Source organism: Lethenteron reissneri, chromosome 21, assembly GCF_015708825.2.
Source record: "Lethenteron reissneri isolate LAM-NWPU_2019-01 chromosome 21, ASM1570882v1, whole genome shotgun sequence".
In the NCBI taxonomy this organism is placed as follows: domain Eukaryota; kingdom Metazoa; phylum Chordata; class Hyperoartia; order Petromyzontiformes; family Petromyzontidae; genus Lethenteron; species Lethenteron reissneri.
The window spans coordinates 16,771,435-16,843,523 of NC_083799.1; the positions used below are offsets into that span (position 1 = coordinate 16,771,435).

Consider the following 72,089-nt stretch of genomic DNA (forward strand, 5'->3'; position numbering starts at 1 on the left):
AATAAAACATAATAAAATAATGCTCACGACGTTTCAGCCACAACGCCAGGTCTGTCGGGGAGACAGCGTCAGACGCTGTCTCCCCGACAGACCTGGTCTTCACCTGATGACGGCTGCTTGCGTTGTGGCCGAAACGTCGTGAGAATTATTTTATTTTATTATGTTTTATTTTATTATTTTTATTGTTTCCATTCTACGTGACTTTACCGAAAGAACCAAGAAGTTGGATATCATGATTTGTTTAAATCAACTTAACATTCAAATGTTCCACTGTTACCTCAAATATACAACTAAAGTCATATATTGCACTGCACTGTAATGTCATTGTCTGTTGGTGGAAGCAAAAGTCCGTCGGTCCCACCCCAACACCCCCCCGCCACCCCCCACATTCCTCCCCCGCACTTCCGATTACCATGGTTGGCTACATACAGTACGAGATAATTGAAAAATACAGTGCATGAGTTTGCTCTGGGTTTCCTGGTTTCCTCCCATATAAAAAAAACCCCGTGTCAATGCTATTGGCCAAACATCAGTATGCTGAAAATATATCTGCAAATTACAATACTCAATTGGGGGTACACACAACATAACCCCCTCCTGCGAAAACGTGGCAAGATCCTCCTGAAAATTATTGAGAACGAGTGAGGCTTTCCTGGGTAAATTGGGGTGCCATGGCGGTGAGATGTTAACTCCCTGGCCTGGCCTACAAGAGATCGTGGGATCGATCCCCACACTGATGCATGCTGCATTTTTAGATTTGACGTTTTCGTGACTGTAGGGATCCATACTCTTTGGTTCTTTCGGTAAAGTCACGTAGGTATAAAATAAAATAAATTAAGATCCATAAAGAAGGCACTCCACTTCGCCCCATAGTTTCCACTATCAACTCACCTACCTACAAGCTGGCCCGTTTTCTGACTGATGCCTTGCTTCAATTCACTGGCAAGACTACCTCAGCAGTACGTAATTCAGCTCACTTGGTCTCTTTAATCAAGGGCATTTCACTGTCCACAGATGATCTTCTCGTCAGCTTTGATGTAGTTTCTCTGTTCACCAAGGTTTTAGTGCCTGACACATTAGCAATAATTGAAGATTTAGTCCAACATGGACTGAACCCTGATGCTCCTACTCTGGTTAGGCACTGCCTTACCAACACTTACTTCACCTGGAATGGTACTTTCTACAAACAAAATGAAGGTACCCCCATGGGTTCTCCCTTATCACCAGTGATAGCGAATGTTTTCATGGAGAAATTTGAAACAGATGCCATCCAGACTTCCACCTTATGTCCTTCCTTGTGGAAGAGATATGTGGATGACACTTTCGTCATTTGGTGACATGGCCTGCTGGCATTGAACCAATTTCTCAACCACATTAATTCCATACACCCATCCATAAAATTCACCATGGAAGTAGAGAAAGATGGTAAGCTACCATTCCTGGATGTTTTGTTTTAGAAGAAACCTGATGACTCTTTGGGACATTTTATCTACAGGAAAGCCACCCACACAGATTCCTATCTGAAACTTGATTCCCACCACCATCCGGCACAGAAAAATTCCCTCATCAAAACACTACACCATAGGGCCCACTGCATTTCTGACCAAAACCACCTAGCCAGTGAACTGGAACACATACACCAGGCCCTTAAGATGAATGGATATTCGGACCGCATTATCCGCAAAGCGGTTTCTCCAACCATGGAGAAACAACCCCCTGAGATGCCGATCATAACCATCACGTTACCATACATAGCAGGCGTTACCAAAAAGATTGCCAAAATCTTAAACAAATACAAGATCCAGGTCCGATTCAGTACAGTACACAAAATCCGTGATCTAATCCCATCTGTGAAGGATGTCATTCCTGACATGCAATATCCTGGAGTCTACAAACTAAGTTGCACCTGTGGTGATTGTTACATTGGGGAAACGAAACGGCATGTGTCGGACCGTGTTCGCGAGCACAAGGCAGATCTGAAACACGGCAGGACTAATACCTCCGCCGTGGCTGACCATTGCTATAATGCTGTGGGCTCTCATGATATTGTTTTTTCCGAGACCAAGGAACTCTGCAAACCTTCGGGATACTATCAAAGGTTTGTTCATGAAGCAATCCAGATATATAAACATAGACATAACTTCAACCGAGAAGATGGATACAAATTGAGCAATCATTGGAAGGATGTTATTAACCAGGTAAAACCTTAACTGCGTTATAGTTTGACTTCATATCCGCATCTCCAGTTTCTTCAGCCTCCTACCCCCCAGCCTCGGGGACCTAGGGGAGGCTGACTGACCCGACCACTCGGTCTGTGGGTCTTGACCACTGGCTTCACTGAGCCACAGCCCTTAGAAGGGCTGTGGAGCTTGGATCCAGGGTTTTATACACCGTAACACGGTGTATTATATTAGTGCACATGCTATTTTGGCATCATTGGACCGACTTACATCAGGATAAAAATTATTTATACTGCAGGAGCAAACCCATGAGCAATAAAGCTCTTTTTCACAGATGTCCCGTAGAGGCACGGGTTAAGAATGTTACAACAACAAACAGTTCAGCAACTTGATATAAGTGCAGGTACAAGGAAGTTAAACAAATACAGGGTGACGTAGAAGGGAAAAAAGAAAATTAAAAACATATAAAACAATATAATTCTCACGACATTTCGACTTTGATTGTTTTATTGTTTTATATTTTTATTATTTTATTTTTTTCCCTTCTACGTGACTTTACCGAAAAAACAAGAATATGAATCTCTGCAGTCACGAGAGCTTTAAATCAAAATACAGGGTGCTTAAAAAAATTGTTAACCCTTATATGGGACGATAGTTTTTAATGGAAAAAAACGGACAATACACTGTAACATGATAACAAATGAATGTTAACAGCTTCAAAAAGACAAAGAGTCTCCACTTGTACGCCATCATTGTCAACACAGGAGGCGGCACATTTCACGTCGTATTGTTGCAAATTATAAGAAGTGGTAAAACAAATGTAAGCACCCTGTATATAAAAGTTAGTAGTTCTGTGCGTGTGTGCCAGAAAGCGCCTGCTTTATACTCCGTGTTCTTTTGTAGTCCAGCAATGTTATTCGAATTCTCAATTGTATAATCATGTACTGCATCTGTACCGTGTTGTGGGAAAGAGCGCAGGACGAGTATGCGCAATGTTGATGCGTCGGTGCTTTTGTTGCACAACATTAATGGTTGACACCTCATCAACGGCTCTATTATTTCACTATGTACGATTCATCACCTACGTGAGTTTTCTATGACGATAGGCACTTCTTCTTATTATTTTCTCAAAATACCCTCACCATTTACCGTATAGAGCTCTGCTGTAGTACAGGGCGAGGGTATGTAACATTACACATCACACGTGCACTATATCTGAGCTTTATACAGTAGATAGTGCGATGTGTAATGTCATGAACAACCCAGCTAGTACTGTACACAAATCTATATCTATATATATATAAATATAAAAGTCAAAAATTGTGAGTTTGTGTGTGGTCGCGCGCTAGCCTTTCCAACGGTGGGGTTTTATGTAAAAAAAAAGAATATCCAGGCACCACGCCGTAAGCCCCGCGATCAGCAAGCGCTATTGCTTCTTTTACATCCGTCAACTTCAAATTCGTTTCATTAGCGATTTAGTGCGATTTTTGTGCGCTTCACTATCATTTTTTTATTCATGACGCGTGCACGACCATACCAACTCACGCGCCTTTGCTGGGGGTGGGGGGACGGCCCATGCCAAGTCGCACACCTTCGGTGGGAGTGAGGGGGACATTTTCTTTCACGTTAAAAATACTATAAAAATACACTAAACGCGCAGGTTAATTCTTCACTGTGTGATGTCTTCCCCACCCCGATGCGTGCAGTTATTACTACCATACAGTCGCTAGATGTAGCAGGTACCACCACACTCAGTATGCACTGCTGTCATCATAGAAGGTACCACCACAGTTAGTACGCACTGCTATTCGATTTTTAAGACTAGTTTTGAAATATTTTTAAGACCCGGGCAACGCCGGGTACTTCCCGCTAGTTGTACTAAACAATACATAGCATCACGTTATTACAATTACAATGTACGATACACTGAATAATATTTAAAATCTACACTGTTTGGTTCTTTCCGTAAAGTCACGCAGGTAGAAAGATAATGATCTATTGTTATCTATTATTTTTTTTACCTACGTGACTTTACCGAAAGAACCAAAGAGAATGGATTCCTGCAGTCACGAAAGCTTCAAATCAAGAATGAAATTGTATTATCCGCTTCAACAAATCCAATAAATCAAACACAGCCTGCGGGCTTTTAAAATGTATCACGCATTCAGTAGCACCGTTGCACAGCACAATACAAATGCTGAGACGGTGCACCGCTCGTGTTGTAGCTGCAGACACTCTGGCGAGTCAACGAGTCAACGCGTCCACCTGCTACGCCGCTACGCAGAAAGTAGCGATGGTGATGATATTTAATGGTTTCATGCGTTACGCGTGTCCAAATAAAACGGGCGTTATCTTCCACGGGATCTAAAGGTAATCGTTTGCTTTAAGGCCGTCAGTGCCAAAAGCTACCCAACCAAGGTTTGTGACAATTGGTGGGGGTCATATACCGTCGGGCAGCACAGCGGACGAATTCCATTGCGATTCGTCTCTTCTCCTTCACGCTCTGAACGTCGCAGAAACCTCCACATGTCGATTCAGCTGCAGACGCAGCCCATTGATTGGCCGCGGGGGGCACGAGCACCACGTCTTGCATGTCTCATGCCGCTGGTGCATGCATTGCTGTGCCAGTCTTAAGTGGAATGTTCATTTGACGTAATTACAATGGTCATCCACAACGGAATTGAATCGTAAAGCTCGATTGAGAGTTACGTTGAGTTGATTGTATCTCAAATCGATCACTGAACTCGGGAGGGTCGTTATCGGAATCACCCAATAATAAAATCGCGTCGTATTTGTGTTGAAAAGCTCACGTGGTGGTGATGATGGGAGAATTAGAGGTTAGGAGTGGAGAAAGCACAAGAACCGCAAACGTTTGGTACAAACTTACCTTCAGGGGAGCTGGGAGGACTGACTGCGAGTTGGAGTCGCGCGGCTTTTCGTGCTGTGCCGAGGGAGTGCGTCGGGCGTGGGGAGGCGTTCACCTCTGACCATCGCCCCCCCCCCCCCCCCCCCCGTGCACGGGTCAGCTGGTGATGGTGGCAGCTTCTGCTTCCGATTGAGAGCATCCAATTAGGGGGGGAAACTTGGCATGTAAAAAACATGTAACCGTTTAAAATGGATGTATTTTAGTAAATGATTGTGAGTTAATTTCTCTCTCCAGAAGTCTTCTTTAATAATGTTGTTAAAATATAAATGGTTCAATAATTTTTAGAATAGAAGGTTTAACGCGGTCACAGCAGCGTACGAAATTGCCCCTAGGCTGCCAATTGAAATAAATCATCCTAATATAGACCTACACGAGGAGCAAGTGTGCAATATACTGGAATTGTATCGCTGCTGCTGCGGGTGAAGGGAGCGTTGGCACCTGGTTAATGATTGGTGAGGAAAATACAGTTAATCATTCACGTGGACATTTTACTCTCGTGCTTATCACGTAGCAAGTTAAAGTTTCGAGTTGATTTTGTTTAACGAGGTCAAAACTCAAGAGAGCACGTTATTTTTTAGACGTAGTTCAATAAATAAAATCTGGTTTAAAATGTATGCACAATATGTATGTGCTGTATGTTGAATTTCTTTCGCACCATACATAGCCAAACGTGTAAATCGGAGGTGATCACAAACATTAAACAGACACATTGTCTTCTTGGTTCTTTCGGTAAAGTCACGTAGAAGGGAAATAATAAAATAATAAAAATACAATTCTCACGATGTTTCGGCCACAACACAAGCAGCCGTCCTCAGGTGAAGACAGAGCTGGCTGAAAGACAACGCTCCAATGAACACTGCTCAGCTTGGCAGCGTATTTTAAGCTGGGTGGGAGGAGAGCGCCTTGACAAAGAAGTTTACATATCAACAGAAGAATTTAGCATTGAATAAGCTGTGTTAATGTGAGAGATTTAGCAGGATATTAAAGTCAGAAATTAGCATGTAACTGGGAGATTAGCATGATGTTGATGTGAGGAATTAGCATGTAACTGGTCACGAAAGTGGCTATGTTAAAGTCAGAGTTTACATATCAACAGAGGCATTTAGTATATTGACGCTAAAGAACTGCAACCACCCACTGTCATACAATAAACCGATGTGAAAGAACTTTGTATGATAGTGGGTGGTTGCAACATTCTGCTAATTCTCTCACATTAACACAGCTTATTCAATGCTAAATTCTTCTGTTGATATATAAACTCCTTTGTCAAGGCGCTCTCCTCCTCCAACCCAGCTTAAAATACGCTGCCAAGCTTAGCAGTGTTCATTGGAGCGCTGTCTTTCAGACAGCTCTGTCTTCACCTGACGGCTGCTTGTGTTGTGGCCGAAACGTCGTGAGAATTTTATTTTATTGTATCTCGGCCTCGCTGTGCGCTGCGTTGCACCGCTAGTCGAGTAGATAACCTTGCGTTCAATAAACCCTCGGAGCCAGGATGAACGTCCAACTCCAATCGTCATTTATTGATTGTAACAGGTAAAACTGGTGAGAAAACACAGATACAGCATCTGTTATAATCCGGAAACACAAACACAATGAACACCACAGCATCAGAACATTGTCTTAGATAACAATAGATCCTGGACGGACCAGGCCCCTACATTACCACTGAACAGCTAGACAAGAGCACAAGCCGGTGCGTTGCATACAGGCACATCGTGTATTCATCCCACTGCACCCCAAATGTACAGTATTACACATAACACTAAACTGTGGATGAGATACTTCGTCATCTTTACTCTCAGGATCGCAACATAGGCACAAGTCTGACACGACCTACTAAATCACAAGTAACATCCACAATAAGGAAAGTCGCAGGCTTCGTTACTAACTAGGCCTCGTATTTACTACAACAACTTAACGGCACCATAAAGGCATTTACATCACTATAACGGTCATTCCAACATTACAACAGCCTTGCCAATATTATAGGCATATAAACAAACTTACAGACAATGCTTCTTAAGCTCCCACAATGGATAAGTGCGGCTGTGGTCTCACTGAGATGCGATGCGTGCCGCCATCTTGAATTATGAGTAAGATGGCCGATGCCCGCGTGGTTCACTGAAAATCTAACATCGTGACTTCCTGGTCACGTGACCAAAATTAGCATTAAAAAAACAGCAACTTCCTGTGAACGTACGCTCCACATCTGCCGTGAGGCAAGACATATTGTTTTATTTGTATTATTTTATTATTTCCCTTCGACGTCACTTTACCGAAAGAACCAAGAAGATGAATCCCTGCAGTCACGAAAGTTTAGAATCGAAACAGACACATTGTATTATGGACATTGTATTACGTAAACAGACAAGGATATATGTCAAATGCAAATACAAGTGAAGTTCTCATAATCGACAGCTGAGCATTATGTTGCAATACAGATGGTAAAGTGGTAATCTTGAAGCGTTCGTGACTGCAGGAATCCATACTCTTTGGTTCTTTCGGTAAAGTCACGTAGTTAGAAATAAAATTAAATAAATCACGACGTTTCGGACGCAACACAAGCGTCCGTCATCAGGCGAACAATTATTTATTTCTCGTCGGCCGGACAGCTCCGCGTTCTCTTCACACCGACCCCGCTCCACTCTCGCTCCGCGCACAGCTCGACGTTGCCGCTCCGCGCACGGCTCGCTCACGCTCCGCTCCCGCGCGCCGCTAGCAGACGGCGCGCAAGGAGGCGGCCTCCGGCTCACCACGTGGCCGCTGGCGTGCCGGAGACGTGGGTCTCGCCTCTAGACTCCACACACTGACCCCGAGCTGCTTCCTGCTTCCCCTTATAACCCTTCACCCACGTCACCAAGCCCCGCCTATAGGCACGCCCCCTCACGAACCTTCTAGATGGTTACCCAGAAGAACCCCTGAGCTCCGCCCTTGAACTTGGCGCATCCATCCGATTAGCTGATGGCTGAACCGGCAGAGCCTATCCCACCGATCGGCGACCGCCGGTGAACTCTCGTATTACATCACTTTCCCCCCCCCCCCCCTGGTTTAAAAGACTAGCCGTCCCGGCTAGGAACGAAGCAACGCGCAATACGAGAGCCACTGAGAATGAGGAACAACACAACAACAACAATAAGGCACATAACAAACGCACTACTAAAGGTAAGTACGAATAACACTCACCAACACAACACAGTAAAACATTAAGATGCATAACGAATGCACTACTAAAGGTAAGTACGAATAACACTCACAACACAACACAGTAAAACATTAAGATGCATAACGAACGCGCGATGCAATATAAGTAAGAACAACCATCAACAAAAGGGAACAGATCTGGAACGTGTATGCGATGCCGGTCCATCCCCAGCAGTAGAACGAGGCCCCGCCGGTTCCATCGTAACAGGAGGCGGAAGAACAGAAGGTTCAACATCCGTCGTGGCGGGGAAAGGCTCAGCCAGCCGCGGCGTTCAGGGCCTGTGAGTCTGTGGGAGGCAAAACAGGCCCCTTTTGGGGATCAATTGGCAACCGAGGTGGCACATCGGATGCATCAGACCCCGGCAGGGTAATCAATGAGGATGAAGGGTCAACACGCGGAGCAAAGAAGGGTTTAAATGAGACATGTGGACGTACCAACGGAGCAACCCCGCCCGGTTACGTACACATTGAGGATTGCGTATTTCTATCAAGTCGACAGGCCCTTCCCATGGCCTGTGTAGTTTGGGAGAAGTACCCAGCGGCACCTGGGGACAATGGAACCAGGCCCGGTCTCCCACAGCCCATGGCATGTCGCGTCGCTACCGATGAGCGCATCGCTCGTTCCGGGCCTGGGTTTTGCCTTGCGTGCTGCTGTGACACGGCGAACCGAATCGTGGACATGTTCCGCTAGGGTCAGCGCGGGCTCCTTAGCGGGAACTCCCAGTTGCACGCCAATCGGCGGCACGTTCTCCCGACCGTACATGAGGAAGAACGGTGAGTAACCCGTAGAAGCATGCGGGGCCATAAGGCAGACAGTACACTAGGAATGTGAAGGTCCCAATCGGCCTGCTTTTCACTCACCGTGTGACAGAGCATAGCCGACAAGGTATGGTTTAATCGTTCTACCATCCCATCTGTCTGCGGATGGTAAGGTGAAGTGCGTATCTTTTTTGTGCCCAAGGCATCACACACATCCCGCAGCAACTTGGATGAGACATTTCGGCCCTGGTCCATAAGCAGCCGTTCCGGAGCACCTTTGTCCATCACATAACCGTTCAGGAATGCATCGGTGATGGACGATGCCGATTGGTCAGGCAGGGGCCAAGCCATCGGCCAATGTGAAAAATATTCCACCCCCACCAACAGGAATTTGTTACCCCTGTTATCGAGAGCCACAAGTTCATTAACTCGCATCACCTTAATCGATTTTGTCCATCTTACCTTCCAGAGTTGTTTTGCATTGCTCGCAGGTGAAATGAGGTGCCCAGCATTTGTCTTGATCCCCGACAGGCATGCTGAAATATGCCTTTTAGGCCGCACACATCTTAGCAGATGCTTCCACAGAATACTTTTGTCTTGGTAAATTGGCCACAGACATACCAAAATGCATCTGCCGGATGCGTGCAGCCTCTTGATGCCATCTCAGAAAAATGCAGATATGTATCCACTTAGGCAGCTGAACTAAACTGCACTGGTGGACTTAAGGCCGCTGTATTTATACTATTTATATTACTGGAAAGTTCTAGAATGTTCTAGAAGTTACTCCAAGTTTACTCTGCACTGAATCTATCTGGAATGTTCTGGAAAATGGGTAAATTAAAAATATCACTGTCCTGGTCACAAAAGCAAAATTTATGGGAATAATAGCCATTTTCTGTCCTTTTGAGGCATAAGCAATTAGGAAATAACACTTACTACCCAAAAACAAAAATATATATAGGTCCAGAGTAGATATTGTGGGTGGTAGGTGAGGCACCCAGTAATGATGAGCTGGCTCAAAAACCAGTTTTGGAGTACATTTTACGGTGATGAATAAGGCGTGATTTGGTGTGTTTAGCACATACATACAAACAGGGCATTGATTTAATTCATTACTGCAAGAAAGGCCCGGTAAGCTTTTAGGCTCTATTTCCCGGGTGTACTGCTATGGTACAAATATGCGCGCACGCGTGCTGTGTGGTGCGCGCTGTTGTATATGTCGGGTCTTAAAAAATAATAAAAAAATATAAAAAAATATAAAAAATGGGCAAATCCGTAAGTAGCCGAAATTATGCTAATTTACGCAATTATGTACGTAATTAATGCTAATTATGGAGGTGTAATTGTAATACATTATGCAAGTGTATGTGATTATGCTAATGTACGCAAATTATGAAAATTCTGTTTCTGCCTCGTTGTTTACGGTTGTATTATCAATCGGGAGATTCAAATGAATGGTATTAAGTTATGCAAGTGTGATGTAAGTATGCTGATTAAGCTCTGCTTCTTTGTCTAGGGTTGTATTATTAATCGGGATAATACAATGATTCTTGCTTTAACTTTTACTGATTATGTCTTAGTGTGTTTATGTCAGGTCTCAATATTCAGATCTCACCGCTGGATACAGTTCTTATAATTAAGATTATTATGCATGAACTTAGGAAGGCACCACTCAGACACTTCTGTGTTAAGCAACTTTAATCTCTAAACAAAAACATAACACTCTAATATGCAAACTCTTATGCTTGGAATTGTTAACAGTACTCCTGGAGATGTTATCCTCATTGCTCCGTACATTTAACCCTCAATGATCACGTTAGTTCAACTGGGTGACAGAACAATCGATTAATTACTCAGAGTAACGCGAGCATACGCAGCGATAGGAAGAAGTCAATAAAATTGAATGTGACGATATTCACACGAACGGCAATATAGAAACATGTCCCGAAAGCAAAAGTAGACCTCAATGAATTCATTGGTAAGATTATGCAATTAACGAAATGTCTTGGAACAATGGTGTGCGGCAGTGTGCCTGCTTGTCGAGCAAATGCTTATCAATTGGCTAAGGGCTTCAATACATTCGCGGGCAAGATTCTGTGGTCAAAATAAATATTTCAACACAATGGTTAAGCCATGTTTCTTGCGGAGGTGCGGAGTTGGCTTGATAACTTGAATCTAAATTGTCTTATGGTTGTTATTGTTTGACTTGCATCACACTGGGATTTTTGCACACAGCGTTGTAATACGGTGTTTTTTCTGAAAGATTTGCTGGTTTATTCCAGGATGTTTCTGTCGCGCGTCGTCGCTTTAAGATGTTCTCTGTTCATATTTTGTTTGTTGCGGTTGCACCCGACTCAAGAGCCGCATGGCTCACAGGGCTATACCTAATAAATGAAACTTGAAACTAGAGCGTACATATCTTAGTTACAATCACGGGTTTATAGATCGCAAAGCAAACAGGAGGTATCGAATCATGCTTTTTCGGTTACAGGAAAAGGGAACTGGCCAAGCACATGAATGCTTGTTGATTTTATTTGTACTAACAAATAAGGGAAACAATGTTAGCTGATAGCAAGCACAGTAACGGGGAACTTTAAGTGTAATCCATTCAGAGTCGGGCTCTCGCTTCTCGTTCGATTCTTTGTTACAGCTGCATCTCTGAAGGAGTGAATGGAATGAAGGTTTCGCATGGCTGGCAACGATTGAATTCCACAGTGAGGGAGCAGCCACCGAATCACACCCCGGGATTGTTAAGAGGAAGTAGCAGGGACTTACAATGCCTCGTTTGATTGTTGTAGAGGGTGGTTTGTTTATGAGGTCAGTAGAGTCAATTAGCTACTGTAACCAGGCAGCTCGCCACGTCTTAGGCATTGCTCAAAGTTCCTCATTGCTCTGCTTTGGATGTGTGTGTTTTCTTTATCCCTAGGACTGCCATCAGTTGTCAACCCTTCATGATGAGTGTGTACAGTTTGTCTATGAATGGGCGACTGCTTGGGAATAATTGAAGTAGGGTAGGGACATTTCAGCGAGTTGGCCATCAGGTGTGGGTTGAGGAGCTGTCAGTGTCACACATGGTTAGGGATAGTTTACACCAACAACTGTGTCTCGAATCATCGCCCCGTGTGTTCTGTCCCCGCTTCGCTTCGCACGGTTGGTTGAGAGGAATGGGCCACCTAAATAAGTGGAAAAAGGAGTGGGTGGCCATGTGAGGGTAAAATTATATTTCGAAAGTGTTCGTCCAAGAAGCATTTTCGCAATAATAACTCGGGACACCACAAATAATAACCAGACACACCCCCAATCATAACCAGACACACCACCAATCATAACCAGACCCACCACCAATAATAACCAGACACACCACCAATCATAACCAGACACACCATCAATAATAACCAGACACACCCCCAATCATAACCAGACACACCACCAATCATAACCAGACACACCACCAATAATACCCAGACACACCATCAATAATAACCAGACACACCACCAATCATAACCAGACACACCACCAATCATAACCAGACACACCACCAATCATAACCAGACACACCCCCAATCAAAACCAGACACACCACCAACAATAACCAAACACACCACCAATAATAACCAGACACACCACCAATCATAACCAGACACACCACCAATCATAACCAGACACACCACCAATCATAACCAGACACACCACCAATCATAACCAGACACACCACCAATCATAACCAGACACACCACCAGTCATAACCAGACACACAACCAGTCATAACCAGACACACCACCAATAATAACCAGACACACCACCAATAATAACCAGACACACCACCAATAATAACCAGACACACCACCAATCATAACCAGACACACCACCAATCATAACCAGACACACCACCAATCATAACCAGACACACCACCAATCATAACCAGACACACCACCAATCATAACCAGACACACGACCAATCATAACCAGACACACCACCAATCATAACCAGACACACCACCAATCATAACCAGACACACCACCAATCATAACCAGACACACCACCAATCATAACCGAACAACACCAATCATAACCAGACACACCACCAATCATAACCAGACACACCACCAATCATAACCAGACTCACCACCAATCATAATCTTCTTCTGGCCTGGCATGGCGGAAGATGTCGCTAATTTGTTAAAAGGATGTGTGCAGTGCGCGCGGCGAAAACCACCGTCTAAACCCTGTTGTCCACCATTGCAATCTATTCAGGTATCCTGCATAAATGAGCTGGTTGCTCTGGATATCCTTGGTACATTTCCCACTACCCCTCGTGGAAATAAGTATTTGCTAATGGGAGTCGAGTATTTTTCACGATGGCAGATGGCCTGGCCGCTCCCCGACCAGTCGGCAGCGGCAATCACGGAGGCATTCCTCAATGGCTATGTGATGGACAAAGGTGCCCCCGAGCGTCTTCTGACCGATCAGGGCAAAACATTTCCTTCGAAATTACTGCGTGAGGTGTGCGATTTGTTGGGAACAAAGAAAGTACGTACATCACCATACCACCCGCAGACAGATGGAATGGTAGAGCGGCTGCGCATGACTCTGACCTCCGTGTTGAGCCATCAGGTCAGCGAGTCCCAACTTGACTGGGACTTGCATGTTCCTAGAGTCCTGGCTGCCTATAGAATGGCCCCTCACGCAACCACCGGCTACTCACCATTGTTTTTTAATGTTCAGAAGAGAACACGACCCCGCGATGATGTCCAATTACAAGCCACGCCAATCAAGGCTAAATACAAAATTCTGACTCCACAAAGTAACTGGTGTGGTGTAAACATCGCCACTGGAGAGACAAAGGCGGCCGGGCGTGGTGAATCCAAGTCCCGGGCGAAGCTTGGGTAGTAAAGCTAGTATTGTATAGGTGGGTTGGGGTATTTATTTGTTTAGGCACACATAGGGGTTTTGTTAATTTTGTTCACTTTGACTTAAAGCTTTCGTGACTACAGGAATTCATATTCTTTGGGTATTTCGGTAAATTCACGTAGAGAATTTTTTTTTTTACAAAAAACGACGTTTCGATCGCATCACAAGCAATCGTCATCAGGAGAGAAAAGAGGGGGAAAGCTGCTGAGGCAGGTTGTTTTAAAGGTTTGAAATGGGTGTAGCCCAAGGGTCATAAACGCCATGGGCGGGGCTAGTGATGTTAAAGTGAGAAATTTGCATGTCAATGTAAGATCGGAGAGCTACCTCCACGACGAAGGCATGGAGGTGGCCATTGTATTGTGAGAGATGAGCAAGTCAATCTAAGATCGCAGAGCCGCCGCCACATCGAGGACACGAGCAACGGCGGCTGTGTTAGTGTGAGACATTTAACCTGTTAACGTAAAATCAGAGAGTCGAAAATAACTGCTAACATCGGAATAAGATTACTCCGATTTGAACTAGACAATTTAGACAAGACTCTCTTGAAAACACACTCAACATTGACGGAAAAATTTTCTACATTTGATTGGGAACATATAGATAACATGGCAGCATCTTCAGCTGCCTAAATGTCAGCTGAATGCAAAGATAACCTGATTTCCAAGTTCAACCTCCTTTCCAAGAAGAAGCCATATCCACACGTTAAAAAGTTAGACGTTTACAAGATTGTTATCAATCAGAGTAACAGTCCAATTTCCGACATGCTTAAAATCGGGTCTAGCTAAACGGTTGAATTTCGCAGTCACCCCTAAACACATCCCAGTTGGTGATATCCTTGCCCAGGTCGACGTAGCCCTTAAGGGTTTGGGACATATTCCTGCAAACGTGGCAAGATCGGAAATCGCTGCAATCCTCAAAAACGCTAAGACACCTATTAGCAACATCAGTAAGGATGAGCGCTTTGAGATTTCTCAATTAAAAAAGAGAGATGACATCGTCATCCTCTCAGCTGACAAGGGCAATGCCCACTGTCATCATGGACAAAACCACACACAAAAACTAAATTCAGGACCTAATTAATGATGGTAGCTATACCAAAATCAATAGAGATCCCACCAACCGCCTGGTTACAAAAACCAACAATAGTGTAGTAGATTCCAGGAGACTTGGACGACGTATTTGGAGGCACACTTATCTATTAAGCACAAAGTACATAACAGGCCGAGATGTACAACACTCGAAGGGGTATCCGCCCCTTCACCCGTCTAACTGGGAGATCAACACTCTATGTCACAGCTAGCCTACTCCTAGGTCCTCCACTACCGGGCTAGGGGAGGCTAGCTAACCCAGCCCTGGTTAAGCTGGAATTACGGCACCCTGAGTCCCCAGACCGGCTCTTACAAGAGCATCGGCTCTAGGCTCTTGGGGCCACGCCACTGGCTTGCCCTGGTCGGTCCTAAGAAGGGCAGCGATCCAGGGGAGTCCCAGGGCCTTTCTAGCAGGTCTTCTTGCTTCACTGGTTAAGGCTGAACACTGAACCCCGAGCCCTCCGGCACACCGCCTTATATAGCAACTCCCCCACTGAGGGGTGGGGCCGTGGGGGATCCCAGCTCCGTGTCAGCCCCCAGGCTCAACGGTGCGGACGTGGATTGTAAGCACCTCTCGGCGTACGGGCATAACCACGCCCAGTGTGTTTGTTTGCCCTCCGTAACACCTCTACAATAGCATCACTGATTCGACATCTTTAATCGAATCAACCAAGCGGTTTTCCTTAAAACTCTCTGCTGCAAGACCACCCAGATTGTTGTATGGCTTACCAACAAAATCCATGAAGAAGGCACACCACTTCGTCCTATCGTCTCCACCATTGACTCACCCACCTAGAAGCTGGCCAGATTTCTATTTGAGGCATTACAACCATTCACTGGTAAGACCACCTCAGCTGTACTTAACTCAGCTCACTTGGTATCGTTAATTAAGGAAATCTCACTATCTCCAGGTGATTTGCTCGTTAGTTTCGATGTGGTCTCTTTGATGACCAAGGTTCATGTGCCTGACACCATTGCAATCGTTGAAGATTTGGTCCAACAAGGAATGAATGCTGATATATCAGCCCTGGTGAGACACTGCCTCACCAACACTTACTTCACCTGGAATGGAACATTCTACAAACAAGTTGAAGATACCCCAATGGGTTCTCCCTTATCTCCAGTTGTAGCCAATTTTTTACGGAAAATTTTGAGACAGATGCCATCCAGACATCCACCCTACGTCCTTGTTGAAGAGGTATGTAGATGACACGTTCGTCATCTGGCCACATGGCCTACCAGCTCTGAACCAATTCCTCAACCACATCAATTCCATACACCCAGCCTGTTCCTCAGTGAGAGTGGGTGAGAGACAGTGAGTCTGTGTAGAGTGAGTGGTGTGTATGTTATCGTGTTCCCCAGTGAGTGAGAGTGAGTCTGTGTAGAGTGGTGTGTGTGTTCTCCCCGGTTGTGAATTCCTCCAGTATCCTTCCAAAGATAAAATAAACAACATACCTCACGACACAGGTATTGGCAAAGTATCCGATTCTGAATAGAAACTGCACCTGCAAATGACTCGTGAGAGTACGCGGTGACGTCTCCTTCTACGAGAACTTGGAGTGAAAAACACGACTCTTGACACTCAGTGTGGCCATGCTGGGTTCAAAGACCGCCCAGGTCACAGCAAATACAAAGATCCCCCGTATAGCCTCAGACAGAGAGTTGGGACAAGTGCCGCTAAGCGAGCGCCGACGACGCTCGGCACGGAGCACGGCGCTGCGGGTTGTCCTGCAGCACTCGCCCGGCCGCCTTCGTCTCCCCGGTGCTGATGTGTACAAAGCCGCGCCATAGGCACTCGTTTATGGCTGAATCCACCTAGGGGAGGTTCAGGTCCCAGGTCCCGCTCACTCCACGCCAGCCCCATGGAATGCGTCTCCCCTCAACTCCTCCGCCCCCCCCCCCCACGCACCTTGAAGAGGCGTCGGTGGCACCGCGGCGCTCGCGCCATGGAGCAGCAGGAGGAGGAGGAGCAGCAGCAGGAGGAGCAGCAGGAGGAGCAGGAGGAGGCGCGCGGTGGCGGCGGCGGCAGCGAGAACGCCGCTTTCTCGGTGAGGAGCGAGCGGTGGGGTCCGTGGGGCACGCGGCGCGGTGTGGGCAGCCGCGGTGCAGTGGGTTGCGCGCCAAACCTCGAGAATAGAGTCCAACTCTCATTCACGGCTAACGTCAGTGGCACGGGTGGCATCTGCCCCGAGTGCCCTGGCGCGGTGTGCCCCGTGGCGACTCTAAGTCGGTGGAGCGCTCACGGCACTTGCTCTGGCAGCCCCCGCAGGCTACAAAGGGAGACCTCTGTGTGTGTGCTTGTGTGTGATTGTGTGTTTGTGTGTGATTGTGTGTGATTGTGTGTGCTTGTGTGTGATTGTGTGTGATTGTGTGTGATTGTGTGTGCTTGTGTGTGATTGTGTGTGATTGTGTGTGCTTGTGTGAGTTTGTGTGTGATTGTGTGTGATTGTGTGTGGCGGTGGGAGGAGGAGGAGGGAGAGTCGTATAATGATGTGCCCTCTTTCAGTTGATGTTTTAATATTTTTGTGGGGTCTCTGAAATTGTGTTTTCAGTAGTAATGAACTACTTAAAATCAACACGCATGACGTCTGGGCAGCTTTAGCGCGAGACATGGATCCGGGCCCATCTTCGAGTGCGACGTGAGACTGATCTTGACGCCGTCTGGTCACGCAGCGTGCGAAGGGACGCGACTAGTCGCGATCTCCAGCGATCTCCGCCCAAGCGAGCCAGCACGCAGCTCGCCTGCTGTTGTCTACATGGTGGCACCCTGTATTGCTCTCACGTTGTCCGCAGGATATGAGTCTCAAGATTCATTTTCAAGAGGGTCCTGCCGAGTTTTCTCAGTCAGGTGGGCGATGTTGTTGCTGCTGCTGCTGTGTCTGGGGGACTCGCTCGCGGTGCCCCCACTCCCTCCTGGCTCCAGCCCTCTCCGTCCCTCTTTGTCTTCCCAATGCAATGATGCCCGATTACTTTTCAGCCCCCCAGCATTCTGTCGCCCCCAGCTACGGCCAGGCCTATCGCAAGCCCTTCCTATCAATCCCTCTTGTTTTACTGCATCGAAACTACACCAAAACGTACAATAACCCAATTCTTAATTTCAAATTGTTATCATGCTATGTACACTTTTAGAATTGCCATAAAGCACCTTGGAAAAGGCGTAATATAAATAAATCTCATTAAGATAAGAAAAGGTCCCAATGGAGTGATTTGCTGGTAAATGTTAAACACTCTTTGCATTGTGTGTTTATTGAGCCATGATGGTAGGAGACTGGAGAAGCCAGGGGGAACCCATGCAGCATAGGGGGAGAGCACACAGACTCCACTCACTCACGCACCACGCATCCACACTCGCTGCAGGGCAGCGGACGCACAGACCCCAACACAGAAAGGCGCCCAAGTCACGAATCCCACCCAGGCCCCTTGTCGCTGTGCCACCAGCTTGCCCCCCACCACCACTGCAGCAAAGGCTACACTGGTAAACGAATGTTGTGGGCAGACGAGATGTTCTCTCGCCACCGGGTTAACATCTTGGTGGCGAGATGTTAAACTACCTTGCCTGGTATACAGCAAGTCGTGGGTTCGATTCCAACCCTGACGCCTGTATATCTGGGTCCTCTGGGGTTTCCCTCCACATAGATGAACACGCGTTTAGAGTATTTGTCTGCTCTACGTTTGCACACGATAAGCCATTTCGTTGAGCTATCATTTGTGTGAGCCAGGTCGCGTTTGAACAAGAGCTGCATAGCTCAGTGTGCCTTACCTGGTATCATAAAATAAATAAAAATCAGGAGGAGTACCTTGCACTCTCGTGGCATTGCCTTACACATAAACTCAATACTGGAAAAAACATGATTGCATTGATCCTGAAAATATCTGTTGAACCCTGGTCAAAGAAAAGCATAAGGAAATAAAACTGCACAAAAATGGACGATTCGATTCAACTCCAGAGGCATAAACTATCATCAAAACCTAATCACAAAAAACCTCAGAGAAGAAGTTGGAGTTAATTTTGTTAACGGACTTTTCATTGGCCCGGATTCAATGGTGAGTGACCACGCTGGACTTGGACTCGCTCCGGTTCTGTTCGATCTCCAGGCGCGGCAGTGCAAACAAGCAAAGTTTTTTTTATCACTGCCACTGCTTCGGTCAGCCCAGCAGTGTGCATGGTTCACCACAAGTACTCAAGTGGATCAGCAGGTGTCGTATGGTGGGGGAAAGTGTGGGTAATCCCGACTCGTTCGAGACGTGTGGCCAATCACTCACCAACCTCCTCACTCAAACACACATCCATTGACACTCCCACTCACCAACCACTAAATTACTCACGCAACAACTTACTCATCCACTCACATTCCCACTCACCAACCACTGTCATTTACTCACTCAACAACTTGCCTATTTATTTCCCTACTCACCTTCCCACTCACTTCACCACTCAGGCATTCACTCACCAACGTACTTACCCACTCAATATCATACTCACTTATTCAACCATTCAATCACTCACCAACCTCTCTCATCCACTCACCCTCCCACCCACTCACTCGACGACTCACCCTCTCACTCACCACAGTGCAGGTCAGCCTCACCTCTCTTTCTGCTTCTCCCCTCGCACTGCTCCACTCCTGGAGGGGGCGATGCAGCGTTGCCTCTCTGGGAAAAACGGCCGGGGTCAAGGAGAGGTGAGAGCGGATCAAAATCACAGATTCCCGCCAGACAAACGGCTAGGGGTCAGATAAGGTAAAAGAGGATCAAAACGACAGATTGGGAAGGAACAATCAGAGGGTTCCACGAGGGAGCGTGGGATTGGACAGAGCCAGCCACAAACCGGTATAAAAGGGCGGTGCTGAGAGCGCGAGGCAGTTCTCCCCACACGAAGACCGAAGCCCGGGCTGAAGACAGCTAGGACCCTGGACCAAGCCTTCCAGCCCTTCTCAGGGCTGAGGCTCAGCGTTACCAGTGGTCAGGGGAGAATAGGTCCTGGATAGGCAGGACCCTGGGTCCCAGCCTTCCAACCCTTCTCAGGGCTGAGGCTCAGGGTTACCAGTGGTCAGGGGAGAATAGGTCCTGGATAGGCAGGATCCGGGGTCCCAGCCTTCCAGCCCTTCTCAGGGCTGAGGCTCAGCGTGATAAGTGGTCGGGGACCCACCGAGACAAGTGTCAAAAGGTAAAGGCGCGGCCCTGAAATTGCTCACTCACGCCACTGCTAAAAGAAGGACCTGCACTAGCCGGAGCTTTAAAGGGTACTTTGGCCTTCTTTTCCACGCATGATATGTAAGCTACACGAGTTAAGTACAAGACATGTAAACGCGGCTCATGGAACATGGCAGTGGTGCAATCTCCCGGGACGCGATGAGGAATGCGGGACGCGGGGAGGCTCTGAGGCGCACAAGGGCGCTATTGTGGTGAATGGCCCGCTAAGCCGATTAAGAGTAAATGGCCACATTATTCTCACTTTTGCTTATCCGGGAAAGACCCACTGAGTCTCAAGACGATTTTCAGGAGGGTCCTGCCAATTTTTTTTGTTCCGCCTATTTTATATCTGTAGGGCGATATTGATGTGCGTGTCATCCCAATTTAGCGATCTGCAGGGAGTTTTTCAGCATTGGGATGTTTTTCTCCAAAACCAGCTGCAATGTTTTTTGTTTGTTTTAACCATGGAAAGAAACCGGACACCCGAGAGGAAACCCATGCAGAAAAGGGGGAGAACATACAAAATCCACACAGACTCACTCACGTACTTTCACACACACACACTCAATCACACTCTGCCCAACAAGGAGTAGAACATACAAACTCCGCACCGACTCACTCACCTATTGTCTCACCACTAAGTGGTGGTGACGTCACCACGACGCTTGTGCCATGCTTTGTGCACCTTGAGGCCACGTGAAGTGTCGTTCGCGAGCTGGCAGGAGGTCACGGAACAGACCCAGATGCTACAGGTCAACTGACTGAGACGACTGGCTGATGCACCACCTGTGCCCCCTACTGTGCCAACTTGCTGTGCTTTAGCCACCCGGCGCTCCGCTCGTTGTTGTGAGCGTCGCTCCTCCGCCCTCCGTTGTTGTTGGAGGGTGACTGCCTCCAACTGCCCAGTAGCATCCTTCACAAGCCTCCTCCACAGAGGTCGATCTTGACACCGCTGGTACCAGTCATCGGCAAGTCCACTCAGCTCCACATCATCCTGTACCACATCACTCCATCTCTTCTCTAGCCCATGCCATGCCCGTTTAGTCCCCTCGATCCGGCCGAACAAAAGCTGTTTAGGCTTGCGGTGGCTGGGAATGCGGGCCACATGGCCCAGCCAACGCAGCCTTGCCTGCCGGAGGAGCTCACCGATGAAACTTTGTCCAGATCTTTCAAGGATATGTGAGCTCCTCACAAAATCCAGCCTGGTTAAACCCAGGATGGATCGTAGGCAGGCCAGCCTAAATGTTTCTAACTGGCGAATATGTTCCATTAGGGGGGTCCACGTTCCGCAAGCGTAGAGAAGGGAGGGAATGACTGTGGTGGAGAAGACCTGAAGCTTCATGCAGAGCGACAGACCAGGTTGCTTGCACACAGCGTTACGCAACTGATTAAAAGATAATGCCACTCGACTGATTTGGAGTGAGACCTCCGCTGTTAAACAGGAGCCAGTCATGAACACACTGCCCAGGTATGGGAAACTCTCCACTCTCACCACAACTGCCCAATCACCAATTCGAAGATGTGGGCGTGGAGTGTCTGATGGTACAAAATACCCAGGCAGGTGCTTAGTTTGGTGGGGCTGATGGTAAGGCGCACCTCTTAGTGGCAAGCTCCAAGTTCAACAGCAGCACCTCCAACTCCTCCTCTGAGTGAGCAGCAAATACCAGATAATCGACATACATAACATGGTTGAGCAATAGGGAGCCATCCCTTGACGGCACCCGGGCATCGATCAGCCTCCCATTGTATCTGTACCAAATGGAAATTCCTCCAGTACAGCTATTGAAGGCTTAAAAACTACGTCGTCGAAATAGATGTTAAATAATGTGAGAGCCAGAGGACATCCCTGTCGCACCCCAAGTTGCACATGGAATGGCTCGTAGTTTTACCCGGGCCCGCTCACCATCAAGAAGGTCCTTAATGATCGTGAGCAGAGGGTCAGGGACTCTGAAAGCACGGAGAACAACCCAGAGCCCAGGCCTACTGATGGTATCATAGGCCTTGACCAGGTCAATAAAGCAGAGATGTAGGTCTTGTTGGAATTCCCTACACCTCTGCTGTAGCAGATGGACCGAAAATATGGCATCTGTGCAGGACCGCCCTTTCCTGAAACCACATTGGGGCTCCACAAACCTCTCCTCAGCGTGCCTAGCAAGGCAATGTTGAATAATCCTTGCCAGGACCTTTCCCGGCACACTGAGGAGTGAGACGCCCCTGTAGATGTTACAGTCTGTGCGGTCCCCCTTCTTAAAGAGGGGGACCACCAGGGCATTCTTCCAATCTTTCGGAACCCGTCCAGTGGTCCAAACTGTTGTTATGATGTTATGTAGGGCAGTATGTGCACAAACGGCACCCTCCCTCAGCATTCCGCTTGGGAGATCATCTTTGCCCGGTGCCTTTCCTGGTCTCAGACTCCGGATCGCCTTCAGTACTTCCTCAACAGATGGCAGCTCAGCCAGCCACATACAGTAGATGACTTCTTCTTCCAATATTTGAGGCACCGCAGCCTCGGCAGGGTCATCTCCACTTTATCCCACGTTGTTTTCTAGGCTGAGGGATTTCACCTCGCCCAGGACCTCACAGAAATGCTCAGCAAATCTGCAAACCTGTTCCTGGGGGTCAGAGATTGGATCACCGTTTTTTCCCCTAATGATCGTAATAGGTGTGGTGCTGCAGGTTACTTTTTTGATTGAATAAAAGAGTGATTTGTGATCGCGGGCCATTGAGGCAGACTCCATCTTCTCAGCAACTCGCGACCATGACCCATCCTTGCAGCACCTCACGGCTCTCCGAACCTCAGAGCAAAGGCTGTGGTAAGCCTCATTCTCTGATGTGGGATGCTGTAGCCGATGAGAGTGGGCCTGTCGCTTTTTCTCAGCCAGCTTGAACACCTGCTCTGTCAGCCAGGGTCTCTGGTAAGGTCTGGACTGTGTACCCAAAGCAGCCATTGCAGCTGCATGAGCCACAGTCATAAACCTCGCCCATTTCCCTTCGACATCAGCAGGAGTGGGGGACGATGCCAACCCCAGCCGCAAGTGACGATGAAATTCTCGCTTGCAACTTTTATCAGCTAGCTGAGACCATGCCACTAAGGTTTTGAATGGGGTCCTTGGTGTACACCCACCGCCGGAGTGGAAGAATGGCAGGCGCATCTTACAGATGACAAGTCGATGGTTAGAGGGCAGATCAGCTCCACGGTAGGTCCTGGTGTCAAGAACATGGGCCCGCATCCGCTGTTCTGTCACTATGTAGTCCAGCAGATGTTCTTGCTTGGGCCCGGCATGCATCCATGATGTTGTGTGGATGCGCCGATGCCGGAACAGCGTGTTAGTAATTACAAGCCCATGGGCTGCACAAAAATCTAGCAGTCTCCTTCCAATGTTATTGAACTGATCTGGCGCATGCCTTCCAATCACTCCAGACCAGATGACTCTATCCCGAGGAACCACTTTAGCTAGCACCGGTGACAGGAGGTCATTGAAGGCATCTGACTCATCAGCCTTACTTGCATCCCTCCACACGGATGTTCGTCTTTGGTGGGGGCGTAAGTTACCATGACCACCACTCTTCGCCTCTGGTTGATGGGAAGGCAAGCCCAAAGTAGCCTGGGGCTTACAGCTTCCCACACCTCACCGCCACGCTCCGACGCCCCCTTCATTCTTTGTTCAGAAGAAGAACCACTCCCTGTTGTTTAGCAGTCTCCTGCCCCGAGAAGAGGACTGTCCACTCCTCATTGTGGCAGGAGCCAGAGCCGGTTCACCGGACCTCCTGAATGCCACAGAGATCCAGGCGGTACCGGTCCAGCTCCTGACAAAGGAGTGGCGGCCTCTCCTCTGCAGTGAGCATTCGAACATTCCACGTGGCCACACGTAGTGGTTTTTTGTTGTTTCTGGAGGAGCCCCGAGCATAAGGATTCAGTCTCCTGGCTCCGCCAAATGGGGTTTGGCCAAGAGACGTCAAAGACGCCTGTCCCTCCGGGGCCTCCGGCACAAGGTGGAGGGGATACCAGCCCCTTGCACACCCACACTCAATCACACTCTGCACAAGAAGGAGTAGAACATACAAACTCCACACAGACTCACTCAAGATGGAGCAGTGCAGGGGGGAGAAGCATAAAAATAAGTGAGGGGGAGACCTGCAAGGTGAGTGGGCAGTGGGTGGTTGAGTACGTGAGTGACTGACTGAGTAGTTGCGTGAGTGGGTGAGTGAGTAGGTTGGTGAGTGACTGAGTGGGTGAGTGAGTAGGTTGGTGAGTGACTGAGTGGTTGAGTGAGTAGGTTGGTGAGTGACTGATTGGTTAAGTGAGTCTGCTGAGCGAGTGGGTGAGTGTGTTGTCATGGGCTGTAGTGTCATCGTTGACCAGAGCATGGATGAGACAAACAGTGTCTGGTACACTGAGCCCTCGACGAGGAATCATCGTAGTAGCAATTACAGAGTGATATGGAGGCGACTGGTAGCAGAGAAGACTCATACTTTTCCACACTAGTAAGACGTCTTGGTAGAGTCGGGATTAGCCACGCTTTACCCCACCACACACGACCTACCGATCAACTAACTCGTGGTGGGAGGTAGAGTTGGGGGGATTTAAGCAACGTGCGCTATTCAGTCAACTGCCGCGCCGGGAGATGGAGTCGAAGCTGGCGACCTCGAGGTTGCAAGTCGCGTGGCGGTGGCGGTGGTGGTGGCGGTGGCAGCGGCGGTGGCGGTGGCAATGGTGGTGGCGGTGGTGGTGGTGGCGGTGGTGGTGGCGGTGGTGGTGGTGGCGGTGGTGGCGGTGGCGGTGGCGATGGCGGTGGTGGTGGCGGTGGCGGTGGCGGTGGTGGTGGCGGTGGTGGCGGTGGTGGTGGCGGTGGCGGTGGTGGTGGCGGTAGTGGCGGTGGTGGTGGTGGCGGCGGTGGTGGTGGTGGTGGCGGCGGCGGTGGTGGGGGTGGCGGTGTTGGTGGTGGCGGTGGTGGTGGTGGCTACGCTGCTGCCTGTAGCCCAGCAGCGCTGTGCTACAGGCAGCAGCGAGGGTTGGTGGATGGCCGCACAGATGTTGTCACTCTCCCTTCCCGTGGGCATCGAGGACGAGCCGTACCCTGGCTCTGACAAGAGAAGGGAGGACAGCAAGTAGACTAGTCGACATCTGTTTCCAGATGGCGAATAGTCTAATGTGTATGTTCTCGTATTCCCCAGTGAGTGTGAGTGAGAGACAGTGAGTCTATCTCGGCCTCGCTGTGCGCTGCGTTGCACCGCTAGTCGAGTAGACAACCATGTGTTCAATAAACCCTCGAAGCCAGGATGACCGTCCAACTCCGATCGTCATTTATTGATTGTAACAGGTAAAACTGGTGAGAAAACACAGATACAGCATCTGTTATAATTCGGAAACACCCACACAATGAACACCACAGCATCAGAACATTGTCTCAGATAACAATAGATCCTGGAAGGACCAGGCCCCCACATTACCCCTGAACAACTAGACAAAGGCACAAGCTGATGCGTTGCATACAGGCACAGTGTATTCATCCCACTGCACCCCAAATGTACAGCATTACACTTAACACTAAACTGTGGATGAGATACTTCGTCATCACTCTCAGGATCGCAACATAGGCACAAGTCTGACTCGACCTACTAAATCACAAGTAACATCCACAATAAGGAAAGTCACAGGCTTCGTTACTAACTAGGCCTCGTATTTACTACAACAACTTAACGGCACCATAAAGGCATTTACATTGCTATAACGGTCATTCCAACATTACAACAGCATTTCCAATATTAGAGGAATATAAACAACTTACAGATAATGCATCTTAAGCTCCCACAATGGATAAGTGCGGCTGTGGTCTCACTGAGATGCGATGCGTGCCGCCATCTTGACTTATCTGAGTAATGGCTGACGCCCGCGTGGTACAGTGGAAATCTAACATCGTCACTTCCTGATCACGTGACCAACATTAGCATCAAAAAACAGGAACTTCCTGTTAACGTACGCTCCCCATCTGCCGTGAGGCAAGACAGAGTCTGTGTAGAGTGGTGTGTATGTTATCGTGTTCCCCAGTGAGTGAGAGTGAGTGAGTCTGTGTAGAGTGGTGTGTGTGTTCTCCTCGGTTGTGAATTCCTCCAGTATCCTTCCAAAGATAAAATAAACAACATACCTCACGACACATGTATTGGCAAAGTATCCGATTCTGAATAGAAACTGCACCTGCAAATGACTCGTGAGAGTACGCGGTGACGTCTCCTTCTACGAGAACTCGGAGTGAAAACACGACTAATGACACTCAGTGTGGCCATGCTGGGTTCAAAGACCGCCCAGGTCACAGCAAATACAAAGATCCCCCGTATAGCCTCAGACAGAGAGTTGGGACAAGTGCCGCTAAGCGAGCGCCGACGACGCTCGGCACGGAGCACGGCGCTGCGGGTTGTCCTGCAGCACTCGCCCGGCCGCCTTCGTCTCCCCGGTGCTGATGTGTACACAGCCGCGCCATAGACACTCGTTTATGGCTGAATCCACCTAGGGGAGGTTCAGGTCACAGGTCCCGCTCACTCCACGCGCAGCCCCATGGAATGCGTCTCCCCTCAACTCCTCCGCCCCCCCCCCCCCACGCACCTTGAAGAGGCGTCGGTGGCACCGCGGCGCTCGCGCCATGGAGCAGCAGGAGGAGGAGGAGCAGCAGCAGGAGGAGCAGCAGGAGGAGCAGGAGGAGGCGCGCGGTGGCGGCGTCGGCAGCGAGAACGCCGCTTTCTCGGTGAGGAGCGAGTGGTGGGGTCCGTGGGGCACGCGGCGCGGTGTGGGCAGCCGCGGTGCAGTGGGTTGCGCGCCAAACCTCGAGAATAGAGTCCAACTCTCATTCACGGCTAACGTCAGTGGCACGGGTGGCATCTGCCCCGAGTGCCCTGGCGCGGTGTGCCCCGTGGCGACTCTAAGTCGGTGGAGCGCTCACGGCACTTGCTCTGGCAGCCCCCGCAGGCTACAAAGGGAGACCTCTGTGTGTGTGCTTGTGTGTGATTGTGTGTGATTGTGTGTGCTTGTGTGTGTTTGTGTGTGGCTGTGGGAGGAGGAGGAGGAGGGAGAGTCGTATCATGATGGGCCCTCTTTCAGTTGATGTTTTAATATTTTTCTGGGGTCTCTGAAATTGTGTTTTCAGTAGTAATGAACTACTTAAAATCAACACGCATGACGTCTGGGCAGCTTTAGCGCGGGACATGGATCCGGGCCCATCTTCGAGTGCAACGTGAGACTGATCTCGACGCCGTCTGGTCACGCAGCGTGCGAAGGGACGCGACTAGTCGCGATCTCCAGCGATCTCCGCCCAAGCTCGCCAGCACGCAGCTCGCCTGCTGTTGTCTACATGGTGGCACCCTGTATTGCTCTCACGTTGTCCGCAGGATATGAGTCTCAAGATTCATTTTCAAGAGGGTCCTGCCGAGTTTTCTCAGTCAGGTGGGCGATGTTGTTGCTGCTGCTGCTGTGTCTGGGGGACTCGCTCGCGGTGCCCCCACTCCCTCCTGGCTCCAGCCCTCTCCGTCCCTCTTTGTCTTCCCAATGCAATGATGCCCGATTACTTTTCAGCCCCCCAGCTTTCTGTCGCCCCCAGCTACGGCCAGGCCTATCGCAAGCCCTTCCTATCAATCCCTCTTGTTTTACTGCATCGAAACTACACCAAAACGTACAATAACCCAATTCTTAATTTCAAATTGTTATCATGCTATGTACACTTTTAGAATTGCCATAAAGCACCTTGGAAAAGGCGTAATATAAATAAATCTCATTAAGATAAGAAAAGGTCCCAATGGAGTGATTTGCTGGTAAATGTTAAACACTCTTTGCATTGTGTGTTTATTGAGCCATGATGGTAGGAGACTGGAGAAGCCAGGGGGAACCCATGCAGCATAGGGGGAGAGCACACAGACTCCACTCACTCACGCACCACGCATCCACACTCGCTGCAGGGCAGCGGACGCACAGACCCCAACACAGAAAGGCGCCCAAGTCACGAATCCCACCCAGGCCCCTTGTCGCTGTGCCACCAGCTTGCCCCCCACCACCACTGCAGCAAAGGCTACACTGGTAAACGAATGTTGTGGGCAGACGAGATGTTCTCTCGCCACCGGGTTAACATCTTGGTGGCGAGATGTTAAACTACCTTGCCTGGTATACAGCAAGTCGTGGGTTCGATTCCAACCCTGACGCCTGTATATCTGGGTCCTCTGGGGTTTCCCTCCACATAGATAAACACGCGTTTAGAGTATTTGTCTGCTCTACGTTTGCACACGATAAGCCATTTCGTTGAGCTATCATTCTAGATTTGAAGCTTTCGTGACTGCAAGGATTAATATTCTTGGGTTTTTTCGGTAAAGTCACGTAGGTAAAAAATATTAAATTAATAAAAGTTAAATTAAAATTAAATTACAATCACGACGTTTCGGAGGCAACACAAGCCTCTGTCTTCAGGTGAAACCGTCATAGCACGCTCGCTGTATCAAGTAAATGAGAAATTCCAAGAGATCCGACCCCGTATATATACTGGTTGAGGGGGGAGGAGCCAGGACAGACCCCTGGATAGGAGTTTTTTATTATGATGGTAAGGTTGGTGCGGCTGAAGCTACGGCTAGTTTACATAACAAAGGACTGAGCCTTTGTTATGTAGACTGGCTGAGAGGGGGGGGGGGGGTGCCAGAGTTGTTAAAGTGCGGCTGCTGCTAATGGGACCGAGCCCCTGCCATGTAGATGGTAAAATAAATTGTCTTTTCCGAGACCAATGTGCTCTGTGGAATGGTTCTGTCTTTGGCGCTGCCTTTGGTATGATGTGGTTTGCGAGGGGGCGGTGTTGGGAATATGGAATGGGATCCATGCCCACCTTGAAGCGTAGAGCTGCGGAGTTGTGGACTGACAACGTCGAGCTGAGGGTTGCAAGCGCTGTGCCACTGTCCACTGCTGAATGAGTTTGGAGTAGTGGATGAGGCTCAGCTCGTTTGCCTCTTACCCAGGTCTCCACCCCCTCTGCGTCTCCGTGGGTGGTGTCGTAGCCCCAGCTGTGACTGTGGCTGTTAAAGCCACCAACGATGATCTGTATTTGACTTTGCTAAGTCCCTGGTGCAGATAATTCACGTCTCTTGTTTGGTGATGTGTAGACTGATGTAACTTGACTTGAGGTTGTGAGAAGAGCTTGGGGTAGAGAGACAAATTCCAGAGTGGAGCAGCAGCAAGAGGCCGAGAGAGAAGTGAGGGGACTGGCAGTGGGGTGAGTGGGCGGGTGAGTGGTTGAGTTTGTGTGGCTGAGTGTTTGAATGAGTTAGTGAGATATTTTGGTTGGGTGAATGGGTGAGGGACCATGTGAGTGAGTTGGTGAGTGGGTGAGTGTAAGAGGGAGTGAGCGGGCGAGTAAGGGGGTGGGTGATACGGTGGGTGGGTGGGTGAGTGAGTGAGAGCCTGGGTGAGTGTGTGAGTGGGTGGGTTGGTGAGTGAGCAGTAGTGTCGCGGTTAGCGCTACGCTGCGCTACAAACCTGGCGACCCGAATTCGATTCCCGCTCACGGCCATTACCAGCGACGATTATCTGAACGAGTCCTGGGCCTCCCCTAGATCGACACAGCCTCAAAAGAGTAGCTGGTGCAGTGTGTAAACGTCGCCACTCGGGAGACAAAGGTGGCCGGGCGTGGTGTTGGCCACCCACCCCCTCGTGTGCAGTGCCGGCCTTCATAGGTGCTACTCGCTAACAGCACTTGCCCCAACAGTCTGTTAAGGCTATATGGTGGATCTGTGTCTTTTGTTAGTGAGTGAGTGTTCGAGCAAGTGGATGGGTGAGTGTATGTGGGACTTCTTGCGCACCGTACGTAACCAACCACTGCTCGTGAGTACGTGAGTCGGATTGTTCGTGGTGGTATGGACTTGTCACGAGGAGTAAAACTAACACACAAAATACTCACGGCTTGTTTTTCATACAGTGATCTGTGACTTACATCTCATCTCAACATTTTTAAAGAGCACCCCCAGTGGCAGCTGTCCCTGTGTGGCACACATTTGACTCTCAGCACATGGCCGGCAAGTGGGAAATTCGCTTGCCAGTGAAGGGGTGCTGATTGTCACGGGTAACCCCACTTGAATGATTATTGCGGTTTAATTTGCAATGTTGTCAGATTTGGATCGTAAGGCTAGCACACGATGGCCTACTCATTCCTAAGGGCATCGGGGTTTTTTTAACGTCTACCGGGAGACAGAGGCCACATGATGTTGTCGATAATGCACTCGAACCATGAACCTCGTCAACAAGCGATCAATCACAACTTCCACTGGGTGGCGTCACTGGCACACTCGGGCACACAGCGACACGAACAATCTCATGCTGACCCAGTCAAGTGTGACCAAGTCCTTAGAGTCTGTTTGAGAAGGACCTTGCATCGGAATGTTTGCCCAATGCCATTGAGGCACGGATAAGGGGGTGACACTCAGAGGTATACGCACAGACACGTTCAAAACAACTGGCAGCTCATGGAGACCTCGAAACCGACCTTCGCGAATCTTCGCCGGGTCCTTCATTCCATGCCCACGAGGTGGGCTGCAAGGTGGTTTTGGTGGCGCGGTGGCCACACTCGTGCCTCACGACAAGAAGGGGCCTGGGTTCGATTCCCGACTCGGGCTCCTTTCTGTGTGGAGGATGTATAACCTCCCACTGTTCTGCCAATTGTGAGTGAGTGTGTGTGTGTCACTGTGTGTGTGGTGTGTGTCACTGTGTGTGTGGTGTGTGTCACTGTGTGTGTGTGTGTGTCACTGTGTGTGTGTGTGTCACTGTGTGTGTGTCACTTTGTGTGTGTGTCACTGTGTGTGGTGTGTGTCACTGTGTGTGTGTGTGTCACTGTGTGTGTGGTGTGTGTGTGGTGTGTGTCACTGTGTGTGTGTGTCACTGGCAAAACAACCTCCTACCTCCTCGCGGTGCCGGACGGGCAACACTGTCGTGGGCAGTGCTGTGGGGGGAGGGCCAATGCCCATTGGCCTCTCCCCTCATGGCGTCTGTGACCACCACAGTGGCAAAACGGGGGCTCTGGACGGGTGCGAGGGGCTGGTAACCCCTCCACCTTCAATCAACCACCACTAAACTACGATATAAACATAAACCTGTAACTAATAAGCTTGTGCCGGAGGCCCCGGGGGGATCAGGCTTTTATGACGTCTCCTGGCCAAACCCCATTTGGCGGAGCCAGGAGATTGAATTTTCACCCTCGGGGCTCCTCCAGAAACAACAAAAAACCATTGCGGATGGCCACGTGGAATGTTCGAACGCTCACTGCGGAGGAGAGGCTGCCACTCCTCTGTCGGGAGCTGGACCGGTACCGCCTGGATCTCTGTGGCATTCAGGAGGTCCGGTGGACTGGTTCTGGCTCCTGCCACCATGAGGGGTGGACAGTCCTCTACTCGGGGCAGGAGACTGCCAAACAACAGGGTGTGGCTCTTCTTCTGAACAAAAGAATGAAGGGGGCGTAGGAGCGTGGCGGTGAGGTGTGGGAAGCTGTAAGCCCCAGGATACTTTGGGCTCGCCTTCCCATCAACCAGAGGCGAGGAGTGGTGGTCGTGGTTACTTATGCCCCCACCGAAGACGAACATCCGTGGAGGGATGCAGGCAAAGCCGATGAGTCAGACGCTTTCTATGACCTCCTGTCACAGGTGCTGGCTAAAGTGGCCACTCGGGACAGAGTCATCTTGTTGGGTGACTTCAATGCCCGAGTTGGTCATGATGCTGGCACCTGGTCTGGAGTGATTGGAAGGCATGGGCCAGATCAGCTCAATAATAACGGTAGGAGGCTGCTAGATTTTTGTGCAGCCCATGGGCTTGTAATTACCAACACACTCTTCCGGCATCGGCGCATCCACACAACATCATGGATACATGCCGGGTCCAAGCAAGAACATCTGCTGGACTACATAGTGACGGACCAGCGGATGCGAGCCCATGTCCTTGACACCAGGACCTACCGTGGAGCTGATCTGCCCTCTGACCATCGACTAGTCATCTGTAAGATGCGCCTGCCTTTCTTCCACTCCGGTGGTGGGTGTACACCCAGGATCCCATTCCAACCAAAAGTGGCCTGGTCTCAGTTAGCTGATGAAAGTTGCAAGCGAGAATTTCATCATCGCTTGCAGCTGGGGTTGGCATCGTCCCCCACTCCACCTGATGTCGAGGGTAAATGAGCGAAGTTTAAGACTGTGACTCATGCAGCTGCAATGGCTGCTTTGGGTACGCGGTCCAGACCTCCCCAGAAACCCTGGCTGACAGAGGAGGTGTTCAGGTTAATTGAGAAAAAGCGACAGGCCCACTCTCATCGCCTACAGCATCCCACGTCAGAGAATGAGGAGGTTTACCGCAGCCTTCGCTCGGAAGTTCGGAGAGCCGTAAGGCGCTGTAAGGATGGGTGGTGGTCGCGGGTTGCTGAGGAGATGGAGTCTGCCTCAGTGGCCCGTGATCACAAATCACTATTTAACTCCATCAAAAAAAATAACCTGCAGCGCCACACCTATTACCATCATTAGAGGAAAAAACGGTGATCCAATCTCCGACCCCCAGGAACAGGTTTGCAGATTTGCTGAGCATTTCTGTGAGGTCCTGGGGGAGGGAAATTCTCTCAGACAGGAAAACATCATGGCACAAAGTGGGGATGACCCTGCTGAGGCTGCGGTGCCTCAAATATTGGAAGAGGTCACCCCCTGTGAGTGGCTGGCTGAGGTACCAGCTGTTGAGGAAGTACTGAGGGCGATCCGGAGTCTGAGACCAGGGAAGGCACCGGGCAGAGATGATCTCCCAAGCAAAATGCTGAGGGAGGGTGGCGTTTGTGCACAGACTGCCCTATATGACATCATAACAACAGTCTGGACCACTGGACGGGTTCCGCAGGACTGGAAGGATGCCCTGGTGGTCCCCCTCTTTAAAAAGGGGGACCGTACCGACTGTAACAACTACAGGGGCATCTCACTCCTCAGTGTGCCGGGTAAGGTCCTGGCAAGGATTATTCAACATCGCCTTGCTAGAGGCTTGCGGAGCCCCAATGCGGTTTCAGGAAAGGGCGGTCCTGCACAGATGCCATATTTTCTGTCCGTCTGCTACAGCAGAGGTGTAGGGAATTCCAACAAGACCTACATCTCTGCTTTATTGACCTGGTCAAGGCCTATGATACCATCAGTAGGACTGGGCTCTGGGTTGTTCTTTGTGCTTTCGGAGTCCCTGACCCTCTGCTCACGATCATTAAGGACCTTCATGATGGTGAGCGGGCCCGGGTAAAACTACGTGGCCGGGAGTCGGAGCCTTTCCCTGTACACCTTGGGGTGCGACAGGGATGTCCTCTGGCTCCCACATTATTTAACATCTATTTTGACCGCGTAGTTCGTGAAGCCTTCCATAGCTGTACCGGGGGAATTTCCATTTGGTACAGATATAATGGGAGGCTGATCGATGCCCGGGTGCGATCAAGGGATGGCTCCCTATTGGTCAACCACGTTATGTATGCCGATGATTTGGTAATAGCTGCTCATTCAGAAGAGGAGTTGGAGACGCTGCTGCTGAGACTGGAGCGTGCCACTAAGAGGTGGGGCCTTACCATCAGCCCCACCAAAACTAAGCACCTACCTGGGTATTTTGTACCATCGGACACTCCACCCCCACAACTCCCAATTGGTGATGGGGCAGTTGTGGAGAGAGTGGAGAGTTTCCCATACCTGGGCAGTGTGCTTATGACCGGCTCCAGTTTATCAGCAGAGGTCTCACTCCGAATCAGTCGAGCGGCAATATCTTTTCATCGGTTGCGTAACGCTGTGTGGAAGCTACCTGGTCTGTCGCTCCGCACGAAGCTTCAGGTCTTCTCGGCCACGGTCATTCCCTCCCTTCTCTACGCTTGCGAAACGTGGACCCCCCTAGTGGAGCATCTTCGCCGGTTGGAAACATTTAGGCTGGCCTGCCTACGATCCATCCTGGGTTTAACCAGGCTGGATTGTGTGAGGAGCTCACAAGTCCTTGAAAGATCTGGGCAAAGTCCCATCAGTGAGCTCCTCCGGCAGGCAAGGCTGCGTTGGCTGGGTCATGTAGCCCGCATGCCCAGCCACCGCATGCCTTAACAGCTTTTGTTCGGCCGGATCGAGGGGGCTAGACGGGCGCGGCACGGGCTAGAGAAGAGATGGAGTGATGTGGTACAGGAGGACGTGGAGCTGAGTGGACTTGCCGATGACTGGTACCAGCGGTGTCAAGATCGGCCTCAGTGGAGGAGACTCGTGAAGGACGCTACTGGGCAGTTGGAGGCAGTCGCCCTCCAACAACAACGGAGGGCGGAGGAGCGACGCTCACAACAACGAGCGGAGCGCCGGGTGGCTAAAGCACAGCAAGTTGGTACAGTAGGACGCACAGGTGGTGCATCAGCCAGTCATCTCGGTCATCTCGTTCAGTCGACCCGTGGCACCTGGGTCTGCCCCGTGACCTCCTGCCAGCGGGCGTTCGACACTTCACGTGGCCTCAAGGTGCACTTGGCCTGGCACAAGCATCGTGGTGACGTCACCGCCACTTAGTGGCGAATGGCGGTTGTTGTTGTGTGGTTGTGTATAGAGAGCGGTAGTTTAGCGGTGAGCACGTTGCACTACGAACCTGGCGAACCGAATTAAATTCCCTCTCACAGCTATCACCGGTGACGATTATCTGAACTGGTGCTGGGCCTCCCCTAGGTTGACTCAGCCTCAAATGGGTACCTGTTGTGTAAACATCGCCACTCGGGAGACAAAGGGGGCCGGGCGTGGTGTTTGCCACTCGAGCTCGCCGGCTCTGCTCGAGGTCGCAGGGGCAATTGGCTACGAACGAGCGGCGCCCACGTGACAGCTGCCGCTGTCTCCATTGCAGAAGGTCGCCCAGATCCGGAAGGGCGCTGCTGATGTGCAGAGGGGAAAACGCGGACGCCCAGAACACCTCCTGGCTTTGACATTCCTGTACGACACACAGCATCACCAGTCTGCGGTGCACATCTCCTTCGCGAATGTAACAACACTTACAGACAAAGCCACGGTGGTGCGATTGTGACCAGGCAAGCCACACGGTGGCCCGTATCGTGACCCACTGTGGCGTGTAAGAAGGACGACACAGAATCTCTATCCTGAAGCCCTCTCGTCATGGCCAGCACACCTCGACACTGGCATTCAGCCCCAGAACATACTGCTGCCATCACGCCCAAGAAGAGATTTGGCACTGAGTTAGCATCTCCAACAGTGACCCCAGCTGAGAGGGGCTGAAACTCCACCCAGGGGCATTGCTCACTCAGACAGCTCCTCTCAGCAGTATTCGCTCAGCGGTTCAACCATTAGGTGAGGATCAGTTCTCGAACCCCACTGCTCTCAGCGTGTTTCCAATAACAGCTCGTATCTTGGCCAGTTATTTAACACCCGTGTAATATTGGACTTATTAACCGCGAAGACGCAGTCAATAATTGGAGTTTAAAGTCGGATATTGGACCACGCGAGGAGGGATTTACGAGGAATATATAAGAAGGCAATAACCGCCTTCATCATAAGGCGGCGCAGCGTGCAGTTACGCAGGGTGGATGACATACATTTATAGTATCGTATTATTAGCATTTAATTTCATTATATAGTATTATAACTTGACCGCGGCGAGAGTGAAGAATGCATTCTTGCAATTACTGCGTCGTAAAGACCTCGGTAAATCAGCGCGAAAGGCACTCATCAGCGACCCCACGCCCAGAACACGCGCTGCTGCTGGGCTGAAGGGGTAGCCCGAGAGGACAATCCACACTTGATAAGCCACAGCCCTCCATTACCATCCGGACAATACGGCTTTAGTTGAGGGCCCCGCGGATTAGGTGGATGGCTAACGGTGAGTGGTTACGTTAATCGCAGGGTAATTAGGGGAGCGGCTAAAACACAAAAAGGTAAACAGTGCGGCTGCGTGCAGCTCCGAAGCAGCTGCCCGCGTGCTCCACGTGAAGCGTGGATGACGACTTGTCAGGCGATCGTCCGGGACATTTGCTTAGCTGGGCAGGGCCTGGCACGTCGCGGGGACACGATGATGAGCCACCGGCCCAACGAGCCGAAATATCAAGTGGCCAGCATCAAAAATCACTGTTAAGGTTTCAGTAGATACGAGTGTAACACGTTTATTTGATTGAGCAAGGTTATTATTGTGATTATCATGATAAGAGTTTGGGGGAAACGAGACGACGATGGGAGGAGGGAATTCCAAATTGTAGCCGTGGAAAGGGAAGGAGCTGAAATAATAACAAGCGATGCCACCTGCAGTGGGGTGAGTGAGCGAGTGGATAATTGAGTGAGTAGGTAAGTGAGTGAGCAGGTAAGTGAGTGAGTAGGTGAGTGAGTGAGCGAGTGATTGAGCGTGGGAATCTGTGAGGGAATCGAACCCAGGGATCTTCTTGTAAGAGGCACAAGGATTAGCTCATGAAGAATTAAGTGCAGAACCACATTTGACGCGGTGGCTTTTTCCGTGCAGTCGTTAGTGGGCGACCGAGCCGAGACCATCAATGTCACTGCGCTTGATTACTCGGTCGAATCACGGGCGGTGGTGGAATCCCGAACCCGACCACCACCGCCGCCACCACCGTCGTGTCCACGCGGGTAGCGGCTCAGCGCTCTGACCTCTCGACCTCTGACCTCTCGACCTCTGAGCCACCCCGCGCCGCCGTCGCTCTCGCCGCGGCGTCCACCGCGCCGGGCGCCGGAGTCGCCGCGGCGTGAGTCGAGCGCGCGGCTCGGGGGGAAGCGGCTGTCGTTGATTTGTTCCGCCGGCGCCGAGCAGGGAGACGGCACCGAGCTGGGAGACGGTGGCGATGGCGGCAAAGTGGCGGCGATAGTCGCCGCGGGGCGGCCTCCGAGCGACGAAGTCCCCGCGGAGAAGCGCGACGAGGCGCTCCTCTACGGCCTCGAGGATCGGCCGCCCATCCTCCTGTGCATCGTCCTCGGATTCCAGGTCAGGGGGGTGGTCAGCGTCGTCGGGGCGGGTGGCGGCACTCGCGCGACACGGCAAGCCGCGGGCTGGGCTCCACTCCGCACACACAAACTCACTCAGAGAGAGCGTCGCTCTCTCTGAGTGAGTTTGTATGTCTCCTGTCGCTCTCTCTGAGTGAGTTTGTGTGTGAGTGAGCGTGAGTGTGAGTGAGTGAGTGTGAGTGAGTGTGAGTGAGTGTGTGAGAGTGAGTGTGAGTGAGTGTGACGGTGAGTGACGGTGAGTGTGAGTGTGCGAGTGGGCACAGGGGGGAGCACAGGTGATGCATCTGCCCGTTATCTCAGTCAGTCAACCAATGGGCACCTGGGCCTGTTCTGTGACCTTGCTGCCAGCAGCAGCGAGCCGTCCACATCTCACGCGGCCTCAAGGGGCACTTCGCCTGGTGGCTCTTGCTGTGAGTGCGTGACAGTGTTCGGAGTACGGGGAGCGGTGGTTGAACGGTTAGCACGCTGCGCTACGAACCTGGTGTCCCGAGTTCTATTCTCACTCAACTCATGATCAACACCAGTGACGATCTGAATAGGTCCTGGGCCCCCTCTAGGCATACTCCGTCTCAAATTAGTAACTGGTGCGATGTGTAAACATCGCCACTGGGGAGACAAAGGCGGCCGGGCGTGGTGCTGGCCACCTACCCCCTCGTGTGCCGACCCGGCCTTCATAGGTGCTCGCTAACAGCACTTGCCCCAACAGTCTGTTAAGGCTACACGGTGGATATCTGTCTTTGTATTTGCGCGCGTGAGTGTGGGGAGCGGTGGTGCAGTGGTTACCGCGCTGGATTGTTTGAGGAGCTCACGAATCGCAGGGCAGCAGCTCTAGCAGCTCTAGCAGCTCTAGCAGAGAGAGCAGGAGGCGTCTGGATGGCTGTGCTCCTCACGTGCCCGTCCACAGCACTACCTCCTCGCGTTCGGCGGCATCATCGCCATCCCACTCATCCTGGCCGAGCCGCTGTGCGCGGGCGGCGACGACCTCGTCAAGGGGCTCCTCATCAACACGATGTTCTTCGCGTCGGGGCTCGCCACGCTGCTGCAGACCACGCTGGGCACGAGGTGGGGCGGGTCGGTGGGTCGGTGGTTGCTTGAGTGCGTGTGTGAGTGCGTGTGTGAGTGCGTGTGTGAGTGCGTGTGTGAGTGCGTGTGTGAGTGCGTGTGTGAGTGCGTGTGTGAGTGCGTGTGTGAGTGCGTGTGTGAGTGCGTGTGTGAGTGCGTGGGTGAGTGCGTAGGTGAGTGCGTGGGTGAGTGCGTGGGTGAGTGCGTGTGTGTTAGTGCGTGTGTGTTAGTGCGTGTGTGTTAGTGCGTGTGTGTTAGTGCGTGTGTGTTAGTGCGTGTGTGTTAGTGCGTGTGTGTTAGTGCGTGTGTGTGAGTGCGTGAGTGCGTGCGTGAGTGCGTGCGTGGGTGAGTGCGTGGGTGATTGTGTGTGTGAGTGCGTGCGTGGGAGAGTGTGTGAGTGCGTCGGTGATTGTGTGAGTGCGTGGGTTATTGCGTGAGTGTGTGGGTGAGTGTGTGGGTGAGCGAGCGAGCGAGAGATTGTCCACCCCTCCCCGTGTGCCCAGGTTGCCCATCCTGCAGGGTGGCAGCCTGAGCTTCGTGGCTCCGGCCTTTGCCATCCTCGCCCTCCCCGAGTGGCGGTGCCCGGCGCTCAACGGCACGGAGGCCGCCCACGGCGCCGCGCGGCCCAGCGACCCCGAGGTGTGGCAGCCTCGCATGCGGGAGGTGAGAGCGGCACAGCGCCACTAGAGAGGACATCGCGTTGATTTACTCGGCAGGTTTCAATCTGAGTTTGGTTCAAATCTGATTGGTTTGTTCCTGCGAGGTGAAGCCACCTCTGTTCAGGTGACTGACTTGGTGGATCGGGCCTCTCACTTTCTGGATCTTGTGCTGATGGACGACGTTTACCGTCGCTTCACAGGGGACAGGCACGTATATAATCGCTGCTAAACTCTGTTGGCAACTCACGCGGTGTGAGTGAGGCCAACCAATCAGAACCGGCGAGTTCGTAAGCGCGTGACAATTCAATTCGCTTGGCTGTGTCCGGTGGTGGAGGGTTTCTCACGACACGGAGCATTATGCATCCTTGCACCAATTGACAATGGAATGGATCTATCTCCCGACTTGCCAGGGGTATTGGTCGTGGTGACCGACGCACGCGGCTGCCTGTAATCCAGCAGCGCTGAGCACACCCTGCCTCGCCAGGAGAAGGCAGTACAGCAAGTGGACTCTCGCACATCTCTTTCTATCCGTACGGGGATCGAGTGTTTCCCCCTCGCACGTGTGAGATTTCTCCGGGTGCTCCAGTTCCCTCCCAGTTCTATAAGCACTCATTAATTGGCTGCAAACATCTTACAATAAACATCATTGTAGCAGGGCCTTCCTGAAAAAGAGTCATACAACTCCGTGTGACTCTCCTCGATAAACGTGTAACTAGTATAACATTATCAGTATTATTATAAATTGCCATCTGTTTGCCACCTGCACGGGGATTGATCGTTGGCCCACAGTCGAGGGCCACTTGGCGCCCACGCTGTGGGGTCCCGCGCCTCGCGAGCCACAAGCCCCCCCCCCCCCCGCCCCCCCCCCGAGCTGTTTGTTTGACTCCTGGTGACGACCGCACGCAGCTGCAGGGCGCCATCATGGTCGCGTCGCTCTTCCAAGTGGCGCTGGGCCTCACGGGCGCCATGGGACCGGCCCTGCGCCTCATCGGGCCGCTGTCCATCGCGCCCACCATCACCCTCATCGGCCTCTCGCTCTTTGGGGAGGCCGGGCGCAAGAGCGGCGGCCACTGGGGAATCGCGTGCCTGTGAGTGGGCACCACCCTCGCCACCACGGCCTCAACCTCACCCACCCACTCACCCACCCACTCACCCCCTCACTCACTCACCCACTCACTCACTCACCCACTCACCCACTCACTCACCCACCCACTCACCCACTCACCCACTCACCCACCCACTCACTCACTCACCCACCCATTCACTCACTCACTCACTCACCCACCCACTCACCCACTCACTCACTCACTCACCCACCCACTCACCCACTCACTCACTCACCCACCCACTCACCCACCCACTCACCCACCCACTCACTCACTCACTCACCCACCCATTCACTCACTCACTCACTCACCCACTCACTCACCCACCCATTCACTCACTCACTCACTCACCCACCCACTCACCCACCCACTCACCCACTCACTCACTCACCCACTCACTCACCCACTCACTCACCCACTCACTCACTCACCCACCCACCCATTCACTCACTCACCCACTCACTCACACTCTTACTCACCCACTCACTCACACTCTCACTCACCCACTCACTCACACTCTCACTCACCCACTCACTCACACTCTCACTCACTCACCCACTTAATCACTCACTCATCTACTCACTCACCCACCCACTCACTCACCGACTCACTCATGTACTCACCCACTTACTCATTCGTTCACTCACCCACTCACTCACTCACCCACTCACTCACCCACTCATTCACTCACTCACTCACCCACGCACTCATCTACGCGCTCACCCACTCACCCACTGACTCACCCCCTCACTCACTCATCTACGCACTCACCCACTCACTCACCCACTCATTCACTCACTCACTCACCCATCCTCTCACCCGCTCACTCATCCATCCACTCACTCACCCACTCAAAGGTAAAGATCCCCCTTATAGCCTTATCAGACTGTTCGGGCAAGTGCTGATCGCGAGTATCTATGAAGGCCGGGTCGGCACACGAGGGGGGTAGGTGGCCAGCACCATGCCCGGCCACCTTTGTCTCCCCAGTACATCGCACCAGGCATTCCTTTGAGACTGAGTTGACCTAGCAGAGGCCCAGAACCGGTTCAAATAATCGTCACTAGTATTGGCCGTGAACGGGAATTGAACCTGCGTCGCCAGGTTCGTAGCGTGAACCGCCCCACTCACTCGCGTGCTCACTCGGCCACCAAGGTGCAGTAGTTCCACAGTAGAGGGCGATGTTGCTGCTAATCCTAATTGAATAATTTGCAGGTAATGAAGTTTTCCCACTTGGCAAAAAATGTATAACATTGACGGGCACTGAATGGGAAACCGTGTGAATGTGTTGGTCCTATCGCTGCGAAATCCAAAGCCATTAGAAACCGCCACGGCTATAAGTCGCCACACCGCGAGTGATGACGCGCACCTCCGCGTGTGCCCAGGACCGTGGCCCTGATCGTGCTCTTCTCCCAGTACCTGCGCGACGTCGCCGTGCCGGTGCCGGGGTTCGTCGGGGGGCGGTGCCGTGTGGTGAGGTACCCCGTCTTCAAGATGTTCTCTGTGAGCCTCCACCTGCACGGGCGCACCCTTGCATTCAGCCCCCACTGCGTCGTCTCCATCATCATCATCATCATCTCCATTCTTGTCTCCATCATCTTCATCATCATCATCATCTCCATCATCATCTCCATCATCATCATCATCTCCATCATCATCTCCATCCTTGTCTCCACCGTGCTCATCAGTACAGTCAATCAATGTTGACTGCTGCCATATTCCTCTAGAAGCCTCGTATATGGTGAGGACTTGTGCCTTTACACTCGAGTGACCCCCGTTACCACTAGCCTCAAGGCAACACTCAATCAAACCTGTGAACGGCTGTGAGCGACAGGTTTCAGCCTGTATCACTCTACACGCACCTGCTCGATGGTCGACGTGAATTGCAAGCAATCTGCTCAGATTGAGAACGTGTAGGCAGAACCCGATGGCACTTCTCATTAACAACGGCCACTTCGTCTCGACACCCACGCGTCACGCACCTTCTGCCGTGGCGTTCTTCGGAGACGCCGGTGGAACCGTCAACCGCATCACAGCATCAACAGGCCGCTGTGCACATCTCCTTCGTGAGTGGGAAATTCAAACCAAGCCACAGTGGTGCGGTCGTGGCCATGCAACCAAAACTGTGGCCCATATAGCAAAGCACTTTCACGGAGGAGGTGGAGGAACAGCGACACGAACTCTCTCTCTGCTGCAGCCCTCTCGTCGTGGCCAGAAGCAGCAGCAGACCTCGACATTGGCATTTAGCTCCTGAGCATGTTGCTGTCATCACGCGTGAGAATAGAATGATGCTGTGAGTATCATGGAGAGAAGCCACCACTACTAAAGATGTCATCATGGTCACGTTCACGATGACACGGAAATTGTTCCTGATCAAGCCGCCCACCGTCACGCAGGGGAGTGTCAGAGCGCCTTCCACGCGATGGGTGTCTCACATCTCGTCTCAGCACAGTGGACAGGGCACCCCCGGTGGGAGCTTCCCTCGGCACGTGGCGCGCGAGTGGGCGCAGTCCACCAGGAGGGAAGGGAGGGTGACGATGGCTACCGTGCGTACATCCCAATTGAGTGATTCGCGGTGGCATTTTTAGAGTTTTGGCAAATTTAGACCACGGCGCCAGCACGCGATGGGCCGCGACTCGCTCCGAACGCCGTCACCACGCGGGGCCTTCCACGTCCACCGCGAGGGAGGCAGACGGCGCGCGGCGCTGTTACGTTTAACGCGGTGGCGCGGTAGTAACCAGGGTGGCCTGCCGGGTCGGAACCACGAGGCTCGGCAGCAAGAGGCAAACGCGCTGCCGCTGCTGGGCCATACGGCCGCCGTGCTCGTTATGTTCACGAGAGAGGTCCCTTCCACAGGAACGTGGAATTTCCACAGCCGTCTCAGGGCCAGCAATACACCGGGCGTGACACAATAACAACAACGATGTGTTGGACATGAGGTTATGTCGACCTTGAGGCCACGAATGTTATAGAAGGTTCCGTGTTAAACATTACAGCGCCGCACGCGCCGTTCCTGTTGGGGAAGCAGTTTCTCGTTACGCAACCGAAGACGGACAGCGGCGTTTAATCATTCACGGGAATAGGTGACGCATCCGAACAGAAGTCTCCCCTCTCAGCGCGCGGTGATCATTCACGGACATTTGTGAGCAAGAACTTCACAGCTCATCGGATTCCTCCTCCAGTCTAAATCAAGATGCTGATGAGGACGATGTTGGTGACCGGGCTGAGACCATCAACTCACGAGTGGCTTGGAACCTGGATTCGAACCCAGGACCAGAGCGCTGTACGTCCCAGCGCTCTGGCTTCAGAGCCACCTGAGAATCTGCGGTGTCGTCACCGTGCTGGCGATCCGAGTCTAACTCCAACTCACGCGGCGTGGCGGTGGCGCAGTGGTTAGCGCACAGCGCGACAAACTTGCTGCATAAGAGCTTGCTAGCTCATCGGATTCCTGCTGCAGTCGAAAGACAGATTCTGACAAACCCGGCGACAGGAGTTTGATTCCCAACCCGTTCACGACCCATAATAGTGGTGACTATTTGAACCGGTGTTGGACCTCCCCTAGGTCGACTCAGTCATAAATGGTGTGTACTGTCTGCATTGGAGAGACAAAGGCGGCAGGACGTGGCGCTGGCCAGCCACCCCTCGTGCGCCGTGGCGGCCTTCGCGGGGGCTCGCTCACGGCACCTGCCCCAGCAGTCTGCCAAGGTGGCGACACGAGGGGATGTTTGTACAAGTTGTGTGTGTGCCCCTGCGCAGGGGCCGTGTGCGTGCCTCGTGGGGAGTGGTGGCGAAGTGATTGGCGTGCCCCGTTACGACCCCAGCGACCCGAGTTCGCTAACAGCTCTTGCCTCCAAACTCTTCGGCTTAGCGGGGAATATTTGTCTGTGTGCCTGAAGTATATATGTGTGCGTGCGTGTTTGATCATGGTGTGGTGTACACATCACTATTAGGGAGACAAAGGCGGCTGAGGGTCGTGTTCTTATGTGCCGAGCTGGTCTTCATAAGTGCTCGCTAACAGCACTTGCCCGAACAGTCTGTTGAAGGCTATGTGGGCGGTCTTTGTATATGTGATCTGTGTGTGTGCATGCGCGGCTAATCCGTGTGTCAATGCGCGCACGTGTAGCCAGCGATTAGCCAGGGCTACGACGTCAGTGAGAGGGGCGCTGGACGAGGGTGGAGGGATGCGGAGTGGGAGGGCGCGCGAGGGGAGCTGAATGCGGCTCTCGTGCAGAGTGGAGCTCCCAGCCAGGTGGGCTCGAACATATTCAGTGCTCAGGTGCAGCGAGAGGTAATCACCTGGTGAGGCGCACCTGGGGCCAGAGAGAGTGCGGGGGAGATTGAATTGAAGAGGGTACAAGTGCGATTGTGGCCTAGCAACCCACATGATGGGCCACATGGTAAACTCATAGTGAACTCATAGAGATCCATGTACGTGTACGGGCGATGTTAGACCTGTACTGTGTGACCTCTGTACCGTCGCAGGACGGTGCAGGTGTTACACTCCACCATCTCCTCCATCCTGCTGCAGTAAATAAAACCAAAGGGGAATGGCAGTCGATGGGCCATATAGTGAACCACTGCAGCCTGGGCTGCAGGAGCAGTACAAGGACACGGACTCTCTCTCTCTCTCCCTCTCTCGGCTGAAGCCTCCCTCTCGTCGTGGCGAGCGGCAGCAGCAGAACCCGAGACGGAACGCGTCGCTGCTGGGTAAGAGCCGGGTGCAAGTCGAGAAGGGGGAGTCACCCTGGGACAGAGACACTGATAGCGTGGAGCGGACCATATGATGCATTTCTCCATCATGTATCCGTCTTCAAAATTGTGCCAATTACAAATTGGCGCACATCCCATGAGGCACCGCAGCTTCCTGGGAGTGCACCAACTTCAGCTGCATTGAAGCGGAACTCTGGCTTGAACCACTGCCGGGCGCGCTGCCAGAAGCGTCGTCTGCACAAAGGGAGCCTCAATGGAAGACGATACTCCATTGTACATGACAGCATTGTTATTGTGAGCACTGTATATGCAATGCAAGGGACACTTGACTGCCTGGTGATGCACGTGGCCTGTGATGCAGCATCGTGGAGGCGAGCGTTGGTGGCTCACACGACTCCCCGTGGGCATTCAGGTGTCGTGCCGTGGGGCTCGCCAGGAGAGGGCAGTCCAACAGAAGTGTGGACTCCACCTGTTCCCTCTGTATGGGATCGAGTGTTTCCCCTTCTCACGCGTGCGGTTTCTCCGAGCGCTCCGGTTTCCTCCCACGCGTAGACGCTCATTAATCGATCGATGTCACCTTCATATTCAGAGGAACAATTGTTGGCGGCGGCTATTGCGTGGCTGCCTTCCGGCTGCCTGTGGCTCTTCTCGAGTAATTCACTCCGTCCGAGAGCGATCTGACGCTGTGCGCCGTCGCACGCTGTAAATGACCATCACCATCACGACTATTGCTGCTCTTGCTGCTGCTGCGGCTGGCGCAGGTGCTGTTGGCCATGTGCATCTCGTGGCTGCTGTGCTACATCCTCACGCTGACGGACTCGCTCCCAGCAGAGCCGGGCGCGCCGGGTCACCTCGCCAGGACCGACCTCCACCTGCAGGCCATCCAGCACGCGCCATGGTTCCGCGTTCCCTACCCAGGTGCACACACAAAGACAGAGATCCCCCGTGGAGCCTGAACAGACTGTAGGGGCAAGTGCTGTTAGCGAGTAGCACCTATGAAGGCCGCCACGGCACACGAGGGGGTGGGTTGCTAGCAGCCTAGCACCACGCCCGGCCGCCTTTGTCTCCCCAGTGGCGATGTTTACTACACACCGCACCAGGTACTCATTTGAGGCTGAATCTACCTAGGGGAGGCCCAGGACCGGTTCAGATAATCATCACTGGTGTTTGCCATGAGCGGAAATCGAACTCGTGCATTCGGGTTCGGAGCGCAGCGTAGCGCTCAGCGCTACACTACCGCTCCCCACACACACACACACAGTCCCCCACACACACACAGACACACACACATACACAGCCCCCCTCCACCCGCATAGCCACCCAGCACCCGGCCTGGTGCCCACAGACACACGGGGAGAGCGCGATACAATCCCGGTGAGTCCACATTCTCACACAACAATTGTCTGTGCTGTCATCCCGTGGCCACCTCGCATCCAACACTCACACACTCATCCTGCTGCTGATTACTGTTATTTGATGATTCTCGGTCACCCTGGCTACCGAGTCCCAAGACTCTGTTCAGGAGGGTCCTGCCAAGTTTCGTAGATTGAGGGACGATTATTGGCACGTTCGATCCCAGCTGAGTAATTTGCGGTGTCATCCTCTAATTGTTTGGACCACGACGAATGGCGTCACGGGTCTCAAACGTCCACCGTGAAGCAGACGGCGCTTGGGACCCTCCTCACGGTAAACACGCAGAGCAGCAATGGCCAGGGCGGCCTGCCAGATTCTAACCGCAAACCTCTGCAACGAGCAGCGACCTGCCACGGGCGCCACTCTCTCGCCCTCAGCACGTGGGTCGGTGCGCGTGGGCGACGTCGGGGAGCATAGACGCGGGCGCGGAGTGAGGTACAACACTAACGACAGTGGTGCTCGTGCGCCCTCTGCTGACCGCCCCGCGTAGCGCTCGCAGCTGCCCGCGGCATCGCCGCCGTGTCGGCCCCCAGTGGAGGCACGCGGCTCCGAGGGCGTCCTCGTCAATGACGCAGCTGCTCTTCACCTGCAGGCCGCGCCAGTGTTCCATATGAGTTGTTGCCTTTGAGCAACGCCATGGCTAACATGTCTACTGTAATCATGTGACTGCTATTAGCCAAATAACCCTGGAGCTGAAAATTACCAGCAAATTACTCAATAATAATATGCACATTCATATGTGTATTGGTGTGCCCTGTATTGTTGAGAACCACGGGGACAACCACGGGGACATCCATGGGGAGTACATGCAACATGCGACATGCGATGTTGACATGCAACATGCGACATGCAACATGCGACATGCAACTCCACATACCCAGGCGTCAGGGTCGAGCCGGCGCGACCTCCTGCGCCCCAGGCGAGGGAGGTGAAATCTCCCCGCCACCCCGAACCGGACGGTGACGACGGCTGCCCCCCCCCCCCCTGCGTGCCCCCCCCCCCCCGCGCAGGGCAGTGGGGCGCGCCGACGCTGGGCGCCGCGTCCGCGCTGGGCATGCTGTGCGGGGTGGTCGCCTCGGCGCTCGAGTCCGTGGGGGACTACGCGGCGTGCGCGCGACTCGCCGGGGCGCCGCCGCCGCCGGCGCACGCCGTGAGCCGCGGCCTCGCGGTCGAGGGTCTCGGCTGCCTGCTGGCCGGGTCGCTGGGCACGGGCAACGGCACCACCTCGTTCAGCCAGAACATCGCCGCGCTGGGCATCACCAGGGTGTGTGTATGTGTCTGTGTGTGTGTCTGTGTGAGTGTGTGTCTGTGTCTGTGTGTGTGTCTGTGTGAGTGTGTGTGAGTGTGTGTGAGAGTATCTGTGTGTGTCTGTGTGTATCTGTGTGTGTGTCTGTGTGTGTCTGTGGGTGTATCTGTGTGAGTGTCTGTGTGTGTGTGGGTGTATCTGTGTGAGTGTGTGTGTGTCTGTGTGTGTGTGTCTGTGTGTGTGTCTGTGTGAGTGTGTGTCTGTGTGTGTCTGTGGGTGTATTGGTGTGTGTGCGTGTCTGTGTGTGTGTGTGTCTGTGTGTGTGTCTGTGTGTCTGTGTCTGTGTGTGTGTCTGTGTGAGTGTGTGTCTGTGTGTGTCTGTGGGTGTATGTGTGTGTGTGTCTGTGTGTGTGTCTCGTTGCGTGGGGAGCGGTAGTGTAGTGGTTAGCGCTGTGCTGCGCTACGAACCTGTCAAACCCGGGTTCGATTCCCGCTCACGGCCAATACCAGTGACGATTTTCTGAACCGGTCCAGGGCTTCCCCTAGGTCGACTCAGCCTCAACTGAGTACCTGGTGCGGTGTGTAAACATCGTCACTAGGGAGACAAAGGCGTCGGGGCGCGGCGCTGGCCACCCATCCCCTCGCGTGCCGTGGCGGCCTTCTCGGGTGCTCGCTCACAGCACTTGCCCCGACGGCCTGTTGAGGTCTACACAGCTGGGGGACCTTTGTCTGTCTCGCTGCGTGGCAATGCAGGTGGGCAGTCGGCTGGTGCTGCAGGTCAGCGGAGTCATCCTCGTGCTGATGGGGGTCTTCGGGAAGTGTGGAGCCGTCTTCATCACCATCCCCGATCCCATCATCGGCGGCATGTTCCTGGGCACCTTCGGGATGATCGCCGCCGTGGGCATCTCCACCCTGCAGGTTCGTGCGGCAGGCTGCGGTGTGGATACCGTGCAGGAGAAACGCAGATGTTCACGGTTCGGACCCGGCAGGCCACACTGGTTAACACTGCGGCGATGTATTCACCTTAAACAAACACTCGCCCTCCGCTTCACGGGTGGACGCGAAAGATCCCGCGGTGTTGGAAAACAGCAGGAGCCCATCGTGTGGCGGCCTCATGCTACAACTTTGCCAAATTCTAAATGAATGGGAGATTTGGCAACTCCGTTGGTTTTACACTAACAGTGGCAATTGTCGCCTGAGCTACCGGCAGGCTGATTCCTGCTGCTTGTCCCACACGGGGTTGCCATGAGATGAGGCTGCTGTGTCTGTGTGTGTGTCTGTGTGTGTCTGTGTGTGTGTGTGTCTATGTTTGTTTGTGTCTGTTTGTGTCTGTGTGTTTGTGTCTGTTTGTGTCTGTGTGTGTCTGTGTGTGTTTGTGTCTGTGTGTGTCTGTGCGAGTTTGTGTCTGTGTGTGTGTCTGTTTGTGTCTGTGTGTGTGTGTCTATGTGTGTTTGTGTGTCTGTGTGTGTCTGTGTGTATTTGTGTTTGGGGAGCGGTAGTGTAGCGGTGTGCGCGCTGCGCTATGAACCCGGCGACCCGGGTTCGATTCCCGCTCATAGCCAACACCAGTGACGATCATCTGAACCGGTCATGGGCCTCCCCTAGGTCGACTCAGCCTCAAATGAGTACCTGGTTCAGTGTGTAAACATCGCCACTGGGGAGATAAAGGCGGTCGGGCGTGGTGCTGGCCACCCATCCCCTCGTGTACCATTCCGGCCTTCATAGGTGCTCTCTAACAGCACTTGTTAAGGCTATACGGGGGATATTTGTCTTTGTGCAATCTTACTGCCGACGTTTTGTTCTCTCCTGGGAGGTCCCAAATTCTCTCCGTGGGTTCTAACGGGTGCAGAAGTGTGCTCGCAAATAGCAGCAAGACGCAACTCCCCATCCGCATGCTTTGCGTGTCAAAATTACTTCTCATTTACCCAGGACAGCCACACTGAGTCCTGCTACATTGGGCTGTTTGACCAACACCAATGCCGTTGTGTGATGGCATAGGTTTCCTCCGGAAACAGGGAAGAACGCACCAACGCCACACTCGGACACACTCACACTCTGCAGAACGGGGGTCAGAATATACAAACCCCACAAGGAAAGGCGCCCGATTTGGGAATCGAACCCAGGTGGTTTTCTGCTGCGAGGCACCAGCTGCGCCACCCACCCTGCCACCCACCTATAAACCACCGCATCGCGTGCGCAATGCTGTCAGCCTTGTCGAGACCACCGGCTCACAAGAGCTGAACGCCTTGGCAGTGATATCGCTTCGCCCGCCAGCTCACCGCCACCGTGTGCCCCTGCCGTGTCAGTACGCAGACATGAACTCGTCCAGGAACGTGTTCATCGTTGGCCTGTCCATCTTCTCGGGTCTGTCCATTCCAGCCTGGCTCAAGGAGAACCCCGGGGCCATCAACACCGGTAGGGACCCACCGCTCACGGGCGCCGCGCACGCAGCCCGGCGGGAGCGCGTCCGCCGCTCGTTCTAACGCAGGCTCGCGGTTCGAATCCCGCAGCCCACCCTGGTTAATGCTGCGGTGTAATAACCGCTAAACCCCGACGCCTCCCTCACGGCGGACGTTAAAGGTCCCGCGCGACGTCGTTCGGAGCGACCAGCGGCCCGTCGCGTGCCGGCGTCGTGGTCAAAATTGAGCAACTTGGAAACTTCCACCGCAAATCACTCGGTTGGGATTTACGTGCGGCAGCAATCGTCACCATCCCGCCCGCCTCCTGGCAGACTACGCCCGCTCGCAGGCCACGTGCCCAGTCAACTTGTGCACACACAGGGACAGCTGCGACCGGGGGTGCCCTGTCCAATTCGTTGAGATGAGACGTGAGATGTCAAGGAGGGCGCTCGACCAAACCACAACTCGCCATCCACGTGTTGAGACGGCCACGCTGGGGCCGTGTGGACCGTCACGACACCAACGATGGAAGTGGAAGACGGATGTTGCCTGTCACTTGTGCTCTGACTGCTCTTTTAACATCATCATCATCATCGTGAGCTTAAAATAAAACACGCACACAATGTACCTGGCACTGGCCAAACAGCCCAATGCTGAAGTATCATCTACCAAAAGAACCAAAGAGTATGGATTCCTGCAGTCACGAAAGCTTCAAATCAAGTATTATCTGCAGATCATTCAATTGGGGTCGCACTTGGCAGGACCCTCCTGAAAGAGAGTCTTGAGCCTTCCTTGGGTCAACAAACAAAATAAAAACAATCAGCCATGTTCGATCCACTACTGGATGAAATCATCACGAACTGCTTCCACTGCTCCGTCTCCACGCCGGATGTCTCCGGCACGCATTCCACTCCCTGGCTGCCGCTCCGACCATCTCCGCCGCCCATCGTCTCTTCTGGCCGTGATGCGTCCGGCCCGAGCCTCACTCCATTTTCCTTACGCTTCGAATGACCAACCAATCGATCCTTATTGCACGTGCCAATATCGCCCTCAATAAGGTCGGCATCGGTGCACATTGCAGCAGAACGGGAACGGCCCCGATGGCACGGAGCCACAGGAATGAAGACAGAGACCCCTCACGCCCTCAGCGGCTCGCGCCGACTGAGCAGAGTAAATTACAACATAAAGTGCAGCCATGCACAACGACTAGCAAGATAAAAGTAAGGAGTGGACAAAATAAATAATAAGTAAAGAAAAAAATGTCCCCTTCTTTGTCTGCAACATCGTGCGCATGCACTCCCCTCCACGCGCTGCTCTGCGTGTCTCACAGCGCAGCTGCCGGCGTGCCGCTCGCCACGATTCTTTGTCCACTCATCAAGTTCATTTCCCTGCGTCGACCGTGGACGTCCAGTGGCCAGCGGCCAGCGGCTTGTCTGGCCCGTGGACAACCAGCGGCGTGTCTGGGCCATGCAGCGTCGCAGGGAGCGCGCCCTGACGTGGCACTTTCTTGTTTGGGATCCAAGTTCAGATTTTCTAAAAACCCTCCGACCTGCTCTCCTCCACCCCTCAAGGTCACAGTTTTATTTGTTTGCTCCACCTACAGCAGCTCTTCTCGAGCGAAGTTAAAACAAACACCCCCATTATTGTTGTGCCATTTATCTCCCGGGCAAAGTGCTGCCGTCACGCGCAATGATATTATTCTTCACTGTCGTCTGTAATCCACTGCTGGATGAAGGCCTCGCTATCCACTATGTTTGAAAAGTAATACTACGACTATTATTGCTTGCCCAAGGAAATCCCCTCTGAGTCTCAAGACTGATTTTTCAGGAGCGTTGTTCCAAGTTTTCACAGCAGGGGGCGACCTTGCTGCTGCTGCTGCTGCTGCTCTGTGCAATCCCCATCGAGTGTTAAGTTTGTTGTCCTTCCCCCGCACCTCCGACGAGCACGGTTGGCTACGTGTGGTGCAAAAGAAGTTCAACACACACACACGCACACACAACCTGCAGGTGATAGTTCAGCATTGGGATGTCGATTGCGATTACACCGCGCGTTGTGTTGCCCAGCCGTGGGAGGGAGCCGGAGGGAGGCCGTGCAGCACGTGGGGGGGGGGGGGGGGGGGCACGCAGCAGAGGGTGACAGCGGTTCCGTCTCTCTGTCTCTCCCTCCGCGCGGGGCAGGGGTGGCGCCGATCGACCAGACGCTCACCGTGCTGTGCACCATGAGCATGTTCGTGGGAGGATTCCTCGGCTTCGTCCTCGACAACACCGTGCCCGGTTCGTTGTCCTCTCACCGAGTCTCACCGTGGAGCCGTGATCCGTCCACGTCGCGTCACGCGGCGCGTCTCACGGCGAGATGTTAACTCCCTCGCCTGGTATGCAGGAGGTTGTGGGTTCGATCCCGACCCTGACGCCTTCTGTGTATTTGGAGTTTGAATGTTCTCCCCGTGGTCGCGTGGATTTTTCTACGGGTCCTCCGGTTTTTCCCTCCATATTTATAATCAACATCAAGCGTTTAGAGTATTTGGCAGCAATACATTTACACGTGATAAGCCGCTTCGTTGAGCTTTCATTTGTGGCCGGGTCGCTTCTGAAAAAGAACAACATAGCTGAGTGGGCCTTACTTGGTGAAATAAAAAAAACTTAGTTTATCTCACAGCACGCCGCACGCGTCTAACGGTGCGTACTGAGTCACTATGGAGTCTGCGCTCCGTTACCGCAGAGCAACTCTCTGTCTCTCTCTGCTGAAGCCCTCTCGTCGTGGCCGGCAGCGCTCGACATTGGCATTCAGCTCCTGAACAGGTTGCTGCTGCTGCTGCTGCTGCCATCATATGCAAGAGAGGGAGAGACGGGTGGAGGATAGGCGCGAGGAACCACAGGCGAGGGGGGAGGCAGCGACCGGGCGCTGTGCCGGCGTCGCCAGCTGTTGCCCAAGCTCTGCTGGTCCTCTTTACATTCAGATACTTTCCACCAAATAATGAGCGCTTGTGCGTGTGAGAGGAAACCTATCCATGCGATTGCAACACGCAATCCCCAATGATTGCCCGAGCTCTGTGGTTCTATCATGGGATGTTTGACCAACTCCAATTTAATGTTTGTACGTGTGGGAGGAAAACCGAAGGGCCTGGGTAAATGCAGCCATCCCTCTGAGGTCACCAGAGTGCAGTGCGCCAAGATGGGGCTTTGTCCAGAGCGGGCCGGGTGGCTCAGAGGTCAGAGGTCAGAGCGCTGAGCAAGGCGATGGCCGGGTCCGGGTTTCATCCGGCAGTCACTCAACCGAGTTCTCAAGCGTAGAGAGCTGATGGCCTCAGCCCAGTCAGCGATGATGCACAAAAAATAATGTACTACAACAATTCTGCATTCATTTCTTGAGATGAACTCCAATTCCTGAGCATTTAAAGGAATGGTTCGAGTCATCACGAGACGACGCAACCTCACTCTCGCGTGTGGAGTGCGTGAAGAAGTGTCGCCCAGAGTCTCACTGGACCGTCCATCTCGGAGGCAGCTCCGGCGTGTCCACTTCTGCGCAGGCCCCTTCTCAAGACGCGAACGGCACGGTCGGGATAACACGACGACCAAAGCGGCGACGGCGGGCGCTCGTCTGAACCGCGGCGGTGGCGGCGTGGCGGCACTTTGATCACGCGGTGCGATTGCCGCTCCCGGCCTGCCCCCCCCCCCCCCCATCCCATCTCGCCGCCCGTCGCTCCGCCAGGCACCGTGGAGGAGCGTGGCCTGCTGGCGTGGAGGAGCCACGGGCGAGGCGACCCGCACGGCACCCAGGACGGGGCCGCGATGCGCGTCTACGACCTGCCGCTCGTCGCGCCGCTGCTGCGCAAGTGGACGTGGCCGCGCCGCGTCCCCGTCTGCCCGACCTTCGGGCAGAGGCCGGCCGGCGCGCCGGTCGCCGTGGGGACGAACTGCGCCGTGTAGCCGTGGCGACGGCGGCGGGGCACCCGGCTGGGAGGATGGATCGGCGACGGCGTGGGATTACCAGAAAACGAATTCTACGATTTGTTGTTGTTGTTGCCAAGTGAAGCCCACTGAGCGACGTAGCTCTTTTTCACGAGCCAACTGGCCACAAGTGACAGCTCAACGAAATGGCTCACCATGTATGGGAATTTATAGTCGCTGCCAAATAATCTAAACGCACATTTTAAATGTGGAGGGATAAAACGCAAACTCCAAATATACAGGCATTGTCAGAGTCTGAATCAAACCCACTCCCTCCGGCATACCAGGCGAGGGAGATAACATCTCCTAGCCCCCACGGCGCCCCAGCTTCAGCCAAATCGAGCCAAGCACGGTGTGTTGATCACATGACCTCGGTGCTGTGACGTCACATCGCAAACCACGCAATTGGGATCACACAACAGCAGCAGCAGCGACATCGCCCCCCTACTGCGAAAAATTGGCAGAATCCTCCTGAAAAAGTTTCCTTGGGACTCAGTGAGGCCTTCCTAGGTAAACGAGCGTATTAGTCAACGTAATACTGTAGCTCTTTTCATAGATGAATACAGATTGTGTGCTTGTGTATTACAGATTATATATTGCTGTTTTACATGTCCAAATAAATAATATTTTTTGTTCATCTCAATCAGTCAACTAACAGGACCCTGCGGGGTGGGCTGGTAGGAATAATACTTAGTACCGGTACAGAGATATCGACCGGGTATAGAGGAGTTAAAGAAAAAATTACTGTATTCTAGTGTAACGTTAATTAAAAGTGTTTGTTTTGACAAGAAACGCTGTGAGATTTAAAGACTCGTAGTCTTTCATTTCCAACACCACCCTCAACACCACCCCTCCCACGGACGGACGGACGGACGGACGGACGGACAGTCGGACGGACGGACGGACGGACACATTAATCTATTGGTGGTCTGGTCCACTTCGTTCCTACCAGTATAAGACTCCCTTGATAATGCGGTGCATGTTTTACCACAAAGCATGATGTGTGGTGAATGCAGACGTGGCGATACGCGCTGTTTGGCATTTGAACGTCCTAAATCCTCCTGTATACTTGCCGGAAAGGGTAAAGCCTATTATTTTGTCAACAAATTATACATCATGTAGCCATTATGATTACAACAGTGCAGTATATATATACTGACTAGTGAGTATAATGTTGTCATGTCGCTGTCGCGAATACAAAACGTCTCGTGGGCGGCGAGGCGGTGGCCCAGCAGGAGACCGTCCGCTGCTTGTTGCGGGGACTCATGGCTCGGAGTCCATGGGCTGCCCTGGTTAAGACTGCAGTGATAAGCTAAGACTGCAGTGATAAGCTAAGACTGCAGTGATAAGCTAAGACTGCAGTGATAAGCTAAGACGAGTGATAAGCTAAGACTAGTGACAAGCTAAGACTACAGTGATAAGCTAAGACTAGTGATAAGCTAAGACTGCAGTGATAAGCTAAGACGAGTGATAAGCTAAGACTAGTGACAAGCTAAGACTACAGTGATAAGCTAAGACTAGTGATAAGCTAAGACTAGTGACAAGCTAAGACTGCAGTGATAAGCTAAGAGTAGTGACAAGCTAAGACTACAGTGATAAGCTAAGACTGCAGTGATAAGCTAAGACTAGTGATAAGCTAAGACTAGTGACAAGCTAAGACTACAGTGATAAGCTAAGACTAGTGATAAGCTAAGACTACAGTGATAAGCTAACACTAGTGATAAGCTAAGACTACAGTGATAAGCTAAGACTAGTGATAAGCTAAGACTACAGTGATAAGCTAAGACTACAGTGATAAGCTAAGACTATAGTGATAAGCTAAGACTAGTGATAAGCTAAGACTACAGTGATAAGCTAAGACTACAGTGATAAGCTAAGACTACAGTGATAAGCTAAGACTACAGTGATAAGCTAAGACTAGTGATAAGCTAAGACTACAGTGATAAGCTAAGACTGCAGTGATAAGCTAAGACTACAGTGATAAGCTAAGACTACAGTGATAAGCTAAGACTGCAGTGATAAGCTAAGACTACAGTGATAAGCTAAGACTACAGTGATAAGCTAAGACTAGTGATAAGCTAAGACTACAGTGATAAGCTAAGACTGCAGTGATAAGCTAAGACTACAGTGATAAGCTAAGACTACAGTGATAAGCTAAGACTACAGTGATAAGCTAAGACTACAGTGATAAGCTAAGACTACAGTGATAAGCTAAGACTACAGTGATAAGCTAAGACTACAGTGATAAGCTAAGACTACAGTGATAAGCTAAGACTAGCGATAAGCTAAGACTACAGTGATAAGCTAAGACTACAGTGATAAGCTAAGACTACAGTGATAAGCTAAGACTACAGTGATAAGCTAAGACTAGTGATAAGCTAAGACTACAGTGATAAGCTAAGACTGCAGTGATAAGCTAAGACTACAGTGATAAGCTAAGACTACAGTGATAAGCTAAGACTACAGTGATAAGCTAAGACTGCAGTGATAAGCTAAGACGAGTGATAAGCTAAGACTAGTGACAAGCTAAGACTACAGTGATAAGCTAAGACTACAGTGATAAGCTAAGACTACAGTGATAAGCTAAGACTAGTGATAAGCTAAGACTGCAGTGATAAGCTAAGACGAGTGATAAGCTAAGACTAGTGACAAGCTAAGACTACAGTGATAAGCTAAGACTAGTGATAAGCTAAGACTAGTGACAAGCTAAGACTGCAGTGATAAGCTAAGACTACAGTGATAAGCTAAGACTAGTGATAAGCTAAGACTAGTGACAAGCTAAGACTACAGTGATAAGCTAAGACTGCAGTGATAAGCTAAGACGAGTGATAAGCTAAGACTAGTGACAAGCTAAGACTACAGTGATAAGCTAAGACTAGTGATAAGCTAAGACTGCAGTGATAAGCTAAGACTAGTGACAAGCTAAGACTACAGTGATAAGCTAAGACTACAGTGATAAGCTAAGACTACAGTGATAAGCTAAGACTAGTGACAAGCTAAGACTACAGTGATAAGCTGAGACTACAGTGATAAGCTAAGACTGCAGTGATAAGCTAAGACTGCAGTGATAAGCTAAGACTACAGTGATAAGCTAAGACTGCAGTGATAAGCTAAGACTACAGTGACAAGCTAAGACTACAGTGATAAGCTAAGACTGCAGTGATGAGCTAAGACGAGTGATAAGCTAAGACTAGTGACAAGCTAAGACTACAGTGATAAGCTAAGACTAGTGATAAGCTAAGACTGCAGTGATAAGCTAAGACTAGTGACAAGCTAAGACTACAGTGATAAGCTAAGACTGTAGTGATAAGCTAAGACTAGTGACAAGCTAAGACTGCAGTGATAAGCTAAGACTGCAGTGATAAGCTAAGACTACAGTGATAAGCTAAGACTGCAGTGATAAGCTAAGACTACAGTGATAAGCTAAGACTACAGTGATAAGCTAAGACTACAGTGACAAGCTAAGACTACAGTGATAAGCTAAGACTACAGTGATAAGCTAAGACTGTAGTGATAAGCTAAGACTGCAGTGATAAGCTAAGACTACAGTGACAAGCTAAGACTACAGTGATAAGCTAAGACTACAGTGATAAGCTAAGACTACAGTGATAAGCTAAGACTGCAGTGATAAGCTAAGACTACAGTGACAAGCTAAGACTACAGTGATAAGCTAAGACTACAGTGATAAGCTAAGACTACAGTGATAAGCTAAGACTGCAGTGATAAGCTAAGACTACAGTGATAAGCTAAGACTACAGTGATAAGCTAAGACTACAGTAATAAGCTAAGACTGCAGTGATAAGCTAAGACTACAGTGATAAGCTAAGACTACAGTGATAAGCTAAGACTACAGTGACAAGCTAAGACTACAGTGATAAGCTAAGACTACAGTGATAAGCTAAGACTGCAGTGATAAGCTAAGACTGTAGTGATAAGCTAAGACTACAGTGATAAGCTAAGACTACAGTGATAAGCTAAGACTACAGTGATAAGCTAAGACTACAGTGATAAGCTAAGACTGTAGTGATAAGCTAAGACTACAGTGATAAGCTAAGACTACAGTGATAAGCTAAGACTACAGTGATAAGCTAAGACTGCAGTGCTAAGCTAAGACTGCAGTGATAAGCTAAGACTACAGTGATAAGCTAAGACTGTAGTGATAAGCTAAGACTACAGTGATAAGCTAAGACTGTAGTGATAAGCTAAGACTAGTGATAAGCTAAGACTGTAGTGATAAGCTAAGACTACAGTGATAAGCTAAGACTGTAGTGATAAGCTAAGACTACAGTGATAAGCTAAGACTACAGTGATAAGCTAAGACTAGTGATAAGCTAAGACTGCAGTGATAAGCTAAGACTAGTGATAAGCTAAGACTACAGTGATAAGCTAAGACTAGTGACAAGCTAAGACTACAGTGATAAGCTAAGACTACAGTGATAAGCTAAGACTACAGTGATAAGCTAAGACTAGTGATAAGCTAAGACTGCAGTGATAAGCTAAGACTAGTGACAAGCTAAGACTACAGTGATAAGCTAAGACTACAGTGATAAGCTAAGACTAGTGACAAGCTAAGACTGTAGTGATAAGCTAAGACTGTAGTGATAAGCTAAGACTAGTGACAAGCTAAGACTGTAATGATAAGCTAAGACTACAGTGATAAGATAAGACTAGTGATAAGCTAAGACTGTAGTGATAAGCTAAGACTAGTGATAAGCTAAGACTACAGTGATAAGCTAAGACTAGTGACAAGCTAAGACTACAGTGATAAGCTAAGACTACAGTGATAAGCTAAGACTACAGTGATAAGCTAAGACTACAGTGATAAGCTAAGACTAGTGATAAGCTAAGACTGCAGTGATAAGCTAAGACTAGTGATAAGCTAAGACTGCAGTGATAAGCTAAGACTAGTGACAAGCTAAGACTACAGTGATAAGCTAAGACTACAGTGACAAGCTAAGACTATAGTGATAAGCTAAGACTGTAGTGATAAGCTAAGACTACAGTGACAAGCTAAGACTGTAGTGATAAGCTAAGACTACAGTGACAAGCTAAGACTGTAGTGATAAGCTAAGACTACAGTGACAAGCTAAGACTGTAGTGATAAGCTAAGACTACAGTGATAAGCTAAGACTAGTGACAAGCTAAGACTGTAGTGATAAGCTAAGACTACAGTGATAAGCTAAGACTAGTGACAAGCTAAGACTACAGTGATAAGCTAAGACTAGTAACAAGCTAAGACTGTAGTGATAAGCTAAGACTGTAGTGATAAGCTAAGACTGTAGTGATAAGCTAAGACTGCAGTGATAAGCTAAGACTGTAGTGATAAGCTAAGACTGCAGTGATACGCTAAGACTGCAGTGATAAACTAAGACTGCAGTGATAAACTAAGACTAGTGATAAGCTAAGACTGTAGTGATAAGCTAAGACTGTAGTGATAAGCTAAGACTGCAGTGATAAGCTAAGACTACAGTGATAAGCTAAGACTAGTGATAAGCTAAGACTGTAGTGATAAGCTAAGACTGTAGTGATAAGCTAAGACTGTAGTGATAAACTAAGACTAGTGATAAGCTAAGACTACAGTGATAAGCTAAGACTACAGTGATAAGCTAAGACTACAGTGATAAGCTAAGACTACAGTGATAAGCTAAGACTACAGTGATAAGCTAAGACTACAGTGATAAGCTAAGACTACAGTGATAAGCTAAGACTACAGTGATAAGCTAAGACTAGCGATAAGCTAAGACTACAGTGATAAGCTAAGACTACAGTGATAAGCTAAGACTACAGTGATAAGCTAAGACTACAGTGATAAGCTAAGACTAGTGATAAGCTAAGACTACAGTGATAAGCTAAGACTGCAGTGATAAGCTAAGACTACAGTGATAAGCTAAGACTACAGTGATAAGCTAAGACTACAGTGATAAGCTAAGACTGCAGTGATAAGCTAAGACGAGTGATAAGCTAAGACTAGTGACAAGCTAAGACTACAGTGATAAGCTAAGACTACAGTGATAAGCTAAGACTACAGTGATAAGCTAAGACTAGTGATAAGCTAAGACTGCAGTGATAAGCTAAGACGAGTGATAAGCTAAGACTAGTGACAAGCTAAGACTACAGTGATAAGCTAAGACTAGTGATAAGCTAAGACTAGTGACAAGCTAAGACTGCAGTGATAAGCTAAGACTACAGTGATAAGCTAAGACTAGTGATAAGCTAAGACTAGTGACAAGCTAAGACTACAGTGATAAGCTAAGACTGCAGTGATAAGCTAAGACGAGTGATAAGCTAAGACTAGTGACAAGCTAAGACTACAGTGATAAGCTAAGACTAGTGATAAGCTAAGACTGCAGTGATAAGCTAAGACTAGTGACAAGCTAAGACTACAGTGATAAGCTAAGACTACAGTGATAAGCTAAGACTACAGTGATAAGCTAAGACTAGTGACAAGCTAAGACTACAGTGATAAGCTGAGACTACAGTGATAAGCTAAGACTGCAGTGATAAGCTAAGACTGCAGTGATAAGCTAAGACTACAGTGATAAGCTAAGACTGCAGTGATAAGCTAAGACTACAGTGACAAGCTAAGACTACAGTGATAAGCTAAGACTGCAGTGATGAGCTAAGACGAGTGATAAGCTAAGACTAGTGACAAGCTAAGACTACAGTGATAAGCTAAGACTAGTGATAAGCTAAGACTGCAGTGATAAGCTAAGACTAGTGACAAGCTAAGACTACAGTGATAAGCTAAGACTGTAGTGATAAGCTAAGACTAGTGACAAGCTAAGACTGCAGTGATAAGCTAAGACTGCAGTGATAAGCTAAGACTACAGTGATAAGCTAAGACTGCAGTGATAAGCTAAGACTACAGTGATAAGCTAAGACTACAGTGATAAGCTAAGACTACAGTGACAAGCTAAGACTACAGTGATAAGCTAAGACTACAGTGATAAGCTAAGACTGTAGTGATAAGCTAAGACTGCAGTGATAAGCTAAGACTACAGTGACAAGCTAAGACTACAGTGATAAGCTAAGACTACAGTGATAAGCTAAGACTACAGTGATAAGCTAAGACTGCAGTGATAAGCTAAGACTACAGTGACAAGCTAAGACTACAGTGATAAGCTAAGACTACAGTGATAAGCTAAGACTACAGTGATAAGCTAAGACTGCAGTGATAAGCTAAGACTACAGTGATAAGCTAAGACTACAGTGATAAGCTAAGACTACAGTGACAAGCTAAGACTACAGTGATAAGCTAAGACTACAGTGATAAGCTAAGACTACAGTAATAAGCTAAGACTGCAGTGATAAGCTAAGACTACAGTGATAAGCTAAGACTACAGTGATAAGCTAAGACTACAGTGACAAGCTAAGACTACAGTGATAAGCTAAGACTACAGTGATAAGCTAAGACTGCAGTGATAAGCTAAGACTGTAGTGATAAGCTAAGACTACAGTGATAAGCTAAGACTACAGTGATAAGCTAAGACTACAGTGATAAGCTAAGACTACAGTGATAAGCTAAGACTGTAGTGATAAGCTAAGACTACAGTGATAAGCTAAGACTACAGTGATAAGCTAAGACTACAGTGATAAGCTAAGACTGCAGTGCTAAGCTAAGACTGCAGTGATAAGCTAAGACTACAGTGATAAGCTAAGACTGTAGTGATAAGCTAAGACTACAGTGATAAGCTAAGACTGTAGTGATAAGCTAAGACTAGTGATAAGCTAAGACTGTAGTGATAAGCTAAGACTACAGTGATAAGCTAAGACTGTAGTGATAAGCTAAGACTACAGTGATAAGCTAAGACTACAGTGATAAGCTAAGACTAGTGATAAGCTAAGACTGCAGTGATAAGCTAAGACTAGTGATAAGCTAAGACTACAGTGATAAGCTAAGACTAGTGACAAGCTAAGACTACAGTGATAAGCTAAGACTACAGTGATAAGCTAAGACTACAGTGATAAGCTAAGACTAGTGATAAGCTAAGACTGCAGTGATAAGCTAAGACTAGTGACAAGCTAAGACTACAGTGATAAGCTAAGACTACAGTGATAAGCTAAGACTAGTGACAAGCTAAGACTGTAGTGATAAGCTAAGACTGTAGTGATAAGCTAAGACTAGTGACAAGCTAAGACTGTAGTGATAAGCTAAGACTACAGTGATAAGATAAGACTAGTGATAAGCTAAGACTGTAGTGATAAGCTAAGACTAGTGATAAGCTAAGACTACAGTGATAAGCTAAGACTAGTGACAAGCTAAGACTACAGTGATAAGCTAAGACTACAGTGATAAGCTAAGACTACAGTGATAAGCTAAGACTACAGTGATAAGCTAAGACTAGTGATAAGCTAAGACTGCAGTGATAAGCTAAGACTAGTGATAAGCTAAGACTGCAGTGATAAGCTAAGACTAGTGACAAGCTAAGACTACAGTGATAAGCTAAGACTACAGTGACAAGCTAAGACTATAGTGATAAGCTAAGACTGTAGTGATAAGCTAAGACTACAGTGACAAGCTAAGACTGTAGTGATAAGCTAAGACTACAGTGACAAGCTAAGACTGTAGTGATAAGCTAAGACTACAGTGACAAGCTAAGACTGTAGTGATAAGCTAAGACTACAGTGATAAGCTAAGACTAGTGACAAGCTAAGACTGTAGTGATAAGCTAAGACTACAGTGATAAGCTAAGACTAGTGACAAGCTAAGACTACAGTGATAAGCTAAGACTAGTAACAAGCTAAGACTGTAGTGATAAGCTAAGACTGTAGTGATAAGCTAAGACTGTAGTGATAAGCTAAGACTGCAGTGATAAGCTAAGACTGTAGTGATAAGCTAAGACTGCAGTGATACGCTAAGACTGCAGTGATAAACTAAGACTGCAGTGATAAACTAAGACTAGTGATAAGCTAAGACTGTAGTGATAAGCTAAGACTGTAGTGATAAGCTAAGACTGCAGTGATAAGCTAAGACTACAGTGATAAGCTAAGACTAGTGATAAGCTAAGACTGTAGTGATAAGCTAAGACTGTAGTGATAAGCTAAGACTGTAGTGATAAACTAAGACTAGTGATAAGCTAAGACTACAGTGATAAGCTAAGACTGTAGTGATAAGCTAAGACTACAGTGATAAGCTAAGACTACAGTGATAAGCTAAGACTGCAGTGATAAGCTAAGACTACAGTGATAAGCTAAGACTAGTGATAAGCTAAGACTGCAGTGATAAGCTAAGACTAGTGATAAGCTAAGACTGCAGTGATAAGCTAAGACTGTAGTGATAAGCTAAGACTACAGTGATAAGCTAAGACTAGTGATAAGCTAAGACTACAGTGATAAGCTAAGACTACAGTGATAAGCTAAGACTAGTGACAAGCTAAGACTGTAGTGATAAGCTAAGACTGTAGTGATAAGCTAAGACTACAGTGATAAGCTAAGACTGTAGTGATAAGCTAAGACTAGTGACAAGCTAAGACTGTAGTGATAAGCTAAGACTGCAGTGATAAGCTAAGACTACAGTGATAAGCTAAGACTAGTGACAAGCTAAGACTGTAGTGATAAGCTAAGACTGTAGTGATAAGCTAAGACTACAGTGATAAGCTAAGACTGCAGTGATAAGCTAAGACTGCAGTGATAAGCTAAGACTGCAGTGATAAGCTAAGACTACAGTGATAAGCTAAGACTGCAGTGATAAGCTAAGACTGCAGTGATAAGCTAAGACTGCAGTGATAAGCTAAGACTACAGTGATAAGCTAAGACTGCAGTGATAAGCTAAGACTGCAGTGATAAGCTAAGACTGCAGTGATAAGCTAAGACTACAGTGATAAGCTAAGACTGCAGTGATAAGCTAAGACTACAGTGATAAGCTAAGACTACAGTGATAAGCTAAGACTACAGTGATAAGCTAAGACTAGTGATAAGCTAAGACTGTAGTGATAAGCTAAGACTACAGTGATAAGCTAAGACTAGTGATAAGCTAAGACTGCAGTGATAAGCTAAGACTACAGTGATAAGCTAAGACTAGTGATAAGCTAAGACTGCAGTGATAAGCTAAGACTGCTCGAGCCACGTGACCCCCCTTGTCAACGTGAGCGACTTGGTGTCAAAGTGACAGCTTCATGTGTGCAGTGCTGCACCTCGTGTGTGTTGTTACATCTACGTGTGATTTAATCTACGTGTGGTTACATCTACGTGTGTTACATCTACGTGTGATTTAATCTACGTGTGGTTACATCTACGTGTGTTACATCTACGTGTGGTTACATCTACGTGTGTTACATTTACGTGTGATTTAATCTACGTGTGGTTACATCTACGTGTGTTACATCTACGTGTGGTTTAATCTACGTCCCTCAGTAACACGGCACATGAACACATCGAGCCGTCGCTGCACGGGCAGCTACACACCGAGAGGCAATCCGCCTGCGTGGAACTCCACAGGGCTGGACTCAAAACGAGGAGACTTCCGTACAGCAAGTTGGCCATTTTTAATGAGACATCTTGATACATTTGTGTACTGTAGATGTTACATCAGGTACACGTGGTTTGCTCCATGTCACGTGGTTTGATATCTCGTGACGACTTTTTCCCACGAGGACGCGACGGTGATCGTGGACGTTCACAGTCCTGAGTTCGAATCCCGGTTGGGGGTTCACTCCAGGGTCCCCAGAATGAGTAACACTTTGTGGGGAAGGCGACAGCGGTTGTCACGTAGAGAGAAACCCGTTCCCGTCACAATAATGTGGAGTTTCCACCACTGTCTCAGCACTCGAAACAGAAGACGAGACTTGAATTGTCATTTCAGAAAGAGGTCGCCTTGAATGTCGCTACTTGTATCGGGCGGCAATGATTACAGTCTCACGGGCTGGATCCTGACCGTGACTCAGCAGTAGTAGCCAGGCCAGGTTATTACTGATGTCACGTGACTCAGAAGTAACAACCTGGCCTGGCTGTTACTACTGTCACGTGATTCAGCAGTAACAACCTGGCCTGGCTACTACTGCTGTCACGTGATTCAGCAGTAACAACCTGGCCTGGCTACTACTGATGCCACGTGGTTCAGCAGCAATAACCTGGCCTGGCTACTACTACTGTCACGTGATTCAGCAGCAATAACCTGGCCTGGCTACTACTACTGTCACGTGATTCAGCAGCAGTGATTACCTGGCCTGGCTACTACTACTGTCACGTGATTCAGCAGGAACAACCTGGCCTGGCTACTACTGATGCCACGTGATTTAGCAGCAGCAATAACCTGGCCTGGCTACTACTACTGTCACGTGATTCAGCAGCAATAACCTGGCCTGGCTACTACTGCTGAGTCACGTGATTCAGCAGCACTAACCTGGCCTGGCTGTTACTACTGATGTCACGTGATTCAGCAGTAACAACCAGACCTGGCTGTTACTGCTGTCACGTGATTCAGCAGCAGTAACAACCTGGCCTGGCTGTTACTACTGATTTCACGTGATTCAGCAGCAGCAATAACCTGGCCTGGCTACTACTGATGTCACGTGGCCTGGGGGAACAAGACGAGGCGCCTCGCCGCAGCTGCCAGGCCTCGACGTCGGCACCGCGACGAGGCTGGCACCGCGACGAGGCAGGCACCGCGGGCCGCATCCAACCCCCCGGGGCGGCTCAGGCCGTGACGGACACGGGGGTGGCAGAGGACACGGGGGGCCACGCGCCGGCGGCTCCCTCGTGGCTCGCCTGGGCCGGCGGGGGGCGGCACGGCTTCACCACGTTCACCGGGGTGCGGCGCCCGCGCAGCAGCAGCCGCTCCACGTTCGCCGCGAACCAACAGCCGAGGGCGCCCAGGGCCACCAGCGCCAGGAGCCCTGCGGGGGGCAGCGGGGTGGGGGGGGGCAGCAGCCACGGGAGGGCAGCGGTGAGCGCGGTGACGTCAGGGGGCTACTGCGGCACACGCGGAGTCCGGGCAGGACGATGCGGCCGGGGCCGTCCCGAGGGGTCACGGCGAATCGGGGCGACTGGCCCGGGCCCCGCGCTACGGAGGCGCTCCCCGCCTCCTAGAGCGGCGCGGTCGTCTCGACCAGCCGCGAGGTGCAGAAGGGGACCACGGGGGGGCGGGGGGGGGCTCCCCACCGGGGAACCTCCCCGGTCCTGGCGGGGTTCCCACGCAGAGCGCGACACGCGGGTGAAGAGGAGTCCCTGGGGGGGCAGCAGCGCGCTCGTACCGAGCACGAGCAGCAGGGGCAGCAGCGTGGTGGAGTCTCTGCCCGGGGTGCGCCCCTCGGCAGCAGGGGTCGTGCCCTCCCAGGGCGCAGCCGTCGCGTGCACTGAGGAGCCACGGGGACACGGGGCGAGACAGAGACAGAGAGAGATAAAGAGACAGAGACAGAGCGAGATAGAGACAGACAGAGATAGACAGAGACAGAGAGAGACAGAGAGACAACGAGAGAGACAGACAGAGAGACAGACAGAGACAGACAGACAGAGAGAGACCGGCAGAGACAGAGATACAGACAGATATGAAGAGAGAGACAGAGAGACAGACAGAGATGAGAGAGAGAGAGACAGAGAGACAGACAGAGATGAAGAGAGAGAGAGAGAGACAGAGATAAAGAGAGAGACAGAGACAGAGAGACAGACAGAGAGATAAAGAGAGAGACAGAGATGAAGAGACAGAGAGCGAGACAGAGACACAGAGAGATAAAGAGACAGAGCGAGATAGAGAGACAGACAGAGACAGACCGAGACAGACAGAGAGAGACAGAGACACAGAGAGATAAAGAGACAGAGACAGAGCGAGATAGAGAGACAGACAGACAGAGAGAGACCGAGAGGAGTCAACGTTTGATGTCATCAGAGCCGCCCCGAGGGCGAATCGGAGCAACCGCCCCGGGCCCCACGCTTTGGGGGGCCAGGTGCTTGGACGTCCCGGCGTCAGATGTGACACTCCCGGTTTAGTCTGAAGGCGTCGGGGGCCCACCCCGAGGGGCCCACCCCGTGGGGCCCACCCCGAGGGGTCCACCCCGTGGGGCCCACCCCGAGGGGCCCACCCCGTGGGGCCCACCCCGAGGGGCCCACCCCGTGGGGCCCACCCCGAGGGGCCCACCCCGAGGGGCCCACCCCGTGGGGCCCACCCCGAGGGGTCCACCCCGTTGGGCCCACCCCGAGGGGCCCACCCCGAGGGGCCCACCCCGAGGGGCCCACCCCGTGGGGCCCACCCCGAGGGGCCCACCCCGAGGGGCCCACCCCGTGGAGCCCACCCCGAGGGGGTCGCCCCGCGCCCCCCTCTGGGACGGCCCTGGATGTCGCAAATATACCGTCACACACAAAGACAAAGATCCCACGTGTAGCCTTAACCTACTGTTGGGGCAAGTGCTGTTAGCGAGCACCTATGAAGGCCGAAACGGCACATGAGGGGGTGGGTGGCCAGCACCAACACCCCACCGCCTAGTGGCGATGTTTGCACACCGCAAAAGTTACTCATTTGAGGCTGAGTCTACCTAGGGGAGGCCCAGAACCGGTTGAGATAATCGTCACTGGTGCCGGCCGCTACACCACAGGCTCCCCACTCACACACAACAACCGCCATTCGCCACTAAGTGGCGGTGACGTCACCACGACGCTTGTGCCAGGCCAAGTGCACCTTGAGGCCACGTGAAGTGTCGATCGCCCGCTGGCAGGAGGTCACGGGGCAGACCCAGCAGGTGCCACGGGTCGACTGACCGAGTTGACCGAGATGACTGGCTGATGCACCACCTGTGCTCCCTACTGTGCCAACTTGCTGTGCTTTAGCCACCCGGCGCTCCGTTCGTTGTTGTGAGCGTCGCTCCTCCGCCCTCCGTTGTTGTTGGAGGGCGACTGCCTCCAACTGCCCAGTAGCGTCCTTCACGAGCCTCCTCCACTGAGGCCGATCTTGACACCGCTGGTACCAGTCATCGGCAAGTCCACTCAGCTCCAAGTCCTCCCGAACCACATCACTCCATCTCTTCTCCAGCCCGTGCCGCGCCCGTTTAGCCCCCTCGATCCGGCCGAACAAAAGCTATTTAGGCATGCGGTGGCTGGGCATGCGGGCTACATGGCGCAGCCAAAGCAGCCTTGCCTGCCGGAGGAGGCCACAGACACACTCACACACACTCACACACATTCACACACAGACACACAGACACACACACACAGACACACACACAGACACACTCACACAGACACACACACACTCACACAGACACACACACACAGACACACACAGACACACACACACACGTGCCTCTGCTGTGCTCGGGGCAGGGCTGGGCACAGAGCGCGCCGTCGTGCAGCAGGCAGCAGAGCACCGAGTCGAGGAAGGCGCTCGCCGTGCCCCCCTCCCCCTCCTCCCCCTCCCCCTCGTCCATGGGGACGCCGCGAGGAGAGAGCCCTGCACGCGGACACGGGACGGGGTGAAGTCTCCACGACTACTACACTGTGACACTTTGTTCTGATGCAGCAGGCAAGTGCCACGACTACTACACTGTGACACTTTGTTCTGCTGCAACAGGCAAGTGCCACGACTACTACACTGTGACACTTTGTTCTGCTGCAGCAGGCAAGTCCCACGACTACTACACTGTGACACGTTGTTCTGATGCAGCAGGCAAGTGTCACGACTACTACACTGTGACACTTTGTTCTGCTGCAACAGGCAAGTGCCACGACTACTACACTGTGACACTTTGTTCTGATGCAGCAGGCAAGTGCCACGACTACTACACTGTGACACTTTGTTCTGCTGCAGCAGGCAAGTGCCACGACTACTACACTGTGACACTTTGTTCTGCTGCAACAGGCAAGTGCCACGACTACTACACTGTGACACTTTGTTCTGCTGCAGCAGGCAAGTGCCACGACTACTACACTGTGACACTTTGTTCTGCTGCAACAGGCAAGTGCCACGACTACTACACTGTGACACTTTGTTCTGCTGCAGCAGGCAAGTCCCACGACTACTACACTGTGACACTTTGTTCTGCTGCAGCAGGCAAGTGCCACGACTACTACACTGTGACACTTTGTTCTGCTGCAGCAGGCAAGTCCCACGACTACTACACTGTGACACTTTGTTCTGCTGCAGCAGGCAAGTGCCACGACTACTACACTGTGACACTTTGTTCTGCTGCAACAGGCAAGTGCCACGACTACTACACTGTGACACTTTGTTCTGCTGCAGCAGGCAAGTCCCACGACTACTACACTGTGACACGTTGTTCTGCTGCAGCAGGCAAGTGCCACGACTACTACACTGTGACACTTTGTTCTGCTGCAGCAGGCAAGTGCCACGACTACTACACTGTGACACTTTGTTCTGCTGCAACAGGCAAGTGCCACGACTACTACACTGTGACACTTTGTTCTGCTGCAGCAGGCAAGTGCCACGACTACTACACTGTGACACTTTGTTCTGCTGCAACAGGCAAGTGCCACGACTACTACACTGTGACACTTTGTTCTGCTGCAACAGGCAAATGCCACGACTACTACACTGTGACACTTTGTTCTGCTGCAGCAGGCAAGTGCCACGACTACTACACTGTGACACTTTGTTCTGCTGCAGCAGGCAAGTGCCACGACTACTACACTGTGACACGTTGTTCTGCTGCAGCAGGCAAGTGCCACGACTACTACACTGTGACACTTTGTTCTGCTGCAGCAGGCAAGTGCCACGACTACTACACTGTGACACTTTGTTCTGCTGCAACAGGCAAGTGCCACGACTACTACACTGTGACACTTTGTTCTGCTGCAGCAGGCAAGTCCCACGACTACTACACTGTGACACTTTGTTCTGCTGCAGCAGGCAAGTGCCACGACTACTACACTGTGACACTTTGTTCTGCTGCAGCAGGCAAGTCCCACGACTACTACCCCCCAGGCGGGCAGTGCCCTGGGGCAGTGCTCGCCTGGGGGGTAGCGGCTCACCCTGGGGGGGGGGGGGGGGCAGCCCCCTCGCACGTCTCGTGCACGGATCCCAAAAGGAAGTCGCTCGCCGCAGCAGCGCAGCTTTGGCCAAGCGAGCGAGACTGTGGAGCCAGAGAGTAAACCCATAGGGGCACGGAGATGCACACAGGACTCATCGAGATACTCTAATAGATACACAGAGATACATGAAAGACAATAAGTGGTGTGACCGTGGCCATGCGAGCCAGACTGTGGCCCGCGACGCGAGCTCTCTCCGCTGGAGGCCTCTCGTCGCGTCCAGCAGCAGACGTCGACATCGTCACGTGGCTGCCCTCGTGCGCAAGGGGATGATGAGACTCGCACCGCGGCCGGAGAACGAGATGAGAGCACCGCGAACTTTACCTTCACGGGCGGTGCGTCCGCGAGCCACGGGTCGCCAACGTCCACCTCGAGCCGACGACCACGCAGCCGCACCGCGGAGCCCTTCGAGTCAGTGGCAACCCTCCGAGACTCATCGAGCCGAGCTGAGGGTCAAAGGCTGCGCCACGAACTCGGCGGTTCTCCTCCCAAGAAGTGCTGAGACGTGTCGCAGCCGCAGCACGCAGCTGATGGAGGTCCCCCTCGTGCCGAGCGACCCGTCCCGCCCGGCCTCGACCCCCGTGTGAAGGCATCGTCCAGGCGGGGGCTGCCGCTGCTGCGGGAGTAACGAGCGGCGCGGATGAATTATTGAGCGGCTGGCGGGCGGGCTGAGTAACCCGACCTGCCGGGGCCTCTGTGCCCAGATTGCGTGGCACGCCGAGGGCTGCGAAACAACAAAGATCCCCCGTGTAGCCTTCACAGGCCTTGGGGCAAGTCCCGTCAGCTCCCATGAAGGCAGTCACGGCACACGAGGGGGTGGGTGGCCAGCAACACGCCCGGCCCCCTTTGTCTCCCTCGTTGCGATGTTCTACACGCAGCACCAGCTACTCCGTTGAGGCTGAGTCGACCTTGGGGAGAATGTCCAGTACTCGTTCAGATAATGCGCCACTCGTGTTGGTGGCCGTGGGCGGGAATCGAACTCGCAGGTGCGAGCTGCGAGTGGGAGGTCAACCAGAGGTCAACCAGAGGTCAACCAGCGACTCGCTGCTGGTTGACCTCCCACTCACACCTCCCACACGCGGGTGCGAGCTGGGAATGCGAGGTCAACCAGAGGTCAACCAGAGGTCAACCAGCGACTCGCTTCCGGTTGACCTCCCACTCACACGTCCCACACGCAGGTGCGAGCTGGGAATGGGAGGTCAACCAGAGGTCAACCAGAGGTCAACCAGCGACTCGCCGCTGGATCGCTGCGCCTGTGCGCTCGGGCGGGACGACTCTGGGTGGGCAGTCGGAGGCAGTCGCCCTCCAACAACCAGCGGAGGAGGGCAGAGGAGCGACGCTCACAACAACTAGCGGAGTGCACCTAGCCTGGCACAATGTAGATATGGTGAACTTCTTTCGCACCGTACGTAGCCACACGCGCTAATTGGAGGTGCGGGGGAAGGACGTCACCGCCACTTCGTGGTGAATGGCGGCTGTTGTTGTTGTTGCTTTACATTGTTGTTGTTACATTGTTGTTGTTACCCATTGTTTTTGTTGTGCATTGTTGTTTTTGTGCATTGTTGTTGTTGTGTATTGTTGTTGTTGTGGTATATTGTTGTTGTTGTGCATTGTTGTTGTTGTTGTTGTGTATTGTTGTTGTGTATTGTTGTTGTTGTGCATTGTTGTTGTTGTGCATTGTTGTTGTTGCCCATTGTTGTTGTTGTGCATTGTTGTTGTTGTGCATTGTTGTTGTTGTTGTGTATTGTTGTTGTTGTGCATTGTTCCCCGGGCCCCTTCCCTTGGACCTCGAGGTGGCATCGCAGACGAGACCCAAACTGGAGCCCTGAAACGCGATGCGTGCGGATCGTTGCCGCCTCCTGCTGCTGCTGCTCCTGCCCCTCTCCCCCCCTACACCCAGCCCCCCCCCCCCCTCGTCCTTCTCGCTTCAGGGACTCGTCAGAGGGATGAGACGTCAAATGAAAGATGTCGGTCGAGCGAGCCCACGCCCATTTTTTATGCCAACGTGAACAGTCTCGAGTTGACGCTCTCGTGACTGCAGGGATCCATACTCTTTGGTTCGTTCGGTAAAGTCACGTGGGTAGCAACAACAATACAAATTTACACCATTGGAACCTCATTTGCCAGTAAAAAATATAATTGGTTTTTTACCCTTTTATCTGGCAACAAAACTTACACCTTTTTTTACAAGGAGTCATGTTTACATAGACCACAATACCTGCAGTCATAATGCAAACAAAACACATAACTCTGATAATGTGCGCTGTCCTTGAAGTTGATTGGTCCACACCCGAGTCAGCTTTTCTTAGAGCCTAGTCTCACATGGGTAAAAAAACAATTATC

The 72,089-nt window shown here is 51.2% G+C and overlaps 1 protein-coding gene and 1 long non-coding RNA gene across 6 annotated transcripts in view; one reads left to right on the top strand and one right to left on the bottom strand.

Moving 5' to 3' along the window:
• LOC133345351 (uncharacterized) overlaps nt 1–5,138 on the bottom strand; it is a 10,640-nt gene extending 5,502 nt beyond the window's left edge. The window contains exon 1 of the long non-coding RNA XR_009755433.1: nt 5,068–5,138. This is a non-coding gene — a long non-coding RNA (uncharacterized LOC133345351). The remainder of the gene's footprint in view (nt 1–5,067) is intronic.
• Nucleotides 5,139–17,849: 12,711 nt separating this feature from the next.
• Nucleotides 17,850–54,566, top strand: LOC133345325 (solute carrier family 23 member 1-like). Of its 5 annotated transcripts, XM_061555990.1 has the most exons (13): nt 17,850–17,916; nt 26,870–27,001; nt 37,045–37,215; nt 38,140–38,297; nt 38,801–38,960; nt 39,863–40,044; nt 41,445–41,562; nt 45,531–45,687; nt 47,193–47,446; nt 48,182–48,346; nt 49,735–49,843; nt 52,005–52,100; nt 53,536–54,566. In XM_061555990.1, exons 1-13 carry the CDS (start codon nt 17,865–17,867, stop codon nt 53,855–53,857), a joined length of 2,076 nt encoding a protein of 691 aa, XP_061411974.1. In that variant the 5' UTR covers nt 17,850–17,864; the 3' UTR covers nt 53,858–54,566. The 5 variants fall into 5 exon arrangements, with proteins under 5 accessions (XP_061411974.1, XP_061411980.1, XP_061411976.1 ...); XM_061555992.1 differs by lacking the exon at nt 17,850–17,916 and having other exon boundaries at nt 26,869–27,001; XM_061555993.1 differs by lacking the exons at nt 17,850–17,916; nt 26,870–27,001 and adding an exon at nt 35,730–35,933.
• Nucleotides 54,567–72,089: the final 17,523 nt, after the last annotated feature.

Bases quoted from the DNA above. Each gene is read 5' to 3' on its own strand.
- LOC133345325 (XM_061555990.1), top strand. From the start codon at position 17,865: ATGAGTCTCAAGATTCATTTTCAAGAGGGTCCTGCCGAGTTTTCTCAG. The intron at 27,002-37,044 runs GTGAGGAGCGAG...GGCGCCGAGCAG, and splicing joins GCGAGAACGCCGCTTTCTCG to GGAGACGGCACCGAGCTGGG. The intron at 37,216-38,139 runs GTCAGGGGGGTG...GCCCGTCCACAG, and splicing joins GCATCGTCCTCGGATTCCAG to CACTACCTCCTCGCGTTCGG.